Here is a 72,089-nt window from a genome sequence, read left to right on the forward strand (position 1 = left end):
TATCTAGGTGTCTCGAAACTATACATTACGGTGACTAAGAGAATACTTGGCATAGAAGACCGGCTCAGTGGATGTCAATTAGGATTAACTACTTCTGCCATTATCAATAATTAAAATCTATTAATAAAAGCGGAATGACAGAGTTACTAGAAAAAAAAATAACCAAAAATCTATTATTAAGAAAATAATAATAACAAAAATAATGAATACAGGGAAGGTTCATGATTCTCAGAAGTTTGGTTTTCCAGAATATTTATCGGATACATCTTAGTTGCTCTGTGGGACTGAAACTCTGATTAAAAGCCAAGGTGCTCTGTCAGTAGGAAAAACATTTTAATGTAAAGAACGCTTAGTAATTACCTGAATTAGCATCAAAGGCTACTCCTTTATCTGTTGCAAACATGGGTTTCACAGATGTATATACTAGCAAACCTGTGTTCATAAGCACCTGTGGGTTTTTTTTTTTTTTAAACTTTATTCAATCTCAAAGGAGCTGAGATTTTGTGACTGGAAAAGCCCATGACTACTTTCAGGCTCTACGTGTAAAATAAGAAAGGAAGAATGTTGTTTAAAGAAATAATGCCAGAGAAAGCTCGGAAAAATAGAGCTCATTTTAAAACACTTATATTTCGAAATAAAACGTATTACCTTCTCTTTATTGTAATGGGAAAGGCCCCGGTTTGTTGTCTCTAGGGAAATTCCAGTTACAGTAAGTAACCATTGGACTCAATTGCTCAAAACCGAGGTAATACAGGGCATACTACGTGGAAAAGTCAGGGGTCTTCTCACCTGTTTTACTGCCCTTTGTTCCCACTTATAAACTGCCAATATGTGTGGGCTTCAGGCCATGGTCTTCTCATGAGACCAGGAACGACTCAAAGGAAACACTTAACTCACAAAATTGCACCATCTCTAGGTTGGAAGCCTCACAAATATCAGCTCCAGTGGTTTTTCCCAAGCAGAAATCTCTTGAATGACAGGCCTTTATTTGATTAGTACCAGTGACAAGAAGTTCACTACTTTGCAGTGTACACACTTGCACTATTATTATAACCCAGCTGAAGTCAGAATTTCATATCTCTAAACATTATTTTTAATTTCTTCCTTTGAAAACACAGACGATAAATTGAATCATGTGACCAAACCAAATCCTTCAAATATTACAAGAAAGCCTCCTACCCCCATTGTGCCATTTGCCACACTTTATTGTAATTGTTGGTGTATCTCCACCACTAGCATCTCCCCACATGGTCCTCTGACCGTAGTAAGTGTTCACGATATTTGTTAGGTGAATAAATGAGTTATTCGGGCTCTTTGAGCTAAACATTGTGGCAAGAAGGCAGGATTCACGCTAATTTCTCCTTTCCATTCTTTCCACCATCCTTTAGTCTCCTTTCCCCGACAAATATCACATGAAAACAGATTTACAGATGTCCTGGTCAGTGGGGCTGGCTGGAGAGCTCTGAATTGACTTGAGTATTCCAAAATACTAAGCCAGTAAGTCAGTCTGGACTTTGGATTCCCAATCAGTTTCCGATTCACAGCGCGTGTGGAGATGCATTAAAATCACCAGAAGAAAATAACGTGAAACCAAAAAAGGGTGTCTAATGGGTATTTGTTTATCCTCGTGGTCAAAGCGCCTCGTGGTCCTGCTTTTTCAAAAACTGGGCTTTTGTGTTTCAGCTGACCTTTTTGAAAGAAACTGCCAAGTTGGTGGACCTGCAATGTTAGAATTTTGACTACTCCTCCAGCGCGTGGGACCTCAGGGAAAATGTCAGCCTAATATGGGTCCTTCAAAGTGAGCAATGACACATCTTAGTTTTTCTGGAACACGGGATGCTATTTTGGATGAAAGCAACCTTTGTAAACAAAAACCAGAAGGTGTAAACTCTCACCTCAGGTTCTGGTAGCAAATGAGCCTGAAAGACTCTCTCAGAATTGAGCTCAGTGATTGGCCAAAAAACCGTGCAAAGGGTGAGAAGGTTATGTCTGAAGCCATCTGGGCTTTAGGTCCATGAGCACAAAAGAAAAACTAGTCATTGGGTCATTTACTTGCAGATGCAAAAACAACAAGGACTAACATAAGAATTGACATCAAGAAGGGAAAAGAAAACACAAGCTCTTTGGACTTTTACAAACCAAAGATATAAATTGTCTCTCCAGATCACAAGTGCTTCCTCCTTTTTCCTCAACTGATTTACTGTCTTTGCTAATTAAATTAGAGCACCGTCCCAAGTGCACAGCATTAGCTAGGATGGAGAGGAAATGTGTGTTCTCTGTATTTCTTCGGGGGAAGGCCCGCGTTGCTCTCCTAATGTCATTGATCACGACAGATTATGTTGCTGATATTTACATTTCAACGCTGCTGCTACCTAAGTCCTGGGGTCACTAACAGAAAAGGAGGTTGACTGTAGACGTGCCCATGGGGGTGAGAGACGACTTGTAAAGCCTCGGTTCCCAGCTTCACTTACCTGCTAGGTGACTTGGGAGAAGTTATTTCACTGAACTGCAGCTGGGTTTCCCCTTCTGTGAAATGAGGACATAATAGCACCTAAATCAAAATATTTGGGTTTTGGGGCACCTGGGTGGCTCAGTGAGTTAAGCATCAACTCTTGATTCCGGCTCAGGTCATGCACTCAGGGTTATAAGATCCAGGTCCAAGTCAGCTTTTGTGCTCAGTGCAGAGTCCCCTTAAGACTCCCCCTCTACCCCCTCCCATCCCACCCCCGCATGCTCTCTCTCACTTCTGCAGTTTCTCTCAAATAATAAACAGGAGCACCTGGGTGGCTCAGTGGTTGAGCGTCCGCCTTTGGCTCAGGTCGAGGTCCCGGGTCTGGGGAGCCTGCTTCTCCCTCTGCCCGTGTCTCTGCCTCTCTCTGTGTGTCTCTCATGAATAAATAAATAAATAATCTTAAAAAAATAAATAGCAAAAAATAAAATAAAATAAACAAATCTTTAAAAAACATTTTTTTAAATAAAACAAAATATTTGGGTCCGAGTTTCAAAGAGGTGATGTGTGTGAAATTCTCGGTAAGTACACCAAAATATCGTTATTTCTGTAATAACAATGCTTATTGTTATATGTTATTTAATGCAATTATCATATATACTATGTGTATTTATAGATTTATAAATATTAAGTATGTAATACTTATAATAACTAATGTAATTTTTATTACTATCACCGTTCTTACTATACCAAGTATTACTGAATCTAAAACACCCAGACATTTTCTGGCCTCAGAGCAGCATCTGGGAACGAAGCCAGATGCCTAGGGCTGAGGAAAGCTAGTCTTTGTTACTAATAGAGAGACAGCCGGGCTGGAGCACAGAAGCCTCCAGAAACCAGGTCCCTCAGGGGCAATCATCTCCCCTCTCTCACACCCCTGGCCACATGCACAGCATTCTTCTAATCTCCAAAGGCTGGTGCAGGGCCCAGCTCCTGGGGTTTATTTTGATAAATGTTTCAGGCCACAGAGTGCCAAGAAACTTGATTCTTTTGCTTTGAAAATGCCAAACCTCTACCTGGAAAAGGAATGCTTAGATCAGAGCAGAGAGATGAAAAGTTTTAAGTCAAACATGCAGTTCTCCCCTTAACCTATTGTCTGCTCTGTTCCTCAACTCTGGAAAGTTGGAAGAAAAGTATCTTCAGATAAAGACTGTTGTAAATCACTAGTGAAAAGTTAAATATGATTTAGCAAATGTTCATTTTATCTTGAAAAGCAGGGTTATAATGGAACTGCCTTTACGGGTAAGGGCAACAACGCTCTTGAGGGAACTATATGTATTTTAATAAAATCATTCTGCAAAGCAACATAGTTCAAATTCTTTACTGTATTTCTGAATTTGCTTATACCTAATGGTCAAAATAAGTCACACCTGGTTGTTGTAGGAAGGAACGCCGTCCTTTTTCACTGGAAGGGAGGAATGATATTTCTTGAGTATCTGCTAAGTGCCACGTGTTTTACTTCGTACCAAAGTACACCAAACCTGTATCGTTTGTACAGACCAGCAAGCTGACACTCAGAAAGATTAAAAAACTTTCCCGAGTTCCTAATACTAACAAGTGGAGGAGGTAGGATTTGAATGTGTGTGTGATTTCAAAGCCAGACTTTTAATGGAAACTGCAAAAATGCTTCATATTTGATCTTTCATCTCATTCCATCCAATAAACCACATCCACTGCAACTTATCTATAATTTTCAACAATTTGTGACTCCAGGAGAGCATATTTTTGAAGTTTGAGAAAATCTCATCATGAGAACTTGGGGTCAGGTACTATCAGCATGTGGTGATCAATTCTTGCTCATGTACTTGCTTCCTTGTTGATTCACTATGTTCCTGCTATAATACAGGCTCTATGGGAACCAGGCCTTGTCCATCTTGGTCTTGGTCTTCTTGGTCATCTCTGCATTGTCACTGCCTATGACAATTCTTGCCACCAAAAAGAAGCTCAATGAATATTTTTGATTAAAAGAATGAGGGATACCTGGGCGGCTCAGTCAGTTAAGCATTTGCCCTCAGTTCAGGTCATGATCCCAGGGACTTGGGAATTGAGCACCATATCGGGCTCCTTGCTCAGCTGGGAACCTGCTTCCCTCTCCTCCCCACTCATGCTTTCACTATCTCTGTTTCTCTCTCAAATAAATATATTAAATCTTAAAAGAAGAAGAAGAAGAAGAAGAAGAAGAAGAAGAAGAAGAAGAAGAAGAAGAAGAAGAAGAAGAAGAAGAAAGAAGAAGAAGAAGAAGAAGAAGAAGAATGAATGAATGACACATTTCCCTCATGCCCAGGATTATGGGTCAATAGGAAGTCAAGTCAATTCTCATTTTCCCTCTGGAAGTGAATGATGATAGCAATAGTTCTAGTACCTTATGGCTTTTTCTCATTGTGACACATATAGTAGAAAAGAAATCTTTCTGCTTTGAAAATGCCCATCGTAACCCCAGTAAGTCCAGAGACTATTATCATTCCCCGTGAGTTTGTCATGGCGCCATATCTACACTGTTGGAGGCGAAGAATTTTCTAGCTTTGTAAGGCATATCAAAAAATGTTCCTAAAAACATGGTTTCCAAAATCCCTTGAGTTAATAGTGACAACTGAAACGCTGATGCTGGGGTGACCTGAGACCATGTAGTTCCTTAGACCTGACATCAGGTTTCTCTCATAGGTTTCCCCTTATCACTTAGCTCAATTGATCAAGGTCATGGATTCAAACCCCTGATGGGACAATTAGCTTAAGCTTGTTCCCTGGATACAGAGTTAACTCCGATAGGTTCTCTTCCCCTCAACTTTGGTTCTTGCTTCAGAAAGGCCAGGATGAACAGTTTACACAGAGAAGAACAGATACTTAGTGACAGACTACAGGAGAGTCACACCTCTATGCGGCCTCCAGGTCTCACTCGCATACTCCTCAAAGAGCTGTGTTACTGAATCACACTTCCTTAACAATTGATTTTAGGGGCACCTGGGGGCTCAGGGGTTGAGCGCCTGCCTTAGGTTCAGGGTGTGACTCCGGGGTCCAGGGATCGAGTCCACCATTGGGCTCTGCATGGAGCCTGCTTCTCCCTCTGCCTCTGTCTCTGCCTCTGTCTCTCAGGAATAAATAAATTAAATCTTAAAAAAAAAAAATCCCAATTGATCCTATGCATTTCCTAATCAGAGATATAAACAGTGGAATAATCTATAAACAAGCCTATCAATAACCTATCGGCTTATATAAAATTATGAAAAAAATATTTCCAACGGCCAGAGAAACCCTTTGGAATAAAACTTCTACTGAAATACATTAGCAATGAGTTTGCCTTAATGGGAAAACAGCTACTCAGGTTATTGTATGGGAGGATACGCCCTGAACATAAATTTTATACACAGACTCTCAGAAAATTATTAGTGACTTTATAAGTAATAACAAGAAGGCGTCTCATTAGCTGAGAACATTTATGTCCTGGAGGAGATCAATTCCAGGAGACACACAGCCAAGCAGTCTACTTTCAATAAGGAGTTACTCAATTTAAGTCCAGAGCCGAATAAGAACTTGGACCTGTGTCTGGGCCATAGAAAGAGACTCCTTCTGCTAAAAAAAAAAAAAAAAAAAAAAAAAGTTTTTAAGATGACTCCAGGTCACATTAGTTTGCTGAACCAAATACCAAATGTTCATTTAAATTCAATTTGTTTTTCTTCCTTGAACCTCTAGAGAATGAATGGTTCCACAATTTGTTAAGTTAAAAAAAAAAAAGAGAGGAAGTGAGTGGAATGTTCCTCCGGAAAACAAACAATGTTGTCCTTGAATCTGGTCACACTGCCATCCATGAGCTGAGGGCTTATCCCCCTGGGTTACGACCATGCTCCACAAATGAATATTTTGATGGTTCTTTTTCACCATAATGAAGTCTTGGCTAACACTTGGTCAGACACTGATTGAGACTACCCTCAGACAAACGGAGGCGATCTCTAATCGATGACCTTTAACCTAAGTCACTCCCTTAACTTTCCAGCCATTGCTCTTTTTTAGAGGCAATGCCTTGGTTATTTCTTCTTGCCGAAGTAGTCACCACACTGACAGACGCGGCCAAGAGTAGGTAACGCTGAGAACCACTTAGTGCTTGCATTTGGTTTTCCCAAGCTTCCTCCTTTCACATGCTGAAGCCATCCCGCAGCTCACCCTCAACCCACTCTGTCCTCAACCAGCGCCTCACCCTCACGCTCCCCCTTCATTACAATCTGTACGGAAATGCATTCCTATCAACTGCTCACATTTGAATGCAATTTCTCTTTTTTAAAGATTTTATTTAGTTATTTGAGAGAGAGAGTGAGCGGGAGGGGGAGAGGAGATGGAGAGGACCTCAAGCAGACGCCATGCTCAGCGCAGAGCCTGAACAACCCTGAGTTCATAACCTGACCTGAAATCAAGTCGGATGCTTGACTGACCAAGCCACCCAGGCACCCTTGAACGCAATCTCTATTCAGCTTTTACTTTGTCAAAAGATCTCCAAACTTTAAGATCTTTGTCCACATTAAAAGATAGCTAGAGCAGATGAGAAAAAAAGGTTGGGTTTGGATTAGTTTTTGTTTCAATATGTTCTGTTTTCTAGAGAAAGCATGAAGTAATAAAAAAGGCAGAGGTGGAGCATCTTGGTGGCTCCTTTGGTTGAGCATCTGACTCTTGATTTCGGCTCAGGTCCTGATTTCAGGGTCATGGGATCAGGCCCCAGGTCAGGCTCCACACTCAACAGGGAGTCTGCTTCTCTCCCTCTCTCTCTGCCCCTTCCCCAACTCCCCACCCACTTTCTCTCTAAAACAAGTACATCTTTAAAAAAATTTGTTTTTAAAAAGAGCAGAGGCTTAGTGGCTCCTCAGACCTAGATTTGAACTCTCCAAGGCTTCATAGTGTCTTGAAAGGAGGGAAGAGTAAGTCTACACAAAGGTGATGTTAATATTAATGAGACCACTTGGAAAAACAATAAAAGCGCTACCTGGAACAGCCAGCCTTTCTTATGTCTGGTTTCACTTTCCGTGGCTTCAGTTACCAGGGGTCGACTGACTGCATCTGAAAGCAAATAATAGGGTCCAAAGGTCAGTAGAAGCCCGATGCTATGTCATAGCTCCGACATCATTCAGCTCGCTTCTCCCCACGTAGGCACTTTCTCATCTCCCATCACCAGAAGAAGGATGAGTACATTAAAACATTCTGAGAGAGAGAGAAATAGGCCATGTTAGCATCACTTTTATTAGAGTGTATTGTTGTAATATTTCTATTTTATTATTGGTTATGGTTGTTAATTTTTTACTGTGCCAAACTTATAAAGTTTACCACAGGTACGTATGTAAAGGAAAAAAAACATAGTATATGTAGAGTCTGATACTATCCTATCCAAGGCTCTAGGGACCACCCATTTGGGGTCTTGAAACATGTCCCCTGCACATAAGGGAGGGACTACTGTAATAAGAGATGCAATTCTTATGACTTGTTCTTAGCTAAGCAGTGATGCCCTCTATTTCCCGTGAAGTAGGAAGCATGATTACCTGTTGAGCATAAAGTGAGTGTAACTGAGTCATCAAACTGCAGAATATTGAAGGATTAGAACAGCTGCCACGGGAAACCTGAACAGGAGAAACCTGAACAACCTCCTGGCTGAGGTAGAGACGCTGTGCCGTGCAGGCAGTACCATGCAGGGTGCAGACGCCCTGGTGCAGGGTGAGAGGGAGCAGACTGCTGGCCCGGTGCAGAGTCTGGGTTGTCCCTGTTCGCGAGCCGTTTGAAAGACATTTTTGTCAACAACAGCACAGGCTTAGCCCTCCGCTGGGAAAGCTCTGGAGTCTGGTCTGTGTCAAAAATATACTAAACATTCATTAAGGATGCTCTGCCTTGGGAAACCGAGATTCCTGACTCAGCGCCTACTTTCTAAGCAGGAAACTAAGAAACCCAGTTTGGTTATGATTGGAGAAGATTTACTTCCTAGCTCCAGTGTTCTGTTCAAGCATTCTCTATGTCTCTCTCCTTCTTTTAGGTTAAACAAAAATGATTTGATGCAGGATGTGGAGCCGGTGTCGTGGGTGGCTATTTATCCTGGACGTTTTCTGACACGTTATCACTCTTGATCAGAGTCTGGTCACCTTTTTTGTAATTTAGATATATAAGAAATACAGTCTCTCTATTAGGTGACCTACATTCTATAAAAAGTCTCAGAATGACTCAGTTTATATTTTATTTAAATGTCCTACCGCCTTTATTGGTCCACTCATAACTCCACTCCTCCTTTCCCACTACCCAGTGTGAGCAGGTTCTGCATCCCATCCCAAGAACCACCAGCAGATTGGAGTGAGTAAGATCTGTTGATGCTACTCGGAGAGCTGTTGCACCTTTGAAAAATGTCACAAGTTGACAAAGGTCTATTGATGTGCTGGGGGTTCCAGGGGCATGAAGACACAGAGCTGGGCTGCATGTTGGACAGAAGAGCCCTTTCTTATTTGGGCCTCTAAGTGGACAGGTTTCTCTGATAGCCAGGGTCTGATGATTCAATGGGACTGAACATGGCCAGTTGCAGGATTACACTCAGAAAAGAAACCAGGGAAGTGGAACTAGTTGTTAAGAGAGAAGTTGAGGCGAAGGACTGTGGGATCCTGACTAAGCAGAGAAGCATATGAAGACAAATATGTCTCGTAGACTAGAGAAAAAAGAAAAGACGATCGACCTAGAGGTTAAGCAAAGCCAAAGAACAGATTCCTTGGGACTAAAGAGTAAGAAAGCCATAGATAGATGTGATAAGGGAAGGGGTCAGCCAACTGAAGATCAAATCTGGACTTGAACAATTTAAGGTGCTGGTGATCCCCTTTAGAAGGTAGAAAGCTCCCCATCACCTCAAACAGTCCAGAAATTATCCTCTGAAATGGACAAAAAGGATGTCTCTCAAGGAAATTATACAGGGAAATTCTGTGTTAAGAGAGTTAATACTCCCTTATATACTATAAATTTCAGAGAGGAGGAAAGATGATATGGTGCTCTTGAGGTTCCCTTCTAACTCCGTGATTCTTTTTTTTTTTTTTCAGAGAAGAAAGAGTATGAGCCAGGGCTTGAGGGGTCAAAAAGAGAATCTCCACACCCAGCACAGAGTCAGACAGGGCTCGATCTCATGACCCTAAGATCATGACCTAAGCCAAAATCAAGAGTGAGATGCTTAACTGACTGAGCCACCCAGGGGCCCCCAACCTGCAGGTTTTAAGTGAGGGGCATAACTACAAGCTGAATACATTTTTCTCGATTAACTTCAGGTCGTTTCAAGTATAAAAATTTTCAGTATCTAGCCTGGCTTTGCTGCCCTTCTAGTGCATAAGTTTATTATAAAGTCACATCAAAATTCCAGGTTTTCTCATAAGCAGCTTTACAACTATGATCATCTAAAGCATGATCAGAAAAGCTTGTCTTAGTTTTAAGATGGATGTTTTGAAAGTAGGTTTGATTGGCAGTTGATTATCCATGGCTGTGAAGTCAAGATCCATATGGGTAAAGAAGATTCATGTATAACCCAAAACTTTCATGCCAATGTAAACAACAAAGGAATAAAGCCACCAAATAAAATTCCCATCCCTGCCCTGGTTCACTTGGATGGATGTGCTAATGAGCAGTGAAATGGGCAGAAGGGTAAACAGTGGGAGCATGTCTGGGTAAATAAGGACCCTAGCAAATCTATGAGCTTGGATAATAGAACGGTACATTGAGAACCCCAGATTCAACGTGAAGGATTATCCACAGTTTGCAGTTGAGAAAATTACCTTCTCTATTAACACAACGGAGGTCCAGCATGGCTTTCACCACACAACTCAGCTGTGCTATTTTCTTTGGGAATCAGACCAGTCTCCTTGGGTTACAAGTGTTTTGTCCCAAGGATTACTCAACTATATATACACAGACTCTGTATAGACACAAACGAAAAAACACACTTGTTGTCACATAAATAATAAAGCCAAATGTGCTAATGCTTTGTTGCCTTTGCAGTGATCCATCAGGGAACTTTTGCCAAACAGACTGGAATCAAGTCAACGTTACATTTTTTAAATGAAAGGAAATTCTAGGCATAAAAATGTGCCAGTTTTCCATATGACAAAGTTGATAGATAAATATATCTGTAAGTTTACTTCTTTTTATGCATTCCAGTGGACCCTAAACTTTTTAAAATACCCATATCAATGAGAAAAATTGGAGGATGCGTCCCCAGTAAATGTTGGTTATATAAAAATTTATGTACATGTATGGTATTAACCTACCCTAAAAATATGTTCTAGATGCAATAGTTTTTAAAATGTATTTAAAATGATATAATAAATTAAATATTTATAAGTATCTTACAAATTTTCATATGTCCATACATCAACTGATACCCTAACACACAAGGTATGCTTACTTTGATATGCGGTTAACCATAGTTGAGTTAAATACATATTTTTAAATAGTTGCGTTGATATTTGTTAATTTTTACTGACTTCTTGTCAGATCCTCTTAATGTGGCTGATAAAGAGCTGCTACAAAGAGTAGAAGTGTCAACTCTGCTATGGTCTTATTATTGCCTTCAGCTTACATTATTAGTTTTATTTTGCACTTGAATTTTCGGTAAAATATTTTCTTTATGATTTGGTTCCACAATTGTGAATGTTAATTTAGCAAAGAGATAAATGAAAATACAAATATATATATATAAATAACATAAAAATATGACCCAAACATCAACTTCTGGAAACACTTGAATTACAAGGCATTACACTACACTGGTAATAACCAGTCGCATGAAGCTACCACTACCAACTCTTCATGATATCGAACTCCTATCCTACCTACAAAATAGCTTCTACACTGGATGACAAATGGTCATGTGGTGGATAAGACATCACCGGTAATGAATATATTTAGTTGTGCAAAGAATAACAAAAAATAGATAAATTGGGCTTTATCAAAGTTGTTTTTTTTTTAAAGATTTTATTTATTCATGAGAGACACAGAGAGAGACGCAGAGACAAGCAGAAGAAGAAGCAATCCCGATGTGGGACTCAATCCCAGGATCTTGGGATCACAACCTGAGCCAAAGGCAGGCCTCAACCCCTGAGCCCCCCAGGTGTCCCACTTGATCAAAGTTTTAAAACATCTGTACATTGAAGGACACGACCAACAGAGTGAATGGATAATTCATGGAATAGGAGTAAATATTTTCATATCATATATCTGATAAGGAATTAATGTCCAGAATGCATAACATTCCTATCATTCCACAACAAAAAAAATGAGCAGCTCAATTAAAAAGTGGGCAAAGGACTTAGGTGGACATTTCTCTGAAGAAGATATACAAATGGCCAATGAGCACATGAAAACATTCTCAACATCACTAATCATCAGGAAAATGCCAATCAATACTTCCCATCCATTAGGCTAGCTGCTGTAAAGAATAAAATAAATAACCTGCATTGGCAATGTAGAGATGCTGGAAATTCATGCTCTGTTAGTGGTTATGGAAAGTGGTACAGTCACTGTGGAGAGAGTTTGGTGGTTCCTTGAAGAGTTAAACATAAAATTATCATGTGATCCGGGCTTCTAATTCTAGGTCTATACCCCAATGAATTCAAAACAGGGACTAAAACAGATACCTGAATGCCAGTGTTCATAGCAGCATTATTCACAATAGCCAATAGGTAGAAACAACCCAAATGTCCTTCAACGGATGAATAAATAAGCCAATGTGGTAAACCCATACAATGGAATACCATTCAGCCTCAAAGGAGTAAAATTCTGGTCATGGATGAACTATGAAAACACTAAGCTAACTGAAGTAGCTACACAAGAAAGGATAAATATATGATTCCATTCAAATGAGACAATATGGACACTGATAGACAAATTCGTAGAGATAGAAAGTAGAATAGAAGTTACCATGAGCGAAGGGGAAGAGCGAACGGGGGGGAATTATTGTTTAATGGACACAGAGTTTCTGTTTGGGATACTGCAGAAGTTTTGGAAGTAGATAGTAGTGATGGTTGCCTAATACTGTGAACATACTTATTGCCAGTGAATTGTATTTAAAAATAGGTAAAATGTAAATACCGTATTTTATTTATTTTAATACACACACACACAAAATCACCAGAAAATTGGTGAAGTTTAATTTTTTAAGGTTAATGTAAATTAAATTTTTATTATAATCCTTTGGCATACTCATAGATCATCTTATGCTCCCTTTACAGTTCCTTACTCTGGAGACCTCTGATTTTTTTTTTTTAAGATTTTATTTAAAATCATGAGAGACACAGAGAGCAGAGAGAGAGAGAGGCAGAGACCCAGGCAGAGGGAGAAGCAGGCTCCATGCAGGGAGCCCGACGTGGGACTCGATCCCGGGTCTCCAGGATCATGACCTGGGCTGAAGCAGCGCTAAACCGCTGAGCCCCCTGGGCTGCCCGAGACCTCTGATTTTAAGCCAAACTGTACCTATCAGTGATTGGAAGGAGACATGACCGCTTCCCAGGTAGTGTAAGGTTTACGCATGCCTTGGAATTGTCATGCACACGATACCTCCTGGGCCCCCACATATTGTTTCACAGTGTGCTACACAGTGGTGTTTCCTGGCTGAGGAGGGTGAATGGACCCGACATCTAACTTATGCTGTGCTCCCTGAGCCATGTGCTTTGGAGGAAGGTTACATCATGCTAGACGAAGGGGTGCAATTATTTTAAATCATTTTGAAAAGTATGCAAAATCAGCATAGCTTAAAACCCCAAGGCTGAAACAAACAATTTCAGGAATTTCTTTTTCATTTTTTTTTTTTTTATTTATGATAGTCACAGAGAGAGAGAGAGGCAGAGACACAGGCAGAGGGAGAAGCAGGCTCCATTCACCAGGAGCCCAACGTGGGATTCGATCCCAGGTCTCCAGGATCACGCCCTGGGCCAAAGGCAGGCGCCAAACCGCTGCGCCACCTAGGGATCCCCAGGAATTTCTTAATAATATTAAAGTGCACCTTTCTTGACATATCTAGAAATGCTAAGTTTGCTAGCTGATATGCCATCTTGTCAGCCAATGCAGTAAAAATCCATTGATTTTTCTGAGTGAAAAATGGTGACCAGAACTACTGAATGGGACAGGGGGAGCCTTAAGTCTCCAAGTTCCGGGTCAAATCCATACTCGTTAATTAATTAATGAAACTGTACTGCAAATCCACCTTATATCAAGTTAAGTGCAGAAACGAGGGGCTAAGGGATGAAGTGAGGTCTCCCAGGGCACGCAGATGGTTAGTGGGAAAACTAGCAGGAGAGTCTGGATCCCCACGCAGCTGAGGCTCCTGCCACAGCGTGGTGCTCCCCAGATGGGGGGAATGAGCACGTAAAACCCAGCCTAGGCACGGCCGGCATTGTGGGCCCCACAGAGCAGAAAGTCTGTGACATCTTCATACGAAGTAGAGGAAAGAAAAGAATAAATAAAGAGACATATAATGACTATTTCTCACCCACAATTCCACACCATTTTGTGTGGGCTCCTCTATTCTGCTTTTCTCAGAACTTTCTATACTATCTGTATTGTGGATCTGCTAAAGGTGATGTCTTATGTGTATATACAATACACTGTATGCATTATACATATTTATTCATTTTTCTTTCCATTTACCAAATAAATCTTACTTTAAAAATAAAAAACTAATTTTACTTAGTGAATATTTTGGAATTGCAAATGTTCCCCAAAATAAGGAACCAAAACCCACTTCCCTCAAAATAAGCCGTCCCTGGCCATTTTTGAAATATAATATGTAGATGAAGTAAATTGATCTGGAGAGAAAGAAACAAAATTAAGCAAAAAAAAAAAAGTCTTTTTTTCCCCATTTGGTAATTCTCATTCCCTCTCTCCCTCTCTCCCTCTCTCCCCCATGCCCCCATATGTTTATGTCACTTCTGATTCCAGATTCCCTGAATGAAATTCAATGGGCTATGAGCTAAATAACTGACAAACACTGGCCAAGTTAAACAAAGATGGGAAACACTGAGAAAGACCCGATTTCTCTGAAGAGTTTCAAAGTGAAAAGTCTGCACCACTGGGTTGAATTATTTCATGGCAGCTGAAACTAACCTCCCCTTAATGGGTCAAGAGCCCTGCCTTCCTCTGCCGCTGTACACACGGATCCATTTTGTGTGCTCTCCCAAGGAATGGCGCAGAGCTGGGTAGGTCTTCCAGAGGTCATCTTTTCCTAAGGCCTCCAGGCAGTGCTCCTCTAAAGCATTCCAGATTTTTTTATTCTCCAATTCTTTAAAATGCATTGAGCAATTGATAACTAAATCTCTGATGTCTACAGGAAGAAATGTTAGAGTCAGTGAGTCTTAATTTTACTTCTAGGCAAATCGGATGCCCTTTAAAGTCAAATTCAGCTTTGTTTTCTTTATTCTTGCATTTTGATAACACTTTAGGAAGCTGGTATCAAAGCGAGGTCAGATCACAGGCTAAAAGAAGACTTATGTCCATTTTTTGAACGGAGACTTTTTAGACAACAAAATGATCCTTTAGTGCCTATATTAGATTCCCTCCTGAATTTAGCCTTTAGGCCATCGGTTTATTAAAGGCTTCTAAAAGCATTTGGCCTTTATGTGAATGGGAGTAAGCTCTACAGAGTTTCTAACTATAATGAAATCAGAAGGGTCATAAACCCTTGTGCTGTAGACATTAATGAATGGCCGGCCTACCCCAGAGTAAAGTGCTGGGATAGCAGGTGTGTTTGGGGGAGGCACATGACTGCCTGGGAAGCAGCTGGACTTGGCAGCCTCTGGAGTGAGAACAGAGAGATAGCAAATCTCTCGCACAGGGGCAGTCTGTCCATTCCTTTGACCACACATGCCTTCACTGAACCCCTTTGTTTCTTACAAATTTTGCTCTGCATGTAGGAAACCCTGCGTTTCCCATCTTTTCAAGGAAATAAGTTTGTTTCTCACTCTCTCCCTTCCCCCACACCTGCACTGGACAATATTTGTCTTGAGGCAGAAGAGGGTTCAACACACCACGTGATCGTATTTAATGGTCTCCGAAATTACTTCTGTGAAATATCCACCTACTTGCCACAGCTTGATTTACTGCATCGCCAGGAAATAACAAATGTAATTACTTTGGAATCAACATAATATGAGGCCAGATTGCCTTAGCATTCCTTTTGCTTGAGAGGAACTTAATATGAATGAGAACCAGCTGTCTGTCTGTCATCATGCACATTTGGTCAGCTTTCATAACTGATGACAGATATGGCTCTTTTGGAAAATACTTTAAAGTCACATAATTGTAATGGCCATTTTTCCCCTGACAGCTTTAAGATCTCTAATGAATCACATAAAGCACATGCATCTTACCTGAAACCAAGAGATGACTTTGTATCCTTCCAGTGGTTCTCTCCCCCAGAATAGTTTCCCGTAGCCTAATATTTTGTATTTCTTTAATAAAAGGGATAGTATGTTCTTATTCAAGAAAGAAAAAAAAAAACAGTGAAGCTTGTGACATCCTAACTAGAGAAATGTCCTAGTAACCTGTGTAACCTGGAGCTTTGGAGGGCAAGAAGGGTCTTCAGTGTGTGTGTGTGTGTGTGTGTGTGTGTGTGTGTTTGTAAATTTTAATTTCATTAGCCTTATTACACATCTACTAATTATCAGACTCTTTGCCAGACGATAAGATTCTTACAAGAACCTAGCATTTTTGGGGTCTCTACTTAACGTCGGGCTATCTACATCCATTTTCTTACCCTTCACAACAACCCAACTCATGAATTAGATAATTATGACCTGCCCCTTTCCAAAGAGAACATTGAGATTTGGTGACACTAGTAACTTTCTCAAGGTCACAGAACTTGTTAATGATAAAGCTGAGAGTAGGAACTAGGCCTCTTTAATTCAAGTCAGAAATATACCATTAATGAAAGATTCAGCAAGACTGGCAAATATGAGCTCATCATACAAAAACTGGTAACTGTATGTACCAAGAATAACTAATTAGACAATGTAATACAAAAACAAAAATGATCCCATTCATAAGTCAGAGAAATGAGAGAGTGTGAGAGACAAATAGCTCAGTAGAAGTGGAACACAACCACATGTGTGGATACTCGATATATGATAAAGGTGGGATTACAGTGGAGGAAGGAAGAGCTAATAAATTAGTGGTGATTGGGAAATAAGATATCCATATGATTCCTTATTTTGTAAACATTAAAAATATTCCAGGAAGATTAGGGGCACTTGGGTGGCTCAGCTGGTTAAGCATCTGCCTTCAGCTCAGGTCATGATCTCGGGGTCCTGGAATGGAGCCCCTGGGATTGAGCTCTCTCCTCAGTGGTGAAGCTGCCTCTTCCTCTCCCTCATGCTCTCTCTCACAAATAAATAAATAAAATCTTCAACAAAATATTCCAGAAAAAAGCAAGACTTAAGCATTTTAGAAGGAAATAAAGGAGGCACACCTGGCTGGCTCAGTTGACGGAGTGTGCAACTCTTGATCTCAGGGTTGTGGGTTCAAGCCCCATGTTGTATGTAGTGATTACTTAAAAATCTTAAAAAAGGAGAAAAGAACAGACACTAAGTGATGTTGAAGTGTGGAAGGAGTTCTTACATAAAACACAGAAAAGCACAAATGGCACAATGAAAGATCAACAAATATACTATATTAAAACCAAGCTTTTTTTTTTTATGATAAACACAACACCAATAGTGAAAAAACAAGACTGGAGAAAATATTTGCAACACGCGTAACTAACAAAAGAATTAGTATCCAGAACACAAAAAGAAAAAATAAAAATCTATAACCCAACAGAAAAATGGGCAATTCACAAAACAGGAAAACCAATGGCCACTTAATATATGAAAAGATTTTTAATCTGACTAGTAATAAGGAAAACGAGATTAAAGCAATGAGATATCATTTCACAATTTATCAAGTTGACTAGTTTTTTTAAATTTAATTGATTTATTTTAGAGAGAGAAAGAGAGAATGCAAGAAGGGAAAGGAGAGAGAATCTCAAGCAGATTCCACACTGAATGTGGAGCCCAAAGCAAGGCTCCATCTCAGCCCTGAGATCATGACCTGAGCTGAAATCAAGAGTTTGATGCTCAACCAACTGAGGTGCCCCCAAGTTGACTAATTTTTACATCCTAGAAATACCTGTTATTGGCCAGATGTGATGCAACAGGAATTCCCATATATAATTGATGGAACTGGAACAACTACTCTGGAACACAATTTAGTACTGTCTAGTAAAGTTGAGGATACACGCTGCCTAACACGTAGCATTTCTGATTCTGTGTGGGTATCTTGGAGAAACTGCATATATCCAAGGGAGACATAACAAATGTTAATTTCAGCATTATTTCTAAAAACAAAACCATAGGAACTCAAACATATTTAAAATTTTAAAGGATGTATTTTGATATATTCATAAAGTGAGACCCTATGCAGCAGCTAAAAAGAAACAGACTAAATCTACCTACTTGTAGAAACATGGGTAAATCTCAAAACCACAGTGGTGACAAAATAGGAAAGCTGTAAAACTCTAGAATAGCACAATACACATAAAGTCCAAAAGTATGAAAAATATGACATATTGTTTATAGAGGCAATTTATGGTAATTTATGCTTTACTGAGCCATGAAACATTCAGTTTGTATTTATATAAAAAGTACAAAATCATACAGATAAGAAACGTAACAAAACAAAGTAGTGGCTTTCTCTGAAAAAGGACAGATAAGAACGAAATGAGAGAGTTTTGTTAGGAAAGACCCTTAAGTTTTCTTTAAAAACAAAATCTGAAATGGGGCGCCTGGGTGGCTCAGTGGTTGAGCATCTGCCTTGGGCTCAGGCCCTGACTCCAGGTCAGGTCCTGGGATCGAGTCCCGCATCAGGCTCCCCGCGTGGAGCCTGCTTCTCCCTCTGCCTGTGTCTCTGCCTCTGTCTCTCGTGAATAAATACATAAAATCTTTAAAGAAAATCTGAAATGAATACGGTGTTAGTGGGTGGTGCAAAGAAAGAGAGAAAATATGAAGACGGCAGAAGGGAGAGAAGGGATGAAGAGAGGGAAGAGAGGAAAACAGAGAGGGAGGGGCGAAGGCAGGAATGGAGAAGGGAAGAAAGGAAAATCTTTAGAGTCTACCACTTGGAGATCAAATCATTGAGACTCTGTCTTTCAAGGTAGAGTCTATAAATTAAAAACCAGATTAAAGTAGAAATTTCCAGACTTTCTGAAACACTTACTTTAATGTATAAGTAGGGCTAGATTATAATTTAATAAAATTCATGAATTTATATTAATTAGAGGAGGGTCAATCTGAATTAAACAAATCCAGAAGTTTTGAGTCTTTAGAGGCACACAATTATAAGCCGTTCTGTGCCTACAGCCATTCAAACGACCACAACAAACACTTTGCCTTTATGCGTGTGGAAGATTTGTATCTTAAAATATGAAGCAGTCTGGTCTCCGTGTATCCCCTCTCCTCTCTTACTTGTACCTGAGAGCAATTTTCCTTCCTCTCATCCAGAAACAAAAATTCAAAGAAATCTATGAGCTAAGTGTCTGATTTTTTTAAATCTGCACGTGTATATTTCTTTTTAATATGCTGTACATACCGTTTGTAACTATTTTACCCAACAGTAAAATGATATATATTTTTTACCAAAATGAGATCATTATCAACATAGCCCCCTGAAAGCTAATTTTTCCAGTTCACATTCATCATCTTTATTTCAGAAAATGTTCATCTCACCTAATACTACAATTTAGATACTCTTCATGGACCTAAATATACCTTTTAAGATTGATTTGCACAAATCCTAGCCTAGCCAAGCTCATATCGCTCCTATTTTATTCCTCTGTCTCCTTCCATTTACAACAGATCCTTTATTTAACGATCCTGAACTGTTGTCTTACAGGATAGACCCCACATTCTAAATTTGTCCAGTTTCTTCGTGATGAATTTTAGCTTGTTCCTTACTTCATAAACTAAGAACTACATCTAGAGGCTCTAGTGATTCAAGTCAAGCATATCTGGCTAGATAACTCACAAGTGAGGTTACCGATCTCATTTTGCAACACAAGAAAGCAGAGAACATCTGGTTGACCCACCGTTAATAATACTAAGCTAGACCACTGAATTCGAGTTGTGATAGTTTGGTTTCCCTATATAATAGCTAACATTTTTCCCTTTGCAACCTGAAGCTAATTTGTGGGGTGTCGCTTTGGCATGGTACAAGTGTTTCATTCACCACTGTCCATTCATTTATGGTTTTAACAACAGCTGATAATCCTGAATTAACAACTTCATTATATCAGTGGTCTATAAAGCAAGGAATAAAACAAGCAAAAATCCCCGCTCTCCTGGAACTTAATATCCAGTAGGAGAGAGAGACAACACACATAAAAAATTAGAAAAATACTGTATGAAGTATGTTATATGGTGCAAAGTGCTATGGAAATAAGGCTGGGAAGGGATGAGGAAATGAGGATGGAAGAGCTGGGGTTGTTAGATTAAATAGGGTGGGCAGGGAAGGCATCACAAGGTACCTGTGACTTTTGTTTAGGGACAATGGACATCTAGGGGAAAGAATCATTCCAGGCAAGTGCAAAGGCCCTGAGGTGGGAGCCTCCTGGTATGTCCAAGGGACAGCAGAAGACCAAGGTGACTGGAGGAGTCATAGGAAAAGGAAGTAAGAGAAGTGGCTAATGAGTAGACAAGAGTGTGTGCTGACCATGGAAGCCTTATGTGCCAGTGCAAGGGCGTTGGCTTTCACTCAAAGACAAGATGGAAGCAGAGGAGCAACGTGACCTGCCTTATACATTCCGGGAATTTGATGGGTTGCTGTGTTCAAAATAGGCTATGGATAGATTTCTGGTTTCAGCACTAACATGTAAAGAGAAGTTGTCACCCCTCTCCTAACCACCAGAAAAAGTGAAACAAACTGAAAATCAGTAATTTTCCTGGACTTGCCAGAGAACTGAGGCTACAGGGCAAAGGGCCGCCCTGAAATCTGAAGACACAGGAGAATGTAGAGCTCACAGCCAAGATGTACTCATCTGGAGCAGAAGTGGCTAGAGCCACAACCTGGTAGGAACATCTGAAGGGTAATTTTGACAAATTGATAGAAAACAGCAAATAGCTCCTGACGGCTTAGGGAGACCCTCAGCTTTCCTGATTCCCGCGCCCCACACCCCCTCCAGGATCCCCCAGATTCTTTCGGGAAAGAACCAAGCAAGATCCCCTCATGGCTCTGGCAAGGGGAGTGGAAAGGTAACTGTTTTGAGATACACCCAGAGGACTCTCAATAACAAAGATCTGCTCTCCAACGAGAAAGTCTTGCCTCACCTGGGTCAGAAATCCATACCCACGCACACACCCAGAGGATGGGAGAGGTGGGGGGGGGGGGCAGTTAGGAAGCTATTGCAATGCCCCTGGAGGCAAAGACGCATAGTGGCCTTTTCCCATTAAGAGTCTACAAAGAAGGGGCCTGGAGGAGGAAAGAGAGAAAGAAAGCCAAATAGTGAGCTTGTTCAAAGGAGAACAGGAGTGCCGGCCACGTGGAACCTTCTGGGAAGAGGGCAGAGGAGTCAGTCGCTGGAGTGTGGACACGGGCATCGGGGGGACATTTGTTTTGTGAACAAGGTGGGACGGAAATAGAACCTGTGCAGAATCTGTCCCCGTGCCAACCCTTTATCACAGGTTTGCAAGCCTGGTGCACCGGGTTATGACTGGAAACGGGCGCCATCAGCACTCTTCAGCGTAGCTCCAGGGTCTCAAGGTCTCAGCATCATCTGGAATCACCCTCCTCTTCCCTCAAGTCCCCTCAGATCATGACAAAGGTCTTGGCATATTTTGTTTTCCCCACGGCTGCACGTCATGTGGCTGTGGGTCAACGGTCCAGGCTGCAGATTTGCTGATCACGCTCATCCGAAGATGAAGGGGTCCCACAGGCCCGGGTCTGCTGGTCTTCACCCTGCAGCTCCTCAAGAACTTCCATGAAAGGACCTGAAGCGACCGTAAAACTTCTATTTTAACCTGCAGGTGGGATCCTTGTTTTTGTGTTTTGTTTTCCAGCAGATCCAGCACCCACACTTGCTTTTTTATTTTCAAATTATTCAAGACTGTTGGTCGCAGCACAGCCTCAGTGACCGCAGCTGTTGCAGTAGGTAGAAGACGCCCCACCGGCTGAGGGCCCCGCCGGTTCTGTGGCAGCCCTGGAGGCTTGTGCCCGGCTCACGTCACCTCCAGAGCATGCAGATGAGACCCCAGGGGCTCACTCTCAGGGGCTCCTGCGCTGGCCCATCTCTATGTCATGGTGACTGTGCACACTCTTGGCCCCACGGATACAGCCCTGAGATGGGGGAGCTCACCGCAGAGGCGTGCACGGTGTTGAGCCCCAGCTGCACGGGCAGGCCTCAAGGTGCTCCCTCCCTGGCAAAGAGCATCCTGTTTTCCACTTCCTATATTTGTATCAGCAAAATTCTGGAAGCACGTGGGGCAGAGAGAAACAGGGCAGATGATGGCCTCGTAGGTGATTGTGGCCTCCGTCTGTGAGGGCCTGTCTCTGACCTAAGGGACCCCGTCCCAACACACCAGGTGCCCTCGCACTGGGCTTGCTGGGCTTACTGGGCAGGAAGGATATCGCCCTTCCGGCCTTCGGCCTTGGAGTAGCCAGCCGGTCACACAGCTGACCCCGCTGACCTCTAGATAAAGGATAGAAATCCACCTCGAAGGTAAAAAAATCAGGGGACGAGATTATTGAGGTGCTGGCCCCACGCTGGGCGTGAAACACGGGAAGCCACAGAGGGAGAGGGATCACGTTCTCGTGTTCAAGACTTCCTTACAGTTGATGTCATTGCTCCTGAACCTCATGTTTTGACTGTGACATTTTCTTTTTAAAATAGACGAGGTAAAAAAATAAATAAATAAAATTAATAATAATAATAATAATAATAATAATAATAATAAAATAGACGAGGTAAATAATACGGAAAGCTGCAAACACAAAGGGAGTCTCTAGACCCCGAGGTCCCGTGGATGGAGTCGGAACGTCCCTGGAGGCCCGGCCTCCAGCAAGGCGTTTCGTCACCACTGGCCCGACGTTCCCACTTTCCCAGCGGACCCGGAGTCACTGTCCCCGTCCGGCTCGGTCCGGAGGTTTCAGAGACTTCGGGACAAACGTCGGATTTTGAACTCCCAGCGCCATTCAGGGCGCAAACCCCACAGACCCGCGGGCTGCCCCGCCCCGCCTCCATCCGCGTCCCTCGGGAGGAAGGACACGTGCGGCCTTCATGGGCCGCGAGGCCGGCGTCCCTGTGCACGTGTCTGCGCCTGTCCCGCATGGCCCTGCGGCTGCGTCGGGCTCCGGGGGCGGGGGCGGGGCGGCTCCCGGGCCCTCCCACTGCCGCCGCCCTCCAGCCCACCCGGGCCCCTCCCCGCAGCCTGCGCTCCGCGGCCTCCCTGCACCGCCCCGCCGCCTCCTGCTGGGCACAGGCCAAGGCCCGGTGGCAGCTGCGCCCCGCGCCCCGGATGCTCAGCCGAGTCCCAGGCACACGCGTAGCCACCGAGCCCCCCCCCCCCCCCGCCCCGGGTGCCCTGGACGCCCACTCCCTGAACCTTCCCGTGGGCTCACGAGCCCGGGGCCTCCACGCGGGGCGCAGCTGGGACGCAACCTCAGCCTCATGTTCCGAAATCAGCCCCGCTGTGCTGGCGGCCCGCGTCCTACTCTCCTCATGGCCCAGGTTCTGCTCTCCTTGCGGCCCAGGCCCCGCTCTCCTCGCGGCCCAGGTTCTGCTCTCCTTGCGGCCCAGGCCCCGCTCTACTGGCAGCCCAGGCCCCCCACTCTGCTCGCGGCCCAGGCCCCACTCTGCTCGCGGCCCAGGCCCGGGGTGGCCTGCTCCCCCGTCACCCGCCAGGAGCCCCGGTGGCACCGCATCACGAGCCTCTTGTCTCCGAGCTGCCACCTGCCCCAGCCCCACCACCTGTGCCCTGCAGAAGCCCCCAAGGTGCTCCCGCCCGAGCCCTCCCAGAGGTACACTGGCCCGGAGGCCCCTGTCCCGCGGCCGCACCCTGCCCTGGCTGCCTGACCGCGCCGCATCCCTCTTCTCCACCCTGCGGCTTGGCAGAGGCTTGTTCTCCTTGTGCTTTTCACAGCCTCGTGCCAAATACCAGCCGTGAAAGTCACTGGCTTGGCCACAAATACATGCCGCGCACGGAAATAGGTAATCATGAAAATAGTGTAATTAAAACGACTTAGTGTGTGTCCTCAAGGAAGTTCGCCCCGGGCAGAAGGAACCACCAACAGGGCAGCGATGGCTTCATAGCAGGCGGTGTGCACACAGGGACTCCCACACGCACGCCCCTGCCCCCCTCCCAAGTATCTCACACCCACCCCGCGGTGGGAGACCCAGGAGGGCCCCCAGCCTGCAGCCCAGAGCACTCCGATGAAAACCAATCCCCAAGCATCCACCCGGGATGAGAGGCTGCGGTGTGACTGCCACGGGTAGCGACCAGGGCCCGAAAACGCCAGGGCCCGACAGCCTCAAGGCATCACGAGTGGGACATGTTGGGGGACAGCACCTAAACTCGGAGCTGAGGCTGGCAGGTGAGCCCAAGACGGGTCAGGACAGGCCTCTTACACCTGAGGAGTTCGGACACCAGCCTAGGAGCCCGGCGGGGAACCACCAACTGCATCTTCAAACAATCCGTCTGGTTTTTGTGCATAGACTGGGCTGCCAGGGAGCAGGACAGGGGGCAGGAGGCCGGGCAGTTGCTGTCTGCAGTGATCCAGGCAAGTCTCAAAAGGTGCAACGATAGGAGGCTCACGCCCGTGTATTCAAATAAGCGTGATTCGCCAAATTCCAACTCGAATGCTCACGTACACCCTCTCTCCCTCTCCCTGAGGAACTTTTAAATGAAACTGACAGAAAATGTGAAGTCCCCCCATGTGATCAAGGGGCCTCTGACTGTCCTGTGCCAGACCGCCTTGTCCAACATCTGGATTGTTAATACACCTGGTAACACTTAAGCATTTTAACCATATTTATCATGGAGAAATTCACTGGGTCTCCCAGCGCTGCTGCAGTTCATGGTTCATATGCTCCATCAATCAACGTTGCCAGCATTTTTATTTTTGCAACAGAAACCAATTCCAATACCTAGTGGAGAAGCAGTGAGGACAGAGAACATAAGCAAGAGAACCCACTACTGAGGAGAGATGCCCATTCCCCCTCGCCCCACATTTCTTTGACGGGGACCAAAACCAGCAGGCACGTTCGCCCCGCCTTTGATTAAAGCAGATTGGGAGAGGAGAAACGGAGTAGGGCCCACCAGCTCGGGAGTGTATTTTTTTGGTCGGGATACAGCATGGACTCCCTACGGCATACAAATCTGTTTCTGAATGGCAGGAAGGGGGAGATGGGGACACATACCACGATGTCTCCTTCATGACCCTAACACATTCCCTCCCCCATCACTACCAGGCCATGCAGAGAGAAGCGTGCTCTTCGCCGCAGGTCACACGGCCCTCTGGGGGGACCTGGGACTTCCCTTAAAGGCTGCCCCCACTAACACACCTAACTACTGCCAAGAAGAGCCACAAAAGAAAACATTATGAAATAGGTAACCCTTTGTTGGCAGGTGTCCGCTGTTATCCGATTGACTCAAAATTAAATGATTTAACTCATTCAGTTCATCTTAAACTACAAGCCAGGAAATGAAACCACTCCTGTCAGTGTCCCGTGGCTTCCGAGCGCAGCTCTGACCGTGTGGCTCCGTCCAGCCCTACGAGAATAGGTGGGTAGCGGGTTGCTCCTGCGTAGAAAACCACGTAGGCCACACGCATCGGGGCACCCACCGTTCTATGAAAAATATTCCGCTTCATCTGCCTTCGTCTTTGTCTACGAGTCGAAGTGGCTCAACACTCACATTCTGTGCGTGATCCTGACCGTGTGCGTCATCTCGACCGGGGCTGCGGTTGGGAATGTCTCCTTGTCAGGCCCCTAACCTTCACGAAGAGGCAACGTTGTCCTTCTTTCCACAGATTTCGCTCAGCTTCCTGACGAGGACAAAGCTGTCCGTAGGCACAGGCAGGATGAAATTGGAAGGCCCGGCTACGTGTCGGGGAAGATCACCTTGAACTCTGCTGCCCGGGAGAAGCCCGGGGCTGTGCATCCGTCTATTCCTTCAGCCATTCAGGCCTCTACTGGATTAAGCCTGATAAGCAAATTGCGTAATCGGATGGTGTAATACCGGTTTCCTAGGTAAACGGCCCTTTCCCGAATGTGCTCTAGCAATCTCTTATCAGCATATGCCGAGCGACAAAAGGAACAATATTAAGGCGAGCCCTGCAAAGCTCAGGACCACACTTGCTTTAAGGATACCATCAAGTACGTTGCTCCTTACATACCCAGTGACCCCTTTAAGAGGACCCACAGGATAGATTCCTCATAGGTCTTAGTGCTGGAAAGAGCTGTGTTTCCCTCAGGCAATTAAATTCGTTTTCCTTTTATTGGCATAGTGAATCAGGGACCTGGTAATGTTGCTGCCTGTGTTGGCTGCTAGAAAGTTTATAGCCAAATAGGTGGTTCACGGATTCACATTAAATTACTCTATGCATTTTCTTCTTACTACAAAAGGAAAACATCATTACTGAGGAAAAAAATCAAAATTCCAATTTAAAAAGAGAACATAACAATTATTTGTACTCTCACTACTCCAAGATGGTCACTATTAACGGTTTGTTGAAGTTTTACTTCTACACAAACGTCCTTTATGCTTTTTTAACAAAAATGGAATCACCCTACATACTACTTCATAACTTGCTCTTTTTACTTAATATATCATGAAGAAAAGTTACATATTATTCAATGTTCTCCTACAACATTTTCAATGACCATTGAGGATAAATAGTCCATAGATGTACCGATATCTATTCAATCACTCCCTGTAGTTGAATATTTATGCTCTTCCCATGTTAATAAATATGTTCTGATGGAATTCTTCATCACAGTATCTTTACAATAATTTTTTATTATTTTCTTATGGATAAATTTCTAAAAGTAACCCATGATTGTGTCAAAGTCATGCAGTATTATAAGGTTGTTGCTAGAATTAAGAACTTGCTCTTCAGAAAGCCTGCACGTTTTTGGTCCGACCAACAGCTTTATTAAATGACCTTAGGTCACCTAGATACTTGTCAATATTGTTCGACAGTTCGACACATGTGTGCCCACAGCACACATTTGCAGAAACACAGATTATCTGTGTCTGATGCTGGGCTTATATAACAGATACCACGAGGTAGCTCTCAGCTTACCATGACTCACTGACACTGTCCCCACAGAGATGGGCCCCAGTTTCTAGGTGATCCTGACTAGAGTTATTTAGATTAAGAGTGGACAATTGATCCAAGCTAGGCCATTTTACTCTTTCTCCCGGAAATTTCACAAAGAAGAGAAACAGAAACTATAAATTGTTGGAACTGACCCATTAATTGAAACCACCCCCCCACCCCCCCGGTGAGAATATTCACAAATTCCTTTTTTTAAAAATATTTTATTTATTTATTCATGAGAGAGAGAGAGAGAGGCAGAGACACAGGCACAGAGAGAAGCAGACTCCATGCAGGGAGCCCGACGCGGGACTCGATCCCGGGGCTGAAGGCAGATGCTCAACCGCTGAGCCACCCAGGTGTCCCTATTCACAAATTCCTAAGAGCTACAATGACCTTGGTTTTCATCAATACCAAGTCAGGCTAAACTGGCCAATGAGTAATGATTAAAATAACTAATCTTTACTAGATGCTTAGAATGAAACAGGCAACATTCTAGGAGCTTTATCTACATTAATCTACTCAATCTTTATAACAAGGTTGTGAGGTAGGGAATATAAATGTCTTGATCTTAGAGACAGGGAACCAAAGTAAAAAAACAGGCTAGTGATTTGCCCCTTTGCCCAATCCCAAGATTGGGATTCTGAGCCAGAACAGTTTGATTGCAAAGTCTGTGTTCTTACTTACACACTAGAGTGGCCACCATTCCTCAGAAAGTCATGGAAATCTTGTGGCACCACATCCAAGCGATCGTGACGTTGCTACACACTGGTATGCGCAGTACATACAAAGATCCTGCTCATGCAAGGGTAGTCGTGCCCCCTGCTTATGTAAGGCTAATGGAAGGCTAGTTTGGGGTGGCTGCTCAACAGATTCAGTGGGTGGCCACCTGAGGAACATCACCTGGAATGGAAGACCCATCCTGTTCAACCACACAGATCAGGTTCTCACTCTACTCGTGCCTAAACAGAGGTTGAATGTGGCTGCTTTTACCCGACACCTTACAGTATTTACTCTCATGGATCCAGGAAGGGCCGTGATTTAGACCTTGAGGTTGGGGACTATTATCATTTTATTATAATTATTATATCAAGAGACCTATTCAGGCTCCCCCTGGAAAGCAAGAGCTTAGAAGAGAGTCACAGAGACAGCACCATGTCAAGGGGCAAGAAACAGATCATCCTTCACAATTACAGGCAGTACCATCACCCGCTCTGAAACACACTTACTGAATTGACGGGGAATAAGAATCGGGTTGTTGTTTTAACTTGCATAGCTTGTACTATAATTATTTTAATGACTGAGGTCTTTTGAGCTGAATGCATTTTCGGTGGCCTACTTGACATTCCTGGATGGGAACTGTACAGGCATAGAGTGGATTGTGATGATTTCCCTAATAATGACTTCCTGCAATAGGTCCACACCGGCTTGATTAAAAACAGCATTACGCTCAAATCAGAGAGCCAGTACTTCTCTAATTGTACCAGCCCACCCCTCTCCAGTCTTAGAGTCTCTCCCTCCCCTCAAATTCCTCCCAAATAGTCTGGGGTCCCAGGCTGTGGTTCCCCCACCCAACAGCACCAGCCACTCTCTCCAGTCGTCCAGCCCAATGCGCCCAGTACCTGGTATCAACTGTCCTGCTAATGTCTGCTGATGCCCCCACTGCTGCTACGGACACCAACTCAAGGTGCCTGTGCCACAGCTAATCCTCACCAAATCTGTGCAGCAACCACCAGGGCCCGCTCTCTCAACTCTAAGTCTCTTGAGGAGAATGTCCTTTCCTGTGTCTGCAGGAGCTGCCAGCACCAGAGCCACTGCTCCTAGCACATCGTTGGTCCTGAGAGGGCAGCTACACAGAACACTTGGACTGACGCCCTCCTCATCTGCAGCCACCTCAGCCTCAGAATAACGTTACCAGGTAGCACCCAAAGTTATCTTCCTTTTCTCTCTTGGCCCATCATCTCTGAGCCAATTTTGTTCACTCCATTTGTCTTCCTCCAGGGTGTGTTCTTTCCCTGGAGATTCATGGTCTCTCATATAAATAGACACCCCGCCTCCATTAGACATCCCAGACATGTCTGAATACATGGGCACACACTGATTAGGCTCAGACTAGGATTCTTTCTACCGTATTTATTATTGTTATTGCTATTATCCCATCATCATCATCATTAGCATAATGATGGTGATGATGAACTGGGGTCTATTAGTGACACTTACCATGTATCAGAGTCGGGGAAAGTGAGTTGCACTCGCTTCCTCCATCTCGTTTTTCCAATATAAAACCATTTCTAAAAGACCTCCAATATTTAATAAGCATAGCATAGTATTTTTCTTCTTTAAAGTTAACATAATGGGTGTTACATACTAGGGAAAAATGTGTATAAGAAGCCTAGTACTGGTTTTTCCTTTGTGCACATGCATATAGTTGATGTTGCATATTGGAAGAGTAAAAAGAAAAGAAACTTCAAATGGTATTTTGAGATAGATATTCAAAGATAGATATTCAAATATCTATGTCAGATATTCAGCTTAGAGTTAAAAGGGTTCTAATCACACCTCACCCTTTAATCCATGGTGGAAAACCTCAGAACCACCCTAGGCCTCAGGTTCCTTATTAATAAAATGAAGGGAATGCAGGTTGTTTCAAGAAACATTTTGTAGATATTCAACAACAAGAATAAACGAAGACCTTAATTTGTTAATAATTATTTTCATTCTGATATTTCATCATCCCCCAGTGTCAATAAATTTGAGATTTGTCCAAGGCATTTTATTCTTTTTCTCAAAAAAATTATACTCCCCCCACACACACGTGTGTGTATGAATGTGTTTGGGCACTGTACTTGGAACTATGGAGAATACAAAGATGAATCACATAGATGCTGCCCTCAAAGAACGAGTATTTGAGAACGTATTGGAGAATAAAATTCAAACATCTATAGCGATGTATGTGTATGTCTATTCACACAACAAATTACCTCAAAACTTTGTAACTTAAAACAAAAAACACGTACTAGCTCACAGTTCCTGGGGGTTGAGAATTTGGGAGTGCCTTAGCTAGGTAGTTCCGATCCAGGGCCTCTCGTGAGATTGAAGTCAGGGTATCAGCTGGAGCTGCAGTCATCCGAAGGCTTGACTAGGGTGGCAAGATCTGCTTCCACAATGGCTCCCTCATGTGGCTGATGGCAAGAGGTCTCAACTCCCTGCCAAATGGGTGTCTGCCCTGAGCCGCCTGAGCACCCTCACAGCATGGAAGCTGCTCTCCCCAAAGCGGGTCATCTGAGAGAGAGGAAAGGTGGAGCTGGCGAGTTCTTTATGGCCGCCCCTCCAAAGTCACACACCATCATTTCCAGAATACCCTGTCAGCTCTATGTAAGGAGAGAAGGGGCTACCGAAGGGCACGAATAGCAGCAGGCAGGAATCACTGGGAGCCACCCTGGAAGTTGGCTACCACAATATACAATGGAGTCTCTCCAGGTTCCAGTCACCTGCAGGTCAAAGTCACGCAAGATACATTAAACTTTACCAGCTCTTGCCCCAATCACTAACTAAACATTCCAACTCTTAAAAAATCCCCTTTCTTCCCAACATTTCTGAGAGTTCCTAGAAAGGCTGCCGTACTGCCACACGGCACATCCTCCTGGCTAGGACTGTCGCTGCTTTGCTCCACCATGCGTTGCCACAGAGGAAATGGAACCCTCGGTGCCAAACCAGGCAGGATCTGTTTCAAAGTCAAGGGATCTCCTCTCTACGCAAAATCTCACTTCTCCTCTGGTAACTAATTTTGTTGTTGTTGTTGTTGGGCACGATATTGTGATTTATAATAAGAACTATGTATATCCTTGGTCTTCATTGCTGTTTCTGGCCCAGAACTCCTAAAGCCATTGCAATTTCCTAAGTTATGAGAGCTATAAAGGTGTCCTTTCTTATGCTGTGATGTGATTTGTGAACTCCACCTAAGGCTGGAGGTGCCAACCATGAAAAGGTTAGAACTTTCACTCCTACCCCCGACCTCTGGGGAGGGAGAAGGTCTAGAGAATGAGTTCAATCACTACTGGCCAATGATTGCATCAATCATGCCTACATAATGAAGCATCCATGAAAACCCCAATGAAGAGGTTTTGGAGAGCGTCCAGGCTGATGAACACATGGAGGTGCTGGGGGAATGGCACACCTGCGGAGGATGTAGAAGCTCAGTGCCCTTTCCCCAGACCTTATCTTATGCATCTCTTCCATCTGGCCGTTCCTGAGTTATAGCTTTTTGTTATGAACCAGTAATCTATTAATAGAATGTTTCTCTGAGTTTTGTGAACTGCTCTAGCAAATTAATTGAATGTAAGGAGGGGGATATTGGAACCTCCAATCTATAGTCAGTTGGTCACAAGGACAGGTAATAATACATTTTCAGCCTCTGAAAGGGTGGGTGGCAAAGTCATAGGGCTGAGCCCTTAGCTTGTGGAATTTGACGCTATCCCTGGGGCGACAGCATTAGAAATTGAGTTGAATTGTAGGACACTTAGCTGGTGTCAAAGAATTGTTTGTTGGTGGTAGAAAATACCTACGGCCAACATTGGAATTGGGTGCAAAATCCTTTATTAGGTCCAAGTCATTACTCTTTAGTCCTCCCTCCTTCAGCATGCATTCTCTTCCAGAAGGCACTTCTAGTCTGCTCTGCCCTTTATGCTCTGATATATTTACAAGAGTAAAATAAAAAGCTAAAAATGCTGTAAGATAGATGAGTATCTTGATATATTTGCTGAGTCTCAGCCCTAGATGATCTCTTTCCACTAACTAAATTTCCATTACAGCTACTCTTGCAATTAGGTCAAATGGAGTCTGAAGTCGAGGCCATCAGTCGCTGGGTGCTAACCTGTAGTGATAAACCCCGTAGCAAAGCACACGTGGATGAACAAACAGGTCAGCAGCCACTTTACTTAAAGGGCTACAGAAACGCTGCCTAAATTCAACACAGAAGCTTGCTTCGTGCACCCACGTCAAAGAGAAAGCTGAAAGCAAACTTTAAGGATTACAGTAGTAAGCTCACCTTTATTTTTCTCCCCGTCCCCCACCTTCTGAAAAAAGTTTGTATTCAGTCATCTGCTTTGGTATTCCTCAATAAAGCCTGCACTGGAGCGTAAAGCTGGAGTGAACTGCATGAAACTCTAACCTGCCACCGGAGCCCTTGACCGGAGGAGTCCCATGCGGGTCCCTCAGTCCCTGATGGAGAGCTCGTGGTCTCAAGTTTCCATCACTGTAGAAGCCGGAAAACATTCACAAATACAAGTAAAATGACTCAAAGTGCTCATTTACAAAAGAGGGAATCCAAGGCAGACACTCCTACGTGAGGCGGGTTCTCATCTGATTATTAAGGTTTTGCCATTGGTGGAACTCGTTAGAACTGCGAAGTCATGAGCCCGGGACTGGAAACTGCCTCCTTCAGCACGACCGTGGCAGACGTCTAGCTTCACCAGGCCAGGCCTTCGTCATGATGATAATAGAGCTTACCCGTGCTCCTAAGACTTCCACTCAGAAACGTTCCAACACACGCACGGTCTGATGGGTCCCAGCAAGCCATTCGCACCTTGCGAATGGGCGTATCCACTTCCCATTGCCGCAGTAACACATTACCAGGCATTGAAAATAGCTTAAAACAACACTCATTTTATTATCTCACGGTTCTATAGATCAAAAGTCCAATTACTGTGTAAGCCACCTGGTTCCCCTGCTAGAGCACCACGAGGCTCTAATCAAGGTGTCCGCATGGCTGTGTTCTTTTCTGGGGACTCCAGTCTCATTCGAGACATTGGCTGAGCCCAGTCCCTTGCATTTGTAGGACTGAGGCTCCTGTTTCCTTGCTGGCTGACAGCTGTGGATTAGCCTTAGCTCTTGGAGATCTCTTTCTGGTCCTCCTTGTACATGACCTTCCTCGTTGTCAAGCCACCTGACTTCTGCTTTCAGCCAGAAGAAAGCACTTTTTTAAGGACTCATATAATTAAATTGGGCTCTCGTGGATAATCCAGGGTACTCTCTCTATCTTAGATGATTAGGGACTTCAACTACATCTACAGTCTCTTTTGCCACGTAGGGTAAAATATTCACTGTTGTGACACAAGAGAGTGGAGGTTCCGGGGCCCAGACTGTGTCTCCCACATTGGGGGAGATTGTGGAGGAGGATTTCCTCTTTGTCATAGCATTTCTCTCTTGCTTGGACATTTTTTCCTTATTACAAGCAATTATTAGTTTTGCTGTTTTGAAATACTTCTTTAAAAATATTTAAACAGTCATTTATTTTCAAGCATAGTCCATTTTTTTCAGAATCCTTCATTCATATGTAACACAAATTGTGCTCTTTTTTTCCCCCCACAAATTGTGCTCTTATCTATTAGTTTAAATGGGGAAATATCATTGTTTTGGCTGAGTTTGATTTAAGGTGGGCAATTTAAAGTTATAAATTATATTTGTACAAGGAAATCTCTTTTCCCAATATTTTTTCAACTTTTTCAAATATTACTGGCTTCATACACAGAACTGAAAATATATCTCCTAAAATGATGAGACCTAATTTATGAAAAAAAGTGTTATGGAACCAATTAACCTATCGAGATCTTAAAACACGCATTACGTACTCACAGCACAAGGTATGCAGAGAACCATAGAAGAGGGAAATGGCCCCCATATTACTTGAAATCTCAAGATTGAGGACAAAGATAAGAAAAACAAAATAATAGTAACCCTCCTGGGTTGTGTACAATTGTGCCTCTGGAGTTCAGAAAAAAGAACTGCCACTGCTGGGGGGTGGGGAGGGATGGTATGTATCCTAAAAGTAGAAATTTGAGTTTGGCAATAATATTCTTTTTGAACCCCTGTCCATCAGCTCCTCCTTCCCAAGGAGGGAGTCTGGTTAGAGTCCAGCATCCTAAATCCCAGGGGAGGGAGCAGCTGCTGGTTCACTGTGTTCCAACCTCCTCTTATCGCACCAGTGCAAATTCTTCAGGGCTCTGACACAGACAGCTGCGGAGGCAGTCCAGGCAAATTAGGACAGACTTGGCTATCCTGGGTCAAAAAAATCAGAAGTTATCACAACAAACTTAATTCCTGCTCCATGTGTTATTGAGCACTAAGGGATAACATGTGAAATATGCAGGATTTGGAGTGATCAAGAGCCAACTATTCTAATTCTATCGTACTCTATTATAATAACCTTTAAAATATAATCAGTTTGGCCTTCAGCTCCCCTAAATAGACTTAGAACTTTGGCAGTGCTCTTCTTTTCACGTCGTAACCAGGATTCTCCGACTTCCTGGGAATATTTATCCATCAGTTTAAAGTAATTTCTCCAGAATGTTAAAGGACTGTCTCAGACTATTATGTCCACCTCTCCTCGGCAGTTATCAAACAGATAATTTGACTTGGACCAAAAAACCAAAAAACAAAACAAAACAAAAAAAGCTGATTACCTCAATCCGCCCCAGAAGAGGTTATCACCCAAAGTCAAATAGATCAGTGACTGCTGTCCTCCAATATTACAGAATATTTGCCAAAATGCTGAATAAATCTAGTAACATGACACAGAGGGCCTCTTAGACCAAGCTGTCTGTGCTACTCAAGGAGGCTGGAACCTGACATCAAAACATGCTAAAGGCTTATTCCTGTCAGAGTGGCATCATTAATAACAACACCATGAGCCAATTAGTAAATTACAAGACATTTTTTTAGCTCCCTGCAGTTTAGAATACCCTCACTGCACTTTACATGATAATACCCAGCATAGCAGTTGCATTTTCTAGCAGCTTCCAGCATCTTGGAAAGAGCATTACTTTTTTTTTTAATAATAAATTTATTTTTTTATTGGTGTTCAATTTGCCAACATACAGAATAACACCCAGTGCATTACTTTTGAATTCTGATATGAACTGGGCTCAAAAGCCCTTCACCAGCAATGAGACGGTGGGCAATTCCACTAAATTCTCTGGGAATTACCTTCTCATTGGTACTAAGGGACTAATGATATTTATTTCCCAGGTAAATACTACTCAACTAAAGAACTGACATAAATTAAGATACAGAGCAAGAACTTAATATGTGATACTGTGATCTTCCCTCTTATAACATAAGGACACTGAAACTCAGATATTGGATTGTTTATCCAATATCCAAAATTTTACAAAAATTGGATGGTTTATCCAATATCCAAAATTTTACGACGAATAAATGGAAGAGTCCAGGATAGAATTTAGACTGGGGGCCCTCGAAATGAGATGTGTGCCATGCATACATAATACATCTCTTTGTTCTTTTACATGGAGAGGAAATACGTAGGTGGAAGAGATGAGCAGACTGAAGTCTGGTGTCAGTATCCATTTCCTTAATCCTGACACCAGGAAAATTGCAGAATCATTTACACATAGAATTTCTGCAGGGAGTCATGAGCCAAGATGTAGTCAGGGGGCTAATCTTCTAAGCTGTTCCATGGCTGGACAAAGCACTTTCAAGGAAAGATTCTTTCCTTAAGTAGCTGATTTTACTCAAGGCAGAGAACCGTATGAATCCTTCCCAAGGGGCAAAATTATCTCTCCTCCACAAATGGATCCCCTCTGGGATCTGATGTGAGTAAAAGAAATGATCAGGAAATACCAGGAGAAAAAGAGGCTACTTTGAGACCTAACGTAAGCTTTTTCTCAGGAACTGTGAAGCATCATAATGTAAAATGCATTAAACTGTCAAAGTGAAGATCCTGTCTTCAATCATGTAAAGTCCCTCAAGATTTCCATGGTGAATTTTGCATTAAGAAATCTCCTGACCCTCTCCCCACCACAACCAAAAAAGTTGCCTTAGAAAGGAGAACAAGGAGAAATATTTTAACAGGATGCGTGGCACATAAATACACCAAGTAAAACTGCAAAATCTTAAGTTTAATAAATGTAAGCCTAAAACTCCATGGGTATTCCATTGGTATTTCCATAAGAAATTCCATGTGTATATTAATTAGACATTATTTTACTTAATAACACAAAAAAATCAAACTCTAATGAGTAGGTGTTAATAATCAAATATCAGGATTTTCCTATTTCAGGTTTGGTGTTAAAGTTATTGGATAAAACTAATCTTTTAAGTAGGGGAGACAAATGTCCTTAGAAAAGGAGACATGTCTCTATTTAGACATTTTGGAATTTGATATATTTTCTTTTTCACTTTGAAGCTGAAAGTACATTGATAACCACTATTTTTAAAATTCTAATTTTAAATCTCATTACATTTTAAAATCTAGGGACTCTTCTTTTATTAATAAAAATTTACTGATAATCAGGCAGCCTGGATTAGCGCTGCCTTCAGTCCAGGGCGTGATCCCGAAGACCCACATTGGGCTCCCTGCAGGGAGCCTGCTTCTCCCTCTGCCTGTGTCTCCGCCTCTCTCTTTCTGTGTCTCTATGAATAAGTAAATAAAATCTTTAAAAAAAATAAAAGATTTACTGATAAAAAGCACATCTTCTGGTTCATAGACACAATGAAAACAACTGAGTCATGTCTTTTTTTCCCCTTTGGTCCCCATCCCCTTCTATTGTAGTCTTTCATACTCTAGGAGCATGATTATAAGAACTTAAGTCCCAAAAATAAAACTAAAAGCTCAAGGCTTTGCTGAACATGAATTCCCACAAACCCCCATGCTATATTCTCCCGTCTTTGGTTTCCAGTTCTCTTGAAGGGCTCTATCATCTATGGATGATGACAGAAAGATCATTCCTAATTGCTAAGCCACAGGGAACCATAAGGAAGAAGCCAAACAGATCCTTTGTCAACTGTAGGGAATCCCAAGCACACTGTGTTCAATGACCATTTTTTAAGCTTTATGGATTTTGTATTCATGCTCAATTCGCAATATCTGAATTTTGCCTCATGTCTACAAGTTACCCCACATCCTTTATTTAAAAGTTCTTTTTAGGGGCGCTGGGTGGCTCCGTCAGTTAAGTGGCTGCCTTTGGCTCAGGTCATGATCCTGGAGTCCTGGGACTGGCTGAGTCCTCATTGAGCTCCCTGCTCAGCAGGGAGTCTGCTTCTCTCTCTCTCTGCCTCTCACCCAACTCGTGCTCTCTCACTCACTCTCTCCAAAATAAATAAATAAATAAATAAATAAATAAATAAATAAATAAATATTTAAAAACAAAAATAAAAAGCTCTTTTTAAAAGTGTCTAACCTAAAGAAATTCAAAAAGACTAAAAGAAAATTATCCATGGACTTAATGAGAAGTTAAACTATTCAGTCTTAAACATTTTAATAGATTTTTGTTAGATTCAAAAAGTAATTAATCAGGAGTTTTATTTTTGCCTAGGTTCCTGAAAGTATAACCTATATTTATAAAGATATACCATATCATCTGCTGAAGTCTACAAGGCTAATTATTTTGGGTATTGTTGAACAAAGCAAGAATAACTACACAGGTGGTGGCCATATTAATAGGCATAAAAAGACATTCCTAGTTTATAATTCAGATAAGTTGTTTGCAGTACATAAATGGAAACATTTAATAGCACAGAAGTTTTCAAGCATTTTTTAAAATCATTTAAAAGCATTTAATAACACAGAGGTTTCAAGCATTTTTTAAAATCATGAAGTCTTAGAACCTTAATAATTAAAGCAATTAAAATTCCAGATATGCTGATTAAAGTGGGCCCCTGTGCCAAAGGCTCAACCTCACCATCACCCTCAAGATCGCTTCTAAACCCCTCCACAGAAATATAGAAATCACCAATCAAAAGACCTGAATTCTAGGGTGAAGATTCTGAAGACCTAAATTCTAATCCTATGACTGTCACCAAGAACAGTCCACTCGATTGCTCCAAACCTATCCTTTGGAGTAAAGATGAATGACCATTGATAACTACCCCAATTCCAATACTCTATGATTTGGGTAGCTTGGGACATGGTTTACTTGAGGTAACATCCCTTAGAAACATTCAAATTTGTTTAAGATTTCAGCCAGTGATGCTTTTCTACCACTTTTTTTTTTTTTTTCCTCTTCCTCTCTCCTAGACTGACGGATGTAGGATCTTGTAGCCAACACAAGAAGGCTGTTACTGTCCTGATGTTCTCTTTCTATCATAACTGTTTTTAAATGACATACAGTGGAGTCACTGAATCTAATCTTTCTGGCCCTCAGTTTCATTTGCAGTGTATGGACAATTTCAGAGTTTACTTCTAAAACTGAGAATCTGATTTTTTCTTTTTTTTTTTTTAAGATTTTATTAGAGAGAGAGAGCAAGCACAGAGGGAGAGGGAGAAGCAGACTCCCTGCTGAGTAGAGAGCCTGAGGTAGGGCTCCATCCCAGGACCCTGAGATCATGACCTAAGCTAAAAGTAGACACTTAACTGACTGAGACACTCAGATGCCCCTGATTTTTTTCTAATATATTTTTGAAGTTTGCTTCCCTGTCTCTTCAAAGACGCACAAAATGTTTAAGAAACTCAACACTAATAGAATTGTACTATTTTTAGTGTAGGCCCACAAAGTGATGACTCTTAAAATTAAGTTGCTATTACAAAAAAATCAAGTTGCTATTAGACCAGATAATTATCCACTCCAATCTATTAAACATATATATTATACATGTATAACTCAATATATAACAATACATTAATAATATATGTTATTATATATGATATAATATATAGTATATAATTATACTATTAATAATATATAAAATTAAATATAAGATTATATATAATAACTATAATATATATATCATAAAATTCAGGTAGTTAAGGACTTGCATGGTACTAACATCCTCTAGCCTCCATTGAGAAGCTCATATATAAAGATAGGAAAAAAGATAGGGATATTACACTTCATATATTAATCCATGCCAGCAGAATGACCACTATGCTATTTATATTTCAAATATCTGTTTACAAATACTTCACTAGAAAACAATGACTAAAGTTTCCATAAACCAGAAGAGCAAGACAAAGCCAGTAAAAGAGTTGACACTGCCTCCCCATCTCCCCACTCCAACCTGAATGATGCTTCCCTTAAACTTAAGGAAAGAGGAGTAAGGGGGTGGGTGTCCTGACTAGGATGTGATCCATCCTAACCTACTAAAAACTGGTTATTTCTTTTTTTTTTTTAAGATTTTATTTCTTTCTTCATGAGAGACACACAGAGAGAGAGAGAGAGAGGCAGAGACACAGGTAGAGGGAGAAGAAGACTCCATGCAGGGAGCCAATGTGGGACTGGATCCCGGGTCTCCAGGATCACGCCCTGGGCTGAAGGCGGCGCTAAACTGCTGAGCTACCTGGGCTGCCCAAAACTGGTTATTTCAAACCTTCTTCAAGGTTTTTGTGTAGCTTTCAGCATAATGGACTCAGACTCCTCAAAGCCAGAAATCTGCATGCGTAATTCAGGAGTCTGTGCGGATTAGGTTTCGCTTCATGAACCACTTTTCTGCTTAGCACTGATTAATAAACGCTATTGTTTTTGGGAATTAATACATGTTTGGGGAGCAAGTGAATATACATGTGTGTTCATTCTATTCAGTCCCTGCTGACTGGATGACCAACAAGAATTCTTATTCTCCAGTTCCCTTTGGCATGAACGTTAGAAGGGGACCAGAGTGGAAGATTCTAAATCCACTGGGAGGTTTCTACTGGACCAAAATTGCCCACACTCATCTTTGACTCTCCTGCCAAGCCTGCCCCAATCCCTGCCACTGGATGTTCCCGAGGACATGAAGTCTCAAATGTAGGAAAGTGCTGCCAGGAACAACAGGGTCCTGCTACCAGATGAGGGAAAGAGCGGGATCACGGGGTGATAGTGAACTTGGCAGAAAGCACATACAAATCCTGTAGAGTTTTTTTTTTTTACAAAGGAGGCATCCTTCTTTACGAGAAGCTGGACATAAGGTCAAGGATCTTAAGGTCATTCAGCATAAGGTCGCGGTAAGAACTGGGGCATTAGCCTAACATCTAGTAAGCAATTAAATGCCTGTGTTCTTCCCTCAGATGATAGACACTCTCACATGAGACACGGAATTGAAATTTTTCTTCTAGTTCCTTTTAGTTTCCCCAACACGTTAGTCAATGTATGCCTGCAGAGCACACACTTGGGAGGATGAAAAACCAAGGAGCAGGACAAGAAAGGGACCTGTGATCTGGCTCGGATGCTTAGGCAGAGGGAGGAGACCCTTTGAGAGGCCTGCGGTGCAAGGGTGCAAGGCAGTGATCAGGAGCAAAGCCAATGGTGGATGACAGTGTAACTAGCCCAACAAAGGAGACTCAGCCTTGAAGAAGCTGGTGTAGCAGGTAACTCAGGAGTTTGTGCCAGATTCCTCTCATTTTCCCAAATACGTGCCCAGAAAATCCCCATGAAAGACAGAAACCAGTTGGTTAGGTGTCTGCCTTCAGCTCAGGTCAGGATCTCAGGGTCCCGGGATCAAGGCCCGCAGCAGGCTTCCTGCTCAGTGGGGAGCTTGCATCTCCCTCTGCCTCTGCCCCTCTCTCCCTCCCCCCTCCCAATCATGCTCACTCTCTCTCTCAAATAAATAAATAAATTTAAATAAGAGAGAGAGAGAAACTGGCATATGGGATTGCAGAGGCCTAAAGACTGGACTGACTCGGGGTGGGACTCTTGAGGAAGAAGGCTGTGTCCCTCCCAGGAGCTGTCGAATGAAATATCTGGCCCTACTTTTCAGTGCACATTCCAAGATCGCATTTGTACCAAAGTACCGCAAAACAGAATGCCGTGCTTCGAAACAGAAAGAATTAATGAAGCTTATTAACGAAACATTAAATTTATTGTAAAATAAAATAAAATAATAAAATAAAATAAAATAAAATAAATTTATTATAGATTTCTAGAAGGCCGGCTAAATGAGTTCATCCAGGCTTATAAGTAAAAAAAAAAAAAAAAAAATTAATTAAAAGTAAAAAAAAAAACCACAGGAGTAATGACGAAAGATTCCTTTAACCAGGCCAGGTTTTGTAAGCCAAATACATAGAGTAGGCTTGAAAAGCTACCAACGGCTGTAACATCACTTAGCATTCACACCACAGCCTCGGTGGGAAGATAGGGCTGCAAAACCTATAAAAGCGACTTTTCTCCTCCAGGTTGGCATAAAATAGAAATAAGAGAACGTTCCATTTTGCCCACCTACAGCTTAGGCATCAGTAAGATCGTAATGAATCACGTGCTGCTGACCACAAGCTGCAATCAAACAAGTGCCTCCCTCGCAGCCCCGCAGCCATCCCCCTCTGTTCCTGTTTGAAGACCAGCTCCAGGAACACATGCGTTTGTTCGAAATTGTCCTTGGAGCTTGCATTCATCTCACCCTTTGCTACGCTGTTTAAAATTAATTACATGGTCTAAATGGATCTTGAATCCTTTAAGGACAAATGCACCATATGAATAGAAACATGGATAGCATCGAGCCCGGAGAAAGCTTTATTCAGCCAAAGAATATGGCAAATCCTTCCGTACGAAGAAGAGAGAAGCAGAAGAGCCCTGGGCATTGCCATCGGAAGAAACCCCAGAGGACTGCAGGAGGAGTCGACGGTGGCAGGACGACTCCTTACGCAGCCAGTCCTCCCGCTGCCACACCGAGGCCACGTCCGTTCTGCACAGCTCAGTGCTTGAGGAATGGAAATGAGAGCCCACCCTCATTTCTAATCTACAAGATTAATGAAACCAGGTTCAAAAGCAGCTTTGAGCTTCTTTTTTTAAAAAAAAATTATTTCAGGTATTATCATTCCTGGAGAAGGAGAGCAAACGCTCAACATTTTCTTTTAAATACTGTAAAAGCACAGCAGAAAGGGAAATCTAGACCAGATATTTTTTATATAGGATTATCAGCAGACTATTTAAAAAAAAAAAAGAAAGAAAGAAAGAAAGAGCTTTATCTGGCAGCTGCGATCACCGAACACGGCGGGGGCTTCCGGGAGCTCACCGAGATGTTTCTTCTTCCAGAACACACAGCTCACCTACGTTCCCTGGCCACTCCTGAGCGGGGTACGCGGCCATCTCCCGAGTTCTGCTCAATAAGAAGGGAGCACATAGGCTACATGCCACCTCCAAACCCGCCCCCCAGAAGCCCCCACAGGCTTCGTGCTCTTTTCCAACCGGGCGGACGCAGTTGATGGCGAGGTGCTCTGGGCGCTACTCCTCGGAGCCTGGTCCGTGAATCAGCGGCGCTGGCATCACGGGGCATCGCCTGAGCAATGCAAGGTCGGTCGTAGGCCCCTCCCAGGCCTCCCGCAACCGCGGCTCCCCACTGGGGCCATATATGCATGGAGGTTTGAGATGCGGGAGGCTAGCCTGGAAGACGCACGGCTGCAAAAGGCCCCGAATTGTCCCGAGGAGGAAAGCCACGAGCCGACCAGAAGCCTCTGCACTGCGCTCGTGGAAGCCGCGGAGACCACCTGCCCACGGGCCCGCGGACGTCTGCCTCTGTTCACCAACACAGAGGAGGCTACGCCAACAGATGCAGCGAGACGCGGCTATCCCCAAGCCATCTTGAGCCCGTGCTGTGTCGTTCTGGAATCTGGACTATCCACAGACACCTCACAAGCAGCGTGAACCCACCAGGAGGCTACTGTATCGCACGGCAGATCTCCCTGCGTGGCTGCGGACTGAGGGTGCTCCGGGGTTTCTTTTACTGTAGCGGGTAAGTCGTGTAAAACAGAGAGAGGGCTCTTCCAGCTCCCCCTGTTTCCAGGTCAGGCTTCCCTTCCTTCCATTATCCCACAACGTCGTCAAGCCCTTTGTCAACGGGCCAGTGTGGGTTTCAGCATCCCTGCTGGCTTTGAGCATCTATCATTTTAAGAATGAAATCACTCTTCGTGGCATATTATGAGCCCTTCTGTCAGGTAGTTAACTAGACTGGCACCGGTTAACTGTGATCTAAACTTTATATTGACAGATCTGGCAACAGACTGACGTTCCTTGCGCTAACTCTGGCTGTCCGGGCCGAACAAAAAAATAGGTTGGAAATATGATTTCTCTTAAGCTGACAGCAGTCTTCCTCGGGGTGCCAGCCGCTGACAGAGTAAGGGAAAGGACGCGGCGGAAAATCCTGGCCACGAATACGCATTCAAGGCAGGAAGAAAGAATGCAGAGCCTCTGTTCCTCAAAGTCATAATTTAATTTAACAACCAAGGCTGGAAGGAAAACAAATGTTTCTCCCTAAGCCTCACCATCAACAATCTATTTTTCTCCAATAGCACATTTGTCTTGCCCCGTAAAGCCCGGGATTACCGTCCCCAAGTCTTACAATAATACCTGACACACACCGACCATTCCGGCGGCTGAGCAGAGCCCCTGAAATGCAATTATAGGGAGAGATCTAATAAACCAAAGATTAGCAACAGAAATGCGAGCACCGTTAACTGGTTTTCTTTGGGGCTGATATGACAGCCAGGACCTACCCGGCTGAAGGAATAATGACACGGGAGACGCTGACAAAATTGGAAAGATCCATCATCAGCATGATCGCGGCACGTCGATGACGGTGTCTGGGTGGCAGCGGAATCACTTGACCGTCAGACCCTGAATTGTCACGTCTCCGTCTTCCCGCTGAAAAGGGAATGCGGAAACGCCTCCAGACCTTCGCCAGGAGGGGTCTGGAATATCGTGAATGTTTCCTAGACCCATCACGCCTCATTAACAACCCAAACCCCGTGCTCCTAGAGTGTGCTAACATTTTGTGCAAACACGGGAACACGTGGCCCGTTATTACCGTCTTTTAGCTTTGGTAGGCCTCGGCCAGGGACGTATCGTTGTGCACGTAGACGCGAACGACGAGCGACATAAAAGAGCCCTGGATTCTGTGCTGAAACCCTTGCGTCGGTATTTGCGGCCATAAAGGAGATGGAGCAGGCAGGGGCAGGAGCACACGCCGCCTGCAAGCCACAGTCCGTCCTGGTGCCAGGCGGCGGTGAATAAAGTCCTCCTGGGGAAATACTGCGCATCCGGAGGGGCCGCATCGGGCACTCCGGGGCCATCAAGCGCACACCAAGCCATCCTTTGCCAAACAGTTCGCCTTTGATGTCAAAAAAAAAAAAAAAAAAAAAAGTAAAAAAAGAAAAAAAAAACCACTCCAGCCTCTTCATCTCTATTCACATGTCTGGCAGCCAAGACGTAAACGAAAGAAAAGCAGCAGCAAAGACCTAAACCACGAACTACAGGACGCGGCGAGGCTGAGGTCCCACACTTCCCCCTCCGTGCCCCCTGCTTGCCCTCCGGCCCGGTCCACGCCCCTGGGGGTGTCCATGCGGCCGGCCCGGCACCTGCTCCACGGGAGGCTCTCGCGGGCCCGCCTCTTCCCTCCTCGCAACGATGAGCCCGCGCTTGCCAAAGGCCTGCAAGGTCGCCGCCGGGGCTTCAGAACCAGGCCACGGGTGCACAGCTGACACCTTCTGGGTGCTGACCCTCCAGAAAGTGGCTCGGGGAAGAATTCAGATATGCCAGGAAGGCGGGGGCGGGGGGTGGCTGAGAAGACGAGCTTCCTGGCTCGCTGCAAGTGTAGGAAGCTGACTTTGAGGGGCCCCCGCGGGGCTCAGCGGTTGGGCGTCGGCCTCTGGCCCAGGGCGTGATCCTGGGGTCCCGGGATCGAGTCCCACTCGGGCTCCCTGCGTGGAGCCTGCTTCTCCCTCTGCCTGGGTCTCTGCCTCTCTGTGTGTCTCATGAATAAATAAACAGAATCTTTAAAAAAAAAAAAAACTGACTGTGACACCGAGAACATTTTTGCAATATGGGAAGAGAAGGGAAGGGAAGGGAAGGGAAGGGAAGGGAAGGGAAGGGAAGGGAAGGGAAGGGAAGGGAAGGGAAGGGAAGGGAAGGGGGGAAGAAGCCACGGCAGCCGAGACCCAGGCCCATGACGCGCGCGGAAGCTCTGGTCTCTGTCCACAGCCCCGCTCATTCCGGAGGCCGCGATCCCGAGGTGCGGAGGCCGCCAAGGTCAGCCAAGGTCGGCCGAGGTCACGGGGGCCCAGAGCCGAGACTGAACGCCCCTTCTCTGGCCCCGGCTTCCTTCGTTTCCCCCGGCACATTCCTTGTCAGGGGAACGGGCCGACCAGCTTCTTTACCTCTTCCTCAAGGGAATGTTCCGGGGCCCTAGCGGGGCGCGCAGCTTCCCAGGCGGCCTCGGCCCGCTGCCCCCCACGCGGCAGCCGCTGCCCCCACTGGGCCGGAGCACCCGCGAGTTAAGAACGTGGCCGGCCGCGAGCTACTGTCCTCCGGAGCAAGGCGAGCAACGCCAGCACCCACATGGCACCCCAGCCGGGGCCGCCGCGGCCCGGACGAGTCCCTGGACGGGGGACCCTGCAGCGCACAGGCCGCCGGGGACGGGCTGCGGCCCGGGGAGCCGTGGCTGAGGGCCCCGGCCTGAGCCTGCTGCGCCCTGGAGGGAGCCAGCGGCGCCCGAGGGCCACCAAGCGGCTCTGTCCTGGTCACGGCGCCCGGCCACCCCTCAGGGAGCTGAGCGACTCCAGGGGGCGACCCCGGGCCCCGGGGTGGGGGGGCAGCCGGGAGGGCGCGGTGTGGCCTGGTCACGCCCGGCCCGGCTGCCCGGCCGTCGTCGCCCTGTGTCTCCCGCCTGGTCCCCGAGTCCAAGGAGTCTCGTCCCCCGTCAGCCCTGCTCGGGCTAGTGCTCGAGACCGCGACAGCTCAGGGCTAATGTCCAGCGGCTTCCTTCCCCGCCTGTGGACATTCGGGCGGCGCTCCTCGGGCCGGTGACCGTCCCCGGCGCTGCCCCTCGTCACAGCCCCGAGCCGCGGGAGCGGGGCAGCCGGGACAGCAGCCGCCCTAAGCAGCACTTAGGAGCCACACACCGAGCCTTCAGCCCGGCTGGAAAACGCCGAGAGCCGCGAGGATGCCGCTGCGGCCAGTAAGCGAGCGGCCCCAGGCCCCTGGCACGTGCGAGCAGGCCCAGGCCCCGCGCCCCAGCCGGTCTCGGCGTGCACAGGCCCCAACTCCGGCACAAGTGCGTGTGGGGAAGCGCCCTCGGCCTGGCGCTTCCGGGGAGGCCGGAGACCACGGGAGGGGGCTGCTGGCTTCAGAGCCACGGTGGAGTGCCAGGCGGGGACACGGTGTGACCCGGCAGCCGGGCTGACTCTGCGGGGGACCCGCTGCCAGGCCCTCGCGGTGCAGAGGGGGCCTCGCTAGACGCAGGTGCAGCCCTGGGACACGGCGTCACGCTTGGTTCCTGTGCAGCGCTGCCCCGAGCTGGCCCAGAAGACGACACGGGCGGCAGGGACACAAGGACGGGCTGCGTCCTCGGGGGGACTCGGCGCAGCCTCGGATTCTTGATGTCAGCGCAGGCCACGACCTCGGGGACATGAGACCGTGCCCCACCGAGTCCGTGCTCACGGCGGGCTCACTTGTCTGCCTCCCTCACTGCCCCGCTCCTGCTCGCTCTCACGCTCCCTAAAATAAATCCTTTCAAAAAAACATAGTAGAGAGCATCCTAATATGAACTAATGAAATTCAAGTGTACGACCTCTGAAGCGTCCCCAACCCCAGGATTCCATGAGAAGAAACAGGCCTTGGTTTTCTCACGTAGCCGCGCGTTGGCGGAGACGAGGAGAACGGCGACGGAGGCGACAGCAAGCACCTGCCGAGCTGTCCCCGCACGCCGGGCACGCCCATCTCCGATGGTGAGACACCGTGACCCAGCACGTGCGGACAAAGACGGTGGCAAGAGGTAGAACAAGGACTGCGACGAATTAATTAACGAAGTAGGAATCTAATTGGCGTCGCGTCCAAGGGGGACTGTAATTCATTCCGGCGGGTTGCACAGCCCCGTGTCGCCTTCAACAATGCAACGCAAGCGAGAGACAGAGGTAATTTCGTGAGACCCCAGCATCGCCTACGGGGGAAAACAGCGGAATCGTGTTAAAGCTGACGCCTCTGACAGCGATCCCGACGTGAGGGGCGGGTGTGACCTTCTCTGCACTCTGGGTGCCCAGAGCGACAAGCACAGCGGCAGTCACTGCGTGTAAAGCACAGCCTCCGGCACTCTCTCCCTTCGTTGCTTGCTCCGCAGAACTCGACCCCGTCTTCGCACCTGCGGGCCCTCCTCGGCCGTCTCCGGGTGGCTCTCCCGCGCGTCACCGCTCCCTCAAGGGCAGAGCCCTGGCACTTTTCCGTGGACGCCGATAGCAGTGAGCTCATCAGCAGGCACACGGCGCTCAGCAAGTTCCATGCAAGGGCGCAAATAGGCAGCGGCGACGCGGACCCTGCAGCCGTCCCACTCAGCAGATGCACGCAGACGATCCTGCGCTGGAACAGCAGCTGTGACACGTAACCCCTGCCCTGTCTGCCGCCTCCTGGAAGCGCATCCTTGGTGCTCTGCTCCGACAGAGCCTTGCGGTTCTCCTCGGGCTTCCCTTCGGCGGACCTCCTTGAGCCTTCTGGAGTCCTGCTGTTGGTCAATCATTTTTATTCATGAGAGACACACACAGAGAGAGAGAGAGAGAGAGAGAGAGGCAGAGATATAGGCCGAGGGAGAAGCAGGCTCCATGCAGGGCGGTGATGGGGGACCCGATCCCGGGTCTCCAGGATCATGCCCTGGGCTGAAGGCAGATGCTCAACTGCTGAGCCACCCGGGCGTCCCTCATCGATCATTTTTCACCTGCTTCAGTCTTAGGGAATCGTACTGGGACAGCTAGCCACAGATGCTCAAACTTGAGCAAATCTAAGACTCTCCGGGGTCCACCCTTAGATATTGTGATCTGAAACAGAATCACAAGTCTACAGTTTCAATAAGCCCCATCAGGCGACGGCTGACGCAGGTGGTCCACGAATCACCCTTTGAGAAACACGGACTATCTCAAAGGAATTAAAAGACAGGACCTCAGATTAATGATTATCCAGATTCCCAGGAGTCGGAGTCTTGGATGTGCCGCTACTTCCCGGGTCCTAGAGTCACTGCCAGCTTTTCAGGAGTCAAGTATATCAACCAAAGGATTTTCTGAGAGAAAACACCAGAAAGAAGCCTGGGTTTGGTCATGTGCTTAGATACGAGACTGAGGAATAAAGGAATCAATGGGAAAGCAACCACTTCAGAAGGAAAATGAGGTCAGAAAACAGGTTTCAGGTCACAATGAAGGGACGTCACCAGCGCAAAGGGCTGATGAGTCGTCCGTGTGCTTTGCTCGCTGAAGCCGCAGCTGTTTGGTGACCTTATCATCATTAACAGAAGCAGCAAAGGCCATTTACATTCCCATCAGCAAAGCATGAGGATTTCCAGTTTCTCCATATCCTCGCCAAGGCTTCATTGTCTTCTTTTATTATAGTCATTCTAGTGGATGTGACATGGTATCTCACCGTGATTTTAATTAACCTGTGATTTGATGACCTAAGATGTTGAGCATCCCTTCATGCCCTAATTGGCAATTCCTATATTTTCTTCTGTTCATTGTTTTTCTAACATAAAGTCACAGTATCCTTGATAGAGAATCACTGAATTTGAGACATACGAAAACACTTCAAAATTATATGATCTAACCTCTTTATTTTACATATAAAATAAGTGAAGACTTGAGATACATAGTGTTTTTGCTCAAAGCACAAAAACAAACTTAAGGTAAATCGGGACTCTATGATTTCCTAATTCTGAATTTAGCTGAATTATACCATGCTTTCCCATCTCTCACTTTCCTAGCAGTAACTAAGTCATTCTCTAATATAGTTATTGGTGAAAAGAAACTAAATGGAGAGTCAAAACTGTAGGTTCCCTGGGAACAAGTATCACATCTTTTCCATCCTTGTGACTCTGCACCTACCATAGTCTCTTACCCACTATAGGTGGTTAATGAATGGCTGTTGAATGAAATTAAATGGAATGGCGTTAACGAAGCTTTAGCACAGTCAGGATTATATCGAAATCAAATGCAATAACAGTCCTTAAGTATATTGAGCATACGATGGGTTTCATATTATACGGCCTAAAAAATGTTTTTCAAATATCGTTGACACCAAGTCCTTGAGCCATTAACTGAAAGTGGTATATTCTTTGAACGTCTGCCTCTGAATGATCTGAAATGTTTTAAAATACAACTGTCAAAAAAATAAAAAATTAAATTAAAAAATCAATAAATCAATAAATAAAATAAATAAAAATAAAATAAAATAAATAAAAATAAAATAAAATAAAATAAAATAAAATAAAATAAAATAAAAATAAAATAAAATAAAATAATAAAATAAAATAAAATAAATAAAATAAAATAAAATAAAATAAAATAAAATAAAATAAAATAAAAAAATACAACTGTCCAGGGCTCTCTCCAACCTCACTGAATTAGCAACTCTGAAGGTAAGGCCTAGAAATTAGCATTTCAAAAGTCCGCCAGAAATTCTTACTCACCAAAAGAAAAAACAAGAGCACTGGCACAACACTTGTTGTGCAACACATTTTGAGTCTGTTTACTTGAAGCTGTTAAGCAGATCAAGGACTGGTGCCTTAGAGGGGATTCCGGGGGCACCTGGCCGGGTGGAGCATGCAACTCTTGACCTTGGGGTTGTGAGTTAGAGCCCCACATTGCATGTAGAGTTTACTTAATACATTATATACAAAGAAGAAATTCTATTCCCAGAAAATTAAAAGTACCCTAACTGCTGAGCTACTTAACATAAGCTCATAACCTGCCAGTGGTGCACGTGACTTCCTGGGAAGCTTTTAAGAACTTGTGGTCAATAATCGACAATGATTTTACAAAAACATTAAGGAACCAAGCCCTCCTTAATTGTGATGGACATCGTTGCAAAACGGCTTGAAGGGCTCTCTGCTCCGTCACTCACAGCGCTGCCAACACCCACAGTCCCGTTCCACTCATCTGGATCATGAGCATTTACAGGCAACATCAATTTTGATATGTCTGCATTTGGATTTAGGAACCCCGTACCACAATCATCTCTGAGCAGTCAGCACTGAAATTTAACACCTTTCGCACATAATTAGGCAGAAAAGAAGAATGCCAGTGATTAAGGATAAACTGAGGCACGTGTTCAGAGAAGGTAGAAGTCGAGTTTCTGTCTTCTAGCTTGTCACTCCTCATGCAAACTCCGACATCGATATCGTTAATGGGGCAGTAGGTGAGTATAAACTGACCATTTCTTTCCAAGCTTTGTCAACTGGAACCTACTAAAACTACGTCTCCATCTTCCTCTGGGCCCACCCGCTCTCTCCTCTGCCTCATTTTCTTCAAGCATGTAACAGACTGTATTTTCCAAAGACAGATGCAAATACATTGCCCATCCTACCCGCTCTACAATATGACTTTTCCACTCATCTATGAAGAAGTCATCTAGGGGCGCCTGGGTGGCTCAGTCAGTTAAGCGTCTGACTTCAGTTCAGGTCATGATCCCCGGGTTCTGGCATCGAGCCCTAAGTCAGGCTCCCCACTCAGTGGGGAGTCTGCTTGTTCCTCTCCCTCTGCCCCTTCTCCCTCCCCCTCTCATGCTCACTCTGTCTCTCAAATAAATAAATAAAATCTTTAAAAAAAATGAAGTGGGGTCTATTTCTCAAACCTCTTAAATTTAGGTGTGTGCTGAGATTAGTGCTCCCAGTAGAATACACCAAAATTACACTGCACCACTGCCAGGATTGCCTTCGGCTACCTGACAACTTTTGTTCTGTGCTTTTTGCAACGCAGACACCATGTAAAAAACATGACTATCCTGAAACAACCATTTTGTGAGAAATTCAAGCCACTTGGAGAGGCCTTGGAGAATGAGACTTCACGTGGCAAGAGAAAGATCAAAACCACTGAGACACTGGACATATGAGTGCAAAAACCACCTTCGAGGTAGACACCCCCTCCCCCACCAGGTGCCCTAGTGTCCCAGCCAATGCCATGTGGATCAGAGACCGCAGACCTGCCAAACTCACCCACACTCTTGACCCACAAAATCAAAGCACAACATAATGGTTGTTTTAAGGCACTGAGTTTTGGAGTGACTCATTATACAGTGAAGAACAGCAGAATATGTCCCCCAGAACATGCCTCTGCCCTAAGGATTATTCTGAGCTGATTATTTTTGAGAAAGAGCAGACACTAGAGAAGTTCTAAAAATAGAAGTAACCCTTTTATAAGGGAAACTTACACTCATAAAGCAGATCCCCACTTGGAAGTGTCTCCCTGTCTGCACCAGAAAGAGGAGGATGACTGTAAATCACAAGAGGATTTATCAATAAAGAAGGTACCCCCTTAAATCTCCATGGCTGACCTTACCCTTTACTGTGCTTTGCCTCGTAGCCCTCATAACTGGCCTCCCTTCCCTACACCGTGTTTCTTTGGTATTTAGCTTAAGTTGGTATTTAATTTAATGGCTTGGACCACGTCAGGGAGTTACTCAGTTTCCCTGGGCATCCCCCAAGTATACATGAGATACACATGTTAATAAACTTCTGTTTGTTTTCCACATTAATCTGTCTTTTATTACAAGGGGTCTCAGCCAAGAACTCAGAAGGGTTAGAGGGAAAATTATTTCTCAACACTAATAGATAACTGGAATGAAATGCTGTCAACACTACTTTAAATTATTTAAGTTTTACATTATATATTGTAATATATGTTATTATATTATCATTATTTATATTCCTTTGTCTCCAAAGTAGCTAAGAACATTACGTGGCAAGCGTACCATCGCTTTGCCGAAAAAGCAAAATCTCTTTCTTCCTAAATATCAGGAGTTCATTTTCCCCAGCACAGAGTGGCAAGCAATTACAGACTTAGAGATACGCTGTGCCATGCTCCGCACAGATGTCATGGGTAGATGAATGTACACGTCTCGTATACAGGCATTAGGCCTAGAAAAAAAGATTGATAATGGCAATGAGAATGTTAGGAAGCCTTTGTTTGCCCTTCTCTGTTTTATATAAGGTTTTCTCCATCCTTCTCCCTTCTCTTACAGAGCATTATAAATGCATTTGGCAATCAGTGCTTTTGTCAAGGATTTTCAGATTTTCCTTATATAGATGCTATTCATCTATTCTCAAAATTCTCTGTAAGATTTGCAGCATTCTAATAAAAGACTTACTCTTTAAGGCAGTACAGGATACGTACTAATGGAGATTCACATTATTACCATGTTAAAATCTCCTAGCCCGATATTTTATGACTGTGTTTGTGAGTTTATTTAGCTCCCTGTCTCAGCTTTAAAACACACCCAGTCTCAATACAGAGTACAAACCATCATACATATTTAATGAGTCAAACTGCACCCTCTGCCAACACCGGCACGACGCCAGCCCTCCCACCACATCTACCGGGAGCAACACCAGCCATCTAAGCAATCCCCTTTAGTTCCCAGCTGGGAGGTGCAAATGGAGACTCTCGGGGCTGTGCTCATGTAGCATGAAACTACTAAAGAGTAAAATACCTGCGCTGTTTCTGATTGCAGAGATGCTTGGGTCATTAACGAAAGATTCTGACACTCGCTTTGATCACCATTTTGAAAAGTGCCCTTTTCCTCCCCTAAAGTCATATTGTGACATGATGGTCATTAAGATCACAATGAAAATATAGGAACATGGGATCCCCGGGTGGCTCAGCGGTTTAGCTCCGCCTTCGGCCCAGGGCGTGATCCTGGAGTCCTGGGATCAAGTCCCACGTCAGGCTCCCTGCATGGAGCCTGCTTCTCCCTCTGCCTGTGTCTCTGCCTCTCTGTGTGTCTCTCACGAATAAATAAATACAACCTTTTAAAAAAGAAAATATGGGAACAAAGCAAGGCTAAGAGACCATTAGAGTCAGTACTGGGCTCATTTTTTACAATAGCCCCTGCACCCGACTATATAGGATCTGCTATAAGCTTATTCTCCTTGATAGCAGAACTTGGCAGCTACATTTCTATAGAATAGAAGGCCAGTTTCAGCTTGTCTCTGGGAAGTTACAGAAGTTCTACCAAAATAGGCAAGATTTAAATTGCCTCTCCCCCTGCCACAACGGGGCCAAAGAGGAGAGGCAACCATTCTGCTAAAAGGTGTGCTTGGAGTGAAAACACAGACAGCTGCAGAGCTGCGGGGAAGAGGAAAAGACTTGCAGGGAGAGTTAGCGAGCAGCAAGGATTTTACAAGAGACATCACAGGAGAGCACAGGCTCCTGGTTCAAGAATATGACATTGACAGCTTAGCCATGGAAGAGAGGAGCATTAATCCCCTATAGGAGAATCCCTAGAAACTAGACACTTAAGAATAACAGACTGGTGCAGAACAGATATTACTCCCTTAGCTATACTTGATTACATAGTTTTACCAAATTTGACTAATGGGGCATTGGAAATTAGTATCATACCTCCAGCTGCTATCATTCAAAGTTTATAGAAGTATAATAACATAATTCTCATCCCATTAAATGGGTTTATTCATTCTAAACCAACCCATTTGATTATCTCCAGGAGACCATGAGTTTTTAAAACCCTCTTGATATCTGTTGCCCAAGGTGGGAAGGCCAGAACTCCTAGAGATTGCTGTTCTCACAAGGAATATTTCTAACCATCAGGTTTGCTACATCTCACTTGCAATACCGATTATTAGTTTATGAGTCACAGGTACTAGCTTAGCTCACACAAATCTATTCAAGAACAAAGACCATAGACAGCAAATTATTGTCTACTCCGCTCCAACGCACAAGTCCAACTGAAGCATTGTCCATCTACTCATCAGACGCGCAAAGAGACAGATGCCACCTAGCATTTGATGGGCTGGAGTGCATCCCAATTATCTGCCCCTGACTCTAGCTCCATGCTGGGATTCTCCAGATACAGAAATATCAAAAGGTATCGTGATGTGCTACATGCAAAGAACATTCCACGTATCATGGTGCTAGTTTTCCCATTATCTAGGTTGACTGTACTGGACAAGGCCCCCAGGTGTCTTGAAGTGCTTGTTCTCTATGGCCTCGTAAGTAATAGACTCTCTTTCAGTTCTGACTGATGCTACCATGAAAATCTGAACTTCATACACTGAAATCTTGATATAAAGCAGAACCAAACCTCAGAAAGCCAAACAATCTCTGGGACTAACATGTGATATATGTTGGCTCCACTCTGTAGAGAGGAATGTTACCTATATTAATACAGTACAGATACGGACTTGAGATACAAGCACACATTAGATCATTCTTGGCGATGCTTTATCATCAGCTACAGTAAGGAAGAAGGTAGTAAAGATACAGTGACCATAATTCCTGGTGGTTTTTAAAGTACCTCTAACAATTCACTATAAAAAGGATAGTAGCAGCTTAAACTTTTGTCTGATAGTTGGAAGTAGATAGGAAAAGCGTTCTCCAGTGTTACGTACTAGTGGGTTCCGTAAATTTTTTTTTTTTTTAACGAGACCATATGACAACTAAAATCCTTCCCCAAAGAAAAATAAATGGAAAATACAGCAAAATATGACACCTGCTAAATCTCACTTCTCACCCCTTTGACTCTTTAGATCATGTTTGTTCTCCTCAAATAAGTTTAGTGATCTAGAAGGTGTCAGGCCTGTGTCCAGTAGTTATGAAGACAAAGAACAGTACCATACCCAGGCAATCTGTCTGTGGCTAAGAGACGAGCAATGGATGGATCTGGCCTTCCTGGGAGATGTATTTCCAGCCTGGGATTGGGGTGAATAGTATATGGGACACTGACCTGAAGAAGTATGAACACAGATCCATTCCATGTGTACCGACTCCACCATATGTGACGAATCCTTTACATTAACAATGTGGAAAGCCTACAAACCCGGAGAGGACGCTTTGTGCTTTGTGTATCTTTCCTCCCTTCTAGGACTTCCCAGTCTGGATATCATTCCTAAGAACCTGAATAACCAAAGACAAGCCCTTTAGTCTGATCATAAACCAAGTTTATCTTGATGTAGGTTGAGCTTCTCTGACTCCCAGGGCCATCCCACATGTCAATTAAGGAAAGCTGCTTATTATGGGCTTTTTCTTCCTTATCTGTGTTGTGTGGAGGCCAATCTCTCCAGGTAACCAAAGTGGGTTCTGTAATTTCTGAAGAGCTGCTGAGCACTTCCCTCTCCCCATCTCCTGACTCTAATTCACTGGTGTCAATCATCAGCCTTTCTCCAGGATCCTGCTTCCAATTCAGTTCCTCCATGGTCATTCCATTCTAAATCCCATCTAGGATCAAGTTTATGTCTTTAAGGATGAGGGATATTTTCATCCCTTTGAAATGATTTAGGTAGCAAAGGGATTTGATGGCAGAAGGGTCAATGTTTCTCATAGGATGACTTCCCTCTTCCATTTTCCATGACCCTCCCTGAAAGGTCAGGATCCATGAGCTCCAACAGACCTTGAATTCTTTGTGAAGAGCCAGACATACAACATTCTCTACATGATAAATTTCTTTGTGTCCTAAAAACCAATTGTTAAATCACCATTCAGGGGGTTTTCTTCGGGCTAAGTAGTCCACAAATACTTTGTATTCACCTTTCCCTGCCTATTCTTTTTCTTTTTTTTTTTTTCCTCTGCTTTCCTTTAGGTCTTTTTATGTCATGTCATTTTACAATGTGAATTTTACAATCAGATACACTTGGGCATAAACTGAAAATGAGACTAATTTGTCACTTCCAAATATTTTGTTTCTGTATACCGTATCATATAAACAGTGTCATCCAGCCTTTGTTAGTCACAGCAGAGATTTGCCAACACCAGGAAAGCTTATAGTCCATTATGACTTTTTATTTATTTCTTAATATGCTTAGTCATTGTCCTTCATGTCATCGTATGTGGGCTTTTTGTCCCACTGCTTATTGGGAAATGCCAAACTCCTATTTGTGGTGTTCTTGTCAAGATGAACAGGAAGTAGGTGGCCACTGACCTGGGACCTGGAATATTATCAAGGACATAGAATAGCAGAGATAATGCAGATTTGATCGTTCATGATTTTGTGATTTTAATAATCTAAATGATGGTTTTATTAGAAAGGTTAAGGGAATAACACTAGAATCAAGCCTAAGTGTAAAGCACTTTGAAGAGCTTTCACATATATGAACCACTTGGCTTTCGTTAGCCTCACTGTAATATAAGCTGAGCAAGGCCATATATTATTATCCACTTTTACAAATGCAAAAAAAAAAAAAAAAGAGGGGGGATTACAGCAATTAATGACTTGCCTATTATCACCGCACTAGCAGAAATGCAAATCACAATAAAAATCCCTATTTTTTTATTCTCTGTCTAGTAATCATTTCTCTATACCAGAGTATTAAAGTTTTGTTCAATGGGAGCTCTAAGGGCTTCTAGAATTTCACGTGGGGACCTGCCACAAGGGAAGGAGACCAGGTACCAGGCCTTTAACTCCCAGGCCCTGCTTTAATGAAGGCTGTACCTATTTTATCAATTAGGTTTATCTTCAGCTAAAAAGATTAAAATCTTCAGCTTAAAAGATTTCTGCTTAGAAATATATACACTGCTTTAAAAAGAACGTGAGGGTAGCAGGACATGAAAGACAAACGGGTCCAGAGAACGAAAGCTAATACTTGAGTGAACTGAGAACGTCAAACGTGTAGCCAGCTCCCTGTGGCATTTCCTGTCCAGCAGCAGCCCTGCTCCTGAGTAGGTGATCCCTCCCCAGAGGATCATAAAGGTGCAGCTGACATTGTTCCTATTTTTTACGAATGTAAAATACACTGAGAAAACGGCACAGCTACGTACAAAAAACACACAAAGGAAATAAATGCACAAAGACACATGCGACACGATGATGCTCATACACGCGCAACAACAAAGGCCCTGAAAGCTCTAGGGCTGGCATGACGCTGCTGCAGCGACTGTGGCGAAACCTCACCTGCCTTGCTCATGCACCACTGTGCTCCCTTGCCGGGCCCAGCACCCTAACTTTCCATAGATCCCTAACTTTACTTAGGGGAAAAGAAAATGAGGAAAGGGACATTGACTGAGTTACTGTTTTGAGAATGTTATACAGGTTTTCAATAGGTCAACAACCATGTATAGATGGTTTTTATAAATTTCTGATGATTTTTTAAATCTTCTGATGAAGAAGGCCGCATGGGGTACGCGCCCCTCCTCCTAAGACAGGTAGCATTTTCAGAAGAGGATACTGCCAAGGGAAAGGCCAAGGAAGAAGAGAAAGATGTGAATCGCTAATGCGCCAGCGCAAGTCTTTGGGGAAGTCGACAGCTCAGAAGAAGAGATTTCCCCATGATGCTTCATGTCTGTCCATTAGGCCCACGTGCATCCCTTGGCATGTGACCCCCACACCTGGGAGCCCAGGCAGGCCTCTGGTAAAGTAAACACAGCTTAAGCCTTAGACCCATTTACCTGCCTGGGCCTCCTCCATGGCCCTGGGAGAGGTGCTAGCGAGTACGTTTTTGTGACATTTGCAAAAGTGAGATTTATTTTATAAACACGATTGTTTAGAGTCTTTCCATTCTGACTGCTCCATCGTATTTCCCTCACGTCAGGTGGCAAGGGAGTGGCTAACAGCATTTTGGGGATCCAGCCAAGAGGAAGTTGAGTTGAGATACACTTAGTTTGGGTTAGTGGAATATATTTATGTTGCTCACAGTGTTTTTTTATATAGGTAAATTATTCTGAGCTATCTCATTGTAGGAATGGCTTCCAGAAATACTTGTTTTGCCCACTGAGCCAGACCAGGAGGGACAACTATAAAAGTCATATTGAGGTAAACTTGTCTAATGCAGCATCCAGCACTAAGAGTATGCGGAAAATAGAAAACAAAACAAGTTTTGTATTGTATAGAACCAAAAGCTAGTCTATAAAAAATTCTTCCAATCATCAAATGAATAAAATTCTAAGTAGAGGATCTCTTTATTAACCTCATTAAAACACAAGTTCTCACATCTTGGGGAAGTCTCGATAATGCAGAGAACATAATTATAGATAAACCGTGGTTTTTTCTAGGACTTATGGGAAGTTGGACCTAGAAGAAGTCTTGTGTCTGAAGGGCACGTCTGCTAGCAGTCCCTCCCAGCAGCGGATTTGTGTGTGGTCATACTTAAAGCGTCCTAACTATCAAACCATCAAACAAATCTCAGTAACCCATGTTTAATGAAACACTGGATTATGTTCGTTCATACTCTCCTCATAGAAAACAATACAAAAATCCTTCCACGTTTTTGAAAAAGCAATCAAAACAATCTGCTAAAAGGATAAAGAAAAAGGGTGTTGTGAAGTTGTGTCAGACAGTTATTTAAACTGTGATGTTTCGGGATCCCTGGGTGGCGCAGCGGTTTAGTGCCTGCCTTTGGCCCAGGGCGCGATCCTGGAGACCCGGAATCGAATCCCACGTCGGGCTCCCGGTGCATGGAGCCTGCTTCTCCCTCTGCCTGTGTCTCTGCCTCTCTTTCTCTCTCTCTGTGTGTGGCTATCATAAAAAATAAAAAATAAATAAAAAAAAATAAATAAGCTGTGATGTTTCTCTGGATATATTTGTAGTATTTCTCATTTGTTAAATGTATAATGCTTTGTTTTCTCATTCCAAATAAATATCATCTTCGGTTCTCATTCTGTATGCTTTAATCCTCTGTTATTTTTCTTAAAAAGAGGTTCCAAAACTATAACTTTCTGGCCTATAAGTTCTGGATATTCTCATGCTAGAAGTAACACTTGAGGTGAATTATGCTGGGAAGATCCTGTACCTGCCTATTCAACGTGAACTTCCTAAACTCAGAAAGATTAACAATTATTTCCTCCCATGTCCAAACTTTCTACCCACCTGTGAACTCTCCTTGTACTTATCACTTGAAGCAAAATTGATACCATCTTCATAATTTATACTATTGTCTTTTTATTCTAGAAAAAGATGAATCATGGTAATAATTTTTATTTTTACCACTGCCCTTTGTTCAGTCCCACACACAATTTAAAAGAGCATAATCATTCTTGCAGAAAAAAAATATTCAGAATCATCGCCAAGTGAAAATGATTCATTCTTCACCAGAAAAGAAAAACACAATGTATTATTAACAATAAAATCTCTGTAAGCATAAAAGTCATGAATCTATTCTCAAAAATCTATTTTGCCAGACTATTCATGCTTTCCATTTAAGGGAGTAGTACTCCTATATTTCAGATTTTCACATGCATATCATTTACTAATTTACATCAAATATAATATAATGTATCTACAACATAATGTCTAAGTATGAAAGTCAGTATTTTAATATAATTGCCCATTTATATTAAAAGCCTCTTATAAAAATCTTTTCCCCTCCTGAAATATCTTTTTTCCCAATGAGAATAATAGTCATAATTACAGAGTAGTAACACATGACAGATAATGTTCCAATTTTAGAAAATTAGCTCTTTCTTAGCCTTGCAATGAAACCTTTTTTATCTGACTTTGCTATCGGTGTCATGTAGAATGAAGTTATTATTTGGCTTTTCAGGGTAAAGAGACACCTGGTAAAGAATCTACTGAGACAAAATTATTAGCCAACACCGATGGTACTTAAAAGAAGAAAAAAATAGAGGGGGGAAAAAAAAGATGGCCAAAGAAAATAGTCTGAGGTAGTTTTTAAAATTACATTTAAACCACTCTTTTAAATTAAAATTGAGTTTTATGTTCACAGCACATTGATTTCTCTTCTGGTAAATCTGGATGTCCAGTGAGCCGTTTCCAAATATTTCCTGATATCATAAAGTGTAGTACTACATCCAGTCTGTTCATCACATGGCTTAAAACTCAGTCCAAATCCCCAAGCCGGGTTACCTAGAATGCTTCAGTGCTCTACGGCAACAGAGCGAAGTGAGCACTAGCCAGTGTCTGCGTCCGGGCCTCCCCCGACCCCACCTCTCACGTGGCCTCATTTTTTCCCCGTAGAGGGGATGTGGGGACCGTGGGTCGGACACGTTCTTGTGCGGAACACGGATTTCTCCAGTAATCACCCATCACCGTGGAGAAGCCCAAATTCTCTACTTCTCACAACAACCTTGGGACGTAGTTGTAGTTTTCTCCATTTGACAAATGAGGAAACTGAATCTCAGAGAAGGGGAAGATAAGAGGTAGAAACTTCCAGTGAGACTGCGAGAGGTACGCTGGTCGTCGTGCCTGTCCCCCGACTCGAACCCTGCCAGATCTTTATCCCGTTGGTCTCAGAGAGACAAACTCACACTGCTAGTAAGTGGTAAACCGGGCTTTGAGGCCAGGTTGCCAGGCTTCTTGCCAGGTTGCCTTGACAACAAGCCCGTGCTCCTCTTCACTACATTACTTCTTCTTTTTTCTCTTGTTTTGTCGTAAGAACATTTGACATGAGCTATGCCTGAACAAATTCCTCAGTGTGCACTACAATATTGTTAACTATAGGCGTACTGCGCACACAGACCTCTAAAACTTACTCATCTTGCATGAATGAAACTTCCACCCATTGAACGCCAACTCCCCATTTCCCCTGGCCCCTAGGTCCTGGCAACCGACCATTCTACTACTCTCTGTTTCTATGAATTTGGCTATTTTAGATATTTCACGTAACCGGAATCATGCACTAGTTGTCCTTCTGTGACTGGCTTCTTTCACTTAATATAATATTCATAATGTCCATCCGTGTTATCACAAATGGCAGGATTTCATTCTTTTTTTAGTGCTGAATAATATTCCGTCATATGGATATACCACAGTTTGTTCATCCCTTCATCTGTCAAGAGACATTTAGGTTCCCATATCTTGAGTACTGTGAATAACACTGCAGTGAATATGGGGGTGCAGATATCTCTTGAAGATTCTTAATTCAATTATTTTGGGTATCTACCCAGTAGGATTGACGGATTATATGGTAGTCATGTTTTTATTTTTTTAAGAAACCTCCATACTATTTTCTACAGTGGCTATACCATTTTCTATTCCCATCGACAATATATAAGGGTTCCAATTTCTTCATATGCTCCTCCATACTTGTTATCTTTTGTTTTTCTTTGATAGTAGCCATCCTGACAAATGTGATGCCGTATTTCATGGTGGTTTTGATTTGCATTCTCCCCAAATGATGAGTGATGTTGAACATCTTTCATATATATCTGTTGGCCATTTATAAGTCTTCTTTAGAAAAAATATCTATTCTGGTCTTTTGCTTATTTTTTAATTGGGTTATTTGTAGTTTCGCTATGAAGTTATAGGAATTTCTTATATATGTTGGTTATTAACCCCTTATCAGATTTATGGTTTGCAAATGTTTTCCCCCATTCTGTGGGTTGCCTTTTTCATTCTGTCAATGGTTTTTAGTTGATCTCATCCTGCTTGTCTATTTTTGTTTTAGTTGCTGTGCTTTTGGTGTCATATCCAAGAAATCATTGCCAACGCCAATGTCAAGAAGCTTTTCCCTTAGTTTTTCTTCTAGGGGTTTTATAGTTTCAGGTCTTATGCTTAAATCTTTACTCTGTTTTGAGTTGGTTTTTGTGTATGGTGGAAGGAAAGGGCCCAATTTCATTTTTTGCATGTGGATATCCAGTTTTCCCAGGACCATTTGTTGAAGAGACTTTCTTTTCTCTGCTGTATATTCTTAATGTCCTTGTCAAAAATCAGTTGGCCATAAACACATGGGTTTATTTCTAGGCTCTCTATTGAACATTTTCTCATGATAAAAACTCTCAAAAAGCTAGGTAGGGAAGGAATTTTTATAGATATAAATGCCAAATAGAAAACGTCTACAGCTAACATCATACTCAATGGTAAAAACTAAAAACTTTTCTCTAAGATCAAAGACAAGGCAAGATGCTCATTTTTGCCACTTTTGTTGAACACAGTAATAAAGTCCTAGCCAGAACAATTAGGGGGAGAAAAGAAACAAAGGATATCCAAATAGGAAAAAGAGAAGTAAAATTATCTCTGTCTGTAGGTGATATGATCTTGTATATAGAAGACTCTATAAAGATGCCACAGGGGAAACCCGGGTGGTTCAGTGGTTTAGCGCCGCCTTCAGCCCAGGGCCTGATCCTGGAGTCCCGGGATCGAGTCCCACGTCGGGCTCCCTGCATGGAGCCTGCTTCTCCCTCTGCCTGTGTCACTGCCTCTCTCTCCCTCTCTCTTCTCATGATTAAATAAATAAATCTTAAAAAAGAAAAAAGATGCCACAGCAAAACTGTTAGAACTAACAAACAAACGCAGTTCTACAACAGTAAGTTGTAGATCAAAATCAACATTTAAAAACTAGTTGCATTTTTATACACTAACAATGAACTATTTAAAAAGGAAATTAAAGAAAGTACAATAGCACCGAAAAGAATAAAATACCTACAAATAAACAACTAAGGAAGTGAAAGACGTACACTGAAAATGAGAACACCGGAGAACACACAAAAAACTGGAAAAACATCCTGTGTTTGTGTATTAAAAGACTTAACAATGTAAAAAAAATGGCCACACTGCTCAAAGTGACCTACAGACTCAGTACAACCCCTATCAAAATCCCAATGGCATTTTTCACAGAAATAGAGGAAACTCTTTGTTTTTTTAAGATTCTATTCATTTATTTGAGCGAGAGAGAAAGAGAGGGAGAGAGAGAGAGAGAGAGCACAAGTGGGGAGGAGAGTAAAGGGACAAGCAACCTCCTTGCTGAGCAAGGAACCCAATGCAGGTCTCAATCCCAGGACCCTTAAGATCTTGACCTGAGCCAAAGGCAGACACTTACTGGCTGAGCCATCCAGGTGCCCCAAAACAGAGAAGATTCACATGGAACCATAAAAGATCCCAAGCAGCCGAAGCAATCTTAAAAAAGAACAAAGCTAGAGTCATCACACTTCCTGATTTCAAAACAGATCACAAAGATAGAGCAATTAAAACAATATGGCACTGACACAATAGTTGCTTCTTGAATCGATTTTTCTCTCCGCTCTCTTCCAATCAGATAAATGGACCAATTGCCTAAGCTCTAAAGATATCTCAATGTTCCCCAAGAAAAGCTCCAGTTCCACTTGGAAGGACACATTTCCCAGAGCATTTCTATCATCCTAAAGACAGATGGGAAGAAAGAACACTACTAACAGGGCCCAACTTCATTTGAATTCTGACCCAGAGAAATCATGGACATCATTTGGGACTGCTCACAAGAATAATTGATCTTTAAAGAAATCGCTACTGCCAAGTCTTCAAGTATTTAAAACACATAAATCTGGGTAAGATGGAAGGTGAGTACATATTAACAACAAAATGATCTTTAGCAGTCTTGCTGAATACACTGATGCAGCCATACCAGAAATTTTATCAGTTGCCAAATCAAGAAACTTTTTTAAAGAAAGAGAGAGGAGAGAGAGGAGAAAGAGAGAGAGAGAGAGGAAAAGGAAAGAAGGAGGGAAGGAAGGAAGGAAGGAAGGAAGGAAGGAAGGAAGGAAGGAAGGAGAAAGAGGAAAGAAAGAAAGAAAGAAAGAAAGAAAGAAAGAAAGAAAGAAAGAAAGAAAGAAAGGAAAGAAAGAAGAAAGAAAAGAAAGAAAGAAAGAAAGAAAGAAAGAAAGAAAGAAAGAAAGAAAGACAAGACAGACTTTTCTGGAAATAGTCTTGCTCAAAAAACCAAGATGCCCAATGTCTTTTTTTCTAAAATCAAGAAGATTCAGTGGCAGTGCCACATCGTGGACCAGCACCTGCCCCGCCCACGCTGTGGGACCAGGTATCCAAACAGCCTGAACAACTGTGGCCCGGGACACAGCAACTTCTCTGGGCAAAAGACGTGGTTTAAATCCCATTATCAACAGTTTACTAAAAAATGGATAACCGAGTATCTGAAGACTAGCCAAAAGAGCCATTAAAGGGAGCTGACAGGTATCTTTTTGGCTCCAAGAATAAAAACATAAAGTAAGCCAAAAAGAATATTTGAGACACGAGCAACTTACAGAGAGAAATGTTGCACCAGACCTAAGACAAATGTAAAAGCAAAAAACCTGAATATTCTGCTTATAATCAACACACGGAGATTTATCAGAACCAGACACTCTTTTGGCTACTGAGATTAGTTTGAACGAGTACATATCCTCTCCTCTTTGGGAGCAGAGAGCAACTCCCGTTTCACTATGGCATGAAATGTAACATAAGAAGGACTTAATTAAGAGGCGAACATCATTCCTTCCAGAGGAATCTGCATTATGGGAGCGCACAAAGGTTTTGCCACCTTATAGACTGTGGGCAAATTTCTGAAATATTAATTTGCCCTCAATCGCATGAATGAATCAGCAAGATGCAGAAATTAAATTCTACATTTCCGTGCCTGTTTGATTATAATATCTTACCAGCAGCACCTGCCGCAGCATCTGTTCTTTGACAATAAGAAAATACCCAGGTTTGTCCTTTATATCTTTCCTGTTAGTTTCAGCTGCTCCCTAAGCCATAAAACCCAAAATAAATCAGTTTAAAAGATAAGCTTAAGGTTCTGAAAAGGAAGAGAAAGAACCAAGGAGATAGTGAAGAAAAGAGATACAAAGGACAAAGCAAGCCATCAAAAGCTGAATGCGAGAGGAAACGACGGTCTGGGGAGCCTTTCATCTCTAGATAACCGACTCAATCTGTCACTGATACATCCCTGTTATGTTGTCGCTGGAAATTGCCTCCATCTGACAGATACCTGGTGGATGCTAAAATTCTGTTGTGTTGTCTACCTCTTGGGAAAATGTGAGCCATCTCACATTCCCTTCTTGCCTCTACCCCACAGTGGTCTTTTCCCAGCACCCCCTTACCAGATCTGAAATCTGGATTCAAGGAAAAACTTCTGCAGATATAATACATCACCACACTCCTCGTATAGGAAATGTGTTCTTCTCTCCAGAGAGCTATTATATTCTATTAAAATCTTCTTACTCCCCTAAGAACTATGTCAAAAATGTCTGTGTCCTTGACAAAGGCAGATCATGTGGGTTGCTTTTTTACCTCTTTTCTGACTCAAATCAATTTCTACTCCCTAAAATGAGGTACAGGTTATATGTTTCTATATTGCAGAAAATAAGACCACAGCTCAGCATCAAAACCATGACCTGGTGGATGTACTAAAGCTACCAGGCTAGATCCGGTAACACAGCGAAACTACAGGCCTTCTCCTATTACATAGTTGTGACCTATGACCCTCTTAGATAAAAAACTATGACACTCAAGCAAAGTGGCGGGGATGATTTCGTGATAATTGAGGGAAGAGAAAGTGTGTAACATTTAAGGAGAGTGTTATGGTCGACGTCAGCTCTCCTTGAAAGCATCAATACTTCTCCAATAAAAAACATCCCGGCTCTATCAGTTGTCTTCCTCTTCCTCTAATAGGTTCTATCACATGATGGCCTGGCTATTACGGAGCCATATTTCTTCATCAGCCCTCATCAGCAGACGCCAAATGCCATAAGAAATAACCACAATCGGGGATCCCTGGGGGGCTCAGCGGTTTGGTGCCTGCCTTTGGCCCAGGGCGCGATCTAGGAGTCCTGGGATGGAGTCCCGCGTCGGGCTCCCGGCATGGAGCCTGCTTCTCCCTCCTCCTGTGTCTCTGCCTCTCTCTCTATGTCTATAATAAATAAATAAATAAATAAATAAATAAATAAATAAATCTTAAAAAAAAGAAAAAAAGAGAAAAAGAAATAACCACAATCAGTGAAATACTCCAGAACCCACGGAACTGCCAGGAACTAGATTTTAACTTAAAGGGTCTCCTTAGCATCCTGTTGCACCTGCTACATTTCCAGCCCTGGAAAGTCGTCTATAGAATAAGGGACGCTTCACGACGACTCAAGACTCCCCGTCCCCCGCACCCAATGTCAGCCCACAGCCAGAAGCCAGCACTGCATCTAACAGAGAGCGTCTAGGGATGCTTCGTCTGCCCAGTGGCAGGAGCTAGGGCTCGTAGGGAGGCTCTGGTTCCAGATCTGCCTTGGCGACCTCCAGAGATACAGACCTCGCGTGTTAGGGACACGCTGACATCACAGTTTGCTCCTTGACGGAGAAGCAAGAGGCGCAGGGCTCCCTGGTTACCAGTGTGAGGTTGCAGCGGTGGAGTGCCTGGGGGCACACGGAGAGGGAGGGACGGTTGCTTTTACACGACTTAAATCACTGTCCGGGAGAAGAGCCGGGAATATGCTGCTGTTTTGCATTTTCTTTTTCAGAAGAAATGTGATTTGCTTTAGCAGGTAGAAGTCTATTGACGTCTTTTTTAAAAGTCTAGTATATAATTTAGCTCCCAACCAACACTTTCCTGACATTGTTTGCTTGTAATTATGCCACAAAGTTGAGGTGTTTTTTTTTTTTTTTAATCTTAATTCTTTCTTTCCAGAGCACTGGAATAACAATAGGTTATGACTTTAGTGGGACAGTACAATGATGGATGATTACTTTAGTGGGACACTGGACTGATGACAGAATGAGGCAATCAGCTTCCAAACTGTTAGAGTCTAGCTTCAATACCCCGGAGGACAGACGGGCACTTAGGGGACGGAGCGTAATGGGGATCAGTGATGCTGCAGAGAGTCACCCTATCTGTCCTCCTCCTTGAATTAAAAGGAAGGATATGGATAATAGCCAGGATGTCAGAGAAGCAGCAGAGTTGGCGTGGAAAGATGGGATTATCATCATTGGGGTCTTAAGTGAAGAATTGCCTATTAAACTTGCTGACCTCCGAATCATCCAGGTGCGCTTCCAGATCTCGGGAAAAGAACGAGGAACCGCAGGCTGAATTGAGAAGGTCCCTGTGAAGGCTGTGGTGCTGTCTTCACGCCTACCAACACCTAAACCAGATCTCTTTCTTTTTTTCTTTTTTTCTTTTTTTAATTTATTTATTCATGAGAAACACTGAGAGAGAGAGGCAGAGACACAGGCAGGGGGAGAAGCAGGCTCCATGCAGGGAGCCCGATGTGGGACTTGATCCGGGTCTCCAGGATCACGCCCTGGGCCAAAGGCAGACGCTCAACCGCTGAGCCACCCCGGCATCCCCAGATCTCTTTCTCTTTCATCATGATTAGAAAAAAAACTGCAGGACACTAGGAGACACGAACTGGCTAAAAACGTTTTCTTCCCTCTTCGATGCAGTGCCAAGACCCTCTGGACATTATCTTCTCTTGACTCTACTTCTCCCACCAGCTTCTTCCCTGCTTCGTTGCTCTCCTCATTTGTTCCCACAGTTTTCGACTCTTTTGTCCTCATTCTCTACTAAATCCAATCCAAACAGAATTTTGTCCACCTCCTTTGACCAAATCTGCTCTTATCACAGTCAAAAATGACCTCCAATGGCCCATGTGCAGGCACCGCTAATATTTTATAGCCCTGATTCACTACCCTCTTTGAGACTGACTTCAGTTATCTCAGGGATACCTGAGTCTCCAAGTTTCCTTCCTTCCTCACCAGACCATTCTTTTTGCATTTCCTTGGGTGGTTCCTCCTCTTCTTCCTCCCCCTCAAAATCACCCCAGGGCTTTGACTCCCTTGACTATCCCATCTAGTCTCCTGGTTTTAAATACCACGTGTATACTGGTAATAAGCAAGCTTAACAGCTCAGACCTGTCCTCTGAACTTCAGACAAAATAGTCTACTTAATATTCCTATCTGAATTCAAATCCAGCATATCGAAAACGCAACTCCTTGGTTTTGGCAGTGACAGTAGAGGACAAAAAGGTTTCCCGGGCCTTGCAGCTCAGAGTATCCCAGGCTGGAAACAACGGCAGGATGTGGGGTTGGCGGAGGGCAAAAAGACTCAGGAGAACTCCACTATGGACCACAGAGGTGTTAGTAGTGACGGCGGACAATACTTTGTACCTGTCATTTGAAGGAAGGACAGCAGCAAAATATATCGATCGGAATGGCAGTAAATGCTTTCAATGGCCTCAACTTCCCCAGTAATTACTTGCTGATTTCCACTGGTAACTGCATGTATAGCCACATAAGTCTCCCCATTTTAGGGAAACCGCCTCCCCTCTCTAGTTCTAAGATCCATCTCCTCCTCAAGAATCGGAAAAAAAAAAAAAAAAAGAAGAAGAAGAAGAAGAAGAATCATGTGCAATTCAGTCACCCGCAGAAATATATTCCCCAAAGGTCTGAGTTATTTGGTCAAATACGGTCTTTTCTGAGATATCCCCACTAGTATGTGGTGACTTATTCTAACTTAATTCATCAGATAAGTAAATATAGGGTTAACAACAAGACAACAACCCCAAAAGGTAGTCACTTATGCCAAGCCCACATCACCAAACTGAGACTTAATTACAGTTTAGGCAAAACCAGTTCATTGACTGGAATCACTTGATGAGCATTAGTTGGGTAATTTTCCTGCACACTCTTGCCGTCTCCCAAAAGAAAGTAACGTTGAGATAACCAGTCTGACTTTTTGCCTTGTGTGTTTTTAATACCTGCATAGTGACTGAGCCCATAATAACTGAATATCAATATCTGTTGACATTCACCTGTTACTACAATAAGACCAAGCGAAGCTTTGAAGTTCGGCAGAATTTTTTAATAGTTTTCTGGCCAGGGCAGAGGCCTAGATCCACTTGCCTTCTATAAAATCAATATAGAAAATCGTTTGAGAGGTTGTGATACTTCTGCAAGATGATACCTCCAGAGATTGAAAGTCAAATGCATGCGCACCTGTGCACCCGTGGGTGCGCACACACACACACACACACACAACCTCTCAACAATGATGTTGAAAACAGCGCCTTCCAATAAAAAAATAAAAAATAAAAATAAAATAAATAAATAAAAAGAAGAAAGAAAGAAAGAAAGAAAGAAAGAAAGAAAGAAAGAAAGAAAGAAAGAAAGAAAAAGAAAGAAAACAGCGCCTTCCTACCAGTGGTCACAGGAGACACTGCCACCCGGTCAAGCCAGCGGAGGTCTGCCCACGGCTGCCGAAGCGCAGAGGTGGTGATGCCATGGCTAAGGGAACCAGTAACAAGGTCAAGCGTTCCGGTGCTGTCCCCTCGTGCACTGATATTGCCGCTGACACGGTGATCTCACCTCTGTTGCCAGAGCTGCCCTAATCATCACTGCCTATCAGTGTAGTGCTCCTGGAACACCGCCAGTATGTTTTGTACTCAGTACCTGTCAGAGATGAAAGAGAAAGAGCTCATTTATTTTTTTCAGGGTCTTCTATTTGAAACCCCCTTGGAAAATTTCAGCGAATAGACACGGAATTCTCAGAAGTACATTTTTCTGTAGATTTCGTCCCACTGTCCGCAAACAAACAAACAAACCACTGTCACTCATGCAAATAGAGGCCTGCCAGACCTACCGCAGGGATCAACACATGTTCCTAGACTGCTTGACTCCTTGGAGGGGCAACTTAGGCTTATTCAATCTGGGGCCAACACTAAAATCAGTATTTTTTTTTTTAAGATTTTATTTATTTATTCATGAGAGACACAGAGAGAGGCAGGAATATAGGCAGTGAGAGAGACAGAGAGAGAGAGAAGCAGGCTCCATGCAGGGAGCCTGACACAGGACTCAACCCCAGGTCTCCAGGATCACGCCCTGGGCCGAAGGCAGGCGCCAAACCGCTGAGCCACCCAGGCTGCCCTAAAATCAGGATTTGAAAGATAAGTTAGAAAGAATTGAAGTTTAGGATTATAGACAGCCAAAGCAGCAGCCAATGCCCAGGAAGCTGAGGAAGGTGGTGGGAAATCCCAAAATGTCACCACCATATAAAGAAATTAGTAAACTAAGTGGAAGCCGGACTGGATGGCATTCATTTGTAAGAAACTTCAGAGCACATGAAGCAGTCGAGAAAGACTATCTTCTTCGTCCCTCGTATCACTCTCTGGCGTTAGGAGCCTTCTCCATATCATGCCCGAAGGCCATAATTCTTGGGAGACCTTTATTTTCAGTTTGAAGGATGCTTTGGATGTGGATTTGAAAGTTAGTTACCCAAAAAAAAACCAAGCATATGTGCAATATCACGAAGCCATAAATAGGAACAGAATATTGCTAACTCAACAACTTGGACAGATCTCAAGGATATCACGCTGAGTGAAAAAAGTATCAGGGGGTTACATATCATATGATCCCCTTTATACAGCAATCTCTAAGTGACAAAGTAGAACGCTGGAGAACAGATTAGTAGTTGTGGGAGTTAGGTTTGGAGGCGGGGGGTGACCTTTACGGGAAAGCACAGGTGTGTCTACGGTGGTAGAAGTTTCATACCCCGAATGTGGTGCCGGTTACCAGAGTCTACACATGCGGTCCACTTTACAGGACTGCACACGCACATGCACACACACACACACACACACACACACACACAGAGTCCATTTAAGGGCTAGTGAGATCTGAAAAAGCTCTGTCCTGACTTTGACAACGCACTCTCCTTATGTAAGATGTTATCACCAGAGGAAGCCGGGTGAAGGGTACCCTGGAAACTCTCTGTACTGTTTTTGCAACTGTTCATGAGTCTTAAACTGTTTCAAAATAAAAAGCTATTTTACAAAATCAGGCATATAACTTTCACAAGAAAACAGAGATGGAAATAACAGGCTGTCCAGAATCATCCAATTCACTAGGTATACATGAAAAAAATGCAGACTTGCTGGGAACTACAATTACGAATAAAATGGTCACAATAGCATTAATATTTCCTAAGGCTTCCTACCATGATCTTCTAATCTGCAAGTCTAAAACCTTATTAAAAAGTCAGTTTTTCACTGAAAAGCAAAAAATAAAAAAGTAATAATAAAAATAAATGTTTAACAAGTGCACAGAACCAAGGTTTACTTGGCCGTGGGTTTCCATCCTCGAGATGCCTACCAGCCTAGACAAACGGTAAACAGATCAGTCAGTAAGGGGTACGTCCGCATCTGAAACACAGCGCCTGTAGTATCTGTTGATAGAGAAACACCTAAAACAGTCATTTGACCTGTAACAACACACGGACCATCTCCATTTCTGAGACGCAACAGTCATATGAAGCGTTAAGTGGACGTTAGTTATTTTTACGGCTCATTCTATTCAATAAGTACTTATGAGGTGTCTACTTTACATCAGGTACCATGTGTGACACCGGGAATACAGAAAAAGTAAACCTGATTTGTGACTTCAGAGCACTCACGACAGGCCTTGAGAGTAAAAACGCACACAGAGATACACACATCTACCGATCTCACCCACCTCGGCTCATCTTACAAATAACTTTTTTTTCCAATGCTCTGGATGCAGACCAACGAGTTTGCCGAAGTTGCGCCGCACCAGGAATTAAGACTTGTCATCAAGCAGCTTCTTCCTGACCACAGCTAGGTAATAGGAGTTAATAGTTGCCAAAGTGGAGTGGAAGCAAAAGCAAGATAAGAGGTGACTGATTATGGTAATAAAATAATTAAGTTCCATTAAGATCAATTACCAACATAGAGATTTTAGCAATTTTCTTTTTAGTCATTCACAGCGGTCCTTTCCCTCTCTTACTGCCTGATGCCGCAGTATTTATTATCCAGAAAGAAAATTAACCCAATCAGCTCTTCTTTCTCGTTTTGATACATATTCTCATGCTCATATTCTCAAAAGAACGAATCCTGCATTCATTCCATTGTTTGCGTTATATTCACATTTCTTTGCCTTTGACTAGCCCCCGCACAACACGATTTCTGGTTGTGAAAGCCACTTACCACAAAGCTCGCGTTTCTGGAAGCCAGCACTGGTATCTGCTTTATTCCTAATCTACTCTTATCGAACTTTCTTGTTTTTAAAAATCAGATGCTCAACACCCTTGAGTGTACTGCGAGCTTTAGCTTGGAAAAAGCTGTCTGTATAATGTTTGCTTATTACTGATAGGTATACTCTTCTTAAAGACTTAATTATTTTTTCATGAGAGACACAGAGAGAGAGGCAGAGACATAGGCCGAGGGAGAAGCGAAGCGGGCTCTTTTCGGGGAGCCTGATGCAGGACTCGATCCCGGGACCCCGGGGTCACAACTCGAGCCAAAGGCAGATGCTCCACCGCTGAGCGCCCAGGTGCCCCTGATAGGTATACTTTCAGATTTACTCGTTAGCTTTGAGGGGCAAACTTTGTCTACTCACCAAATGGTAGTTATAATTCTGAATGCAGAGTGTGAGCCACTAAACCAGATCAACGTGAAGTAGGTCCAAGTCTAGAGTCCTCCGGTTGCCTATTAGTAAAATAAACTCTGGGTATTCTCTGTCCTTCAGTCGCTTTACCTGAGTCGCTCCTGATCAGTATCAGCGTTTGGGTTAAAGAGTAAGTTCGAAAATTATTTTCTTTTGTATTTGGCATGAAATTTACAATAAAATAGACACTACTCTTCACAAATAACCCCGCTTTTTGTAGCAAAAAAGAAGAAATTCGTAGGTAGTGTATAACCCTTATAATATTCACTTAGTCAACGAATATGTGC

Source organism: Canis lupus, chromosome 19 (assembly GCF_003254725.2).
Source record: "Canis lupus dingo isolate Sandy chromosome 19, ASM325472v2, whole genome shotgun sequence".
NCBI classification, from domain to species: Eukaryota; Metazoa; Chordata; class Mammalia; order Carnivora; family Canidae; genus Canis; species Canis lupus.